General features: G+C 39.5%; 1 protein-coding gene across 1 annotated transcript; it reads right to left on the reverse strand.

The window, feature by feature from the left end:
• Positions 1-13,731: 13,731 nt before the first annotated feature.
• On the reverse strand, positions 13,732-49,975 carry sema3ab (sema domain, immunoglobulin domain (Ig), short basic domain, secreted, (semaphorin) 3Ab). The gene is made up of 17 exons (XM_066684597.1): positions 49,469-49,975; positions 35,734-35,894; positions 33,121-33,183; positions 30,127-30,246; positions 28,227-28,314; positions 26,887-27,006; positions 25,184-25,326; positions 24,084-24,198; positions 23,885-23,954; positions 23,644-23,788; positions 22,928-23,147; positions 22,658-22,749; positions 22,411-22,452; positions 20,793-20,950; positions 19,596-19,663; positions 17,994-18,139; positions 13,732-16,820 (listed from the first exon to the last, which is right to left on the reverse strand). Exons 1-17 carry the CDS (start codon positions 49,581-49,583, stop codon positions 16,350-16,352), a joined length of 2,337 nt encoding a protein of 778 aa, XP_066540694.1. The 5' UTR covers positions 49,584-49,975; the 3' UTR covers positions 13,732-16,349.
• Positions 49,976-72,089: the final 22,114 nt, after the last annotated feature.

Below are 72,089 nucleotides of genomic sequence, written 5' to 3' on the forward strand. Positions count from 1 at the left end.
TAAAGACAATCTATTCAATGTATGGCTTTTTAGAAATGTATGTGGGATCAAGATTTTTAAAGGAAAATGCATTGCTCTGAGTGTATATCTCCTGGACTCTAAAGGTAGCAAGTCTCACACTTCGCTAAACACAGCACACAGGTAAGAGCCTCTCCAGTCTGATTACTTTTTAAATACCCATGATTATTTTTTAAAATGTACATTGTGAGTATGAATGCTCACAATTATGGACTGCAGTGCAGTGAAACATGTTTACTCAGAGCCAGCTTGATTGACTGTTCAGAGCTCTGTTGTCATTGTTGCCGTCCATGAAAAGTGCACCAATTTTGTGGAAGAATAGTTTTTGTTTTTAATTTTGTCTTACTTGTGGCAGACTGGAGACTTTATAAAATAAACAGCATGCTGACTTAAAATCCAGAGGTGAATGAAATATTATGGTGGACCATACCTGTCATACTTCACTAAATGACATACAAAAATAATGTCAGAATTGCCAGTTGAACAGCTTCAGCCATCTCTTGAGGCCACAAAATACCCCATGCTGTTTTTATGTCATTTTTATTTCTATGTCCTTTTGCAACTTAAATATGCATCAGACTTGACATGAAGATTCAACAATGCTAAAAATTACACCAATTTTTCATCCCAAGAGATTGTGCCAGGTTTTTAAATATCTGTTTTTTTTCTTCACCATCTTTGAGAACCCTAGTCATTTCATAGGAAACTGTATCTTATTACATTTGAATGTGAGCCAATCTGCCTTTTCCCCCCAGTGTGGGTGGTGCTGAGATCACCTGTACTTCCACTTTGGGTGAGCCTTCTGCCTGCATGCCTTCAGCTCTAGCCAGTATGGGAAGGGCCAGTAGGATTACCCACTCATCTTGGGTTGGCCAGCCCAACTTGCCTCATTCTCTGCCCACTGTGGGCCAGAGTGCATCACTGGTTCTGTATGCACCAGAAGGTGCTTAAATGCTGAGTGAGAATGAGGTTTTCGTTATGGTATTTGGGTCAGTTTGAACCTCATACACAGAGACACACAGAAACATGCCCACACATACATACACACACAGACATGCATGCGTGCACACACACACACACACACACACACACACACACACACATATATATATATATATATATAAAATGTTACATTATTGTAATCTAAGCACAGAGAAGCTGTGCCTTCCACTGGCCAAATCTAGTCTTGGTCCCTGGAACCATGTACTTCTCAGTCACTGCTCGCTTACAGTTGCAACTGAGCCAAGTAAGTATTTAATCTTGACATGTAAACCGTGCAGAGACCTGCTTATTCAGAGACACATGTCAATCACCACAAAATGCAGAGCTCATTCAAATCCAGCACAAACACGCCACTTGTGAAATCTCTAAAGTTACAGCAGCTTTCACATTTATTTTTATCTGACTCACAAGGGCACCTTGTAATTTTACCCCTAAAGGTGTTTTGAAGAGGTATAAGTGCTCTTTGGGCCGATGGCCGAAGAAAATTTCCAGCGAAAGCCAAACATGCGAAAAGGAAAACTGATCTGTGAGAATGGGTGCAGAACTCAGTCCAAAAAACAAAAACAACAGGCAAATACACAATGAGTAAACAGCACCTAAATTTACTTTTATATTCAAAATAATAAATGCAAATGAAAACATTGTCTCAATTCTTTTTTTCCCAAGATATACATGATTTATGACACGCAAGCCTTGTGTATAGTGGATTTTTAACATCAATAATAACCTTATGACAAAAATCGACTCACGTCCATTGTAATTGTGTTCTAGTAGATACTAATTTCAATCACTGAATATATATGTTACCTCTATTGCCTAAAATTGAAATAAAGAAAATATATGTTAATGGATTATGAAGTAAAAATTTATATCAGAATATAATATAATAATTCCAAAATATGTCTCGGGTCTGTTTGACCTGAGGGATACCAGAGGGTCCCAAAAGTAGGACAATACAAGGATTAAGACAAAATCACAAAAATGCATAATATGCAAGTAATAATAATAAAATGATATATTCCTAATGCTCCTGTGTGAACAATGCTCCTTAAAGGAAAATGTAGTTGCGGACTTGTGTGTGCCTTTGCAGAACCATTATATTATTACTGCATTAAGGAAACCAATGTAACTTGACCTCAAAGAGCAGCAATGAGCTAACTGTATAATTTCACCAAAGCTATAGTCTGAATTCAGTTGAAAATGTCTTTGTACTGGTTAGACTGGAGGGAACAGAAATAGCAGTGGCTCGACCTCATCCAATATCCAATAGCCCTAGGAGACCACCCTCAGCTGCAGAACAGCATGAGCACGTTTGCAGACCAAAGATATTCACAACCATTTGATCTGCCAGGCAACTCATAAGGGTAACCCGAGACCATTAATATGACGATAACCTGCTTTGAATGTCAAAGAGACCAGGCCTCTGGCATTACTAAATTCTTATAGACAGTGATGGAAAACAAGGTCAATTTAAACAGTGACAAAAAACAGCTTTTCTTCTTTGTTATTGAGGTTTGGTGAATTTGGGTTTGTGTTATTTGTGAGTAGTCTTTAAAAAAAATCATGACCTCAGGATAATTACAAACATTCATACATAAAGCAGCAAGAGTTTTAATATTTAGAACACAAGGCCTATGAAGTTCCAATGACTTCAGCAGACACAGTCTTCCCCATATGTCCCAGAAGCTATCTGAGGCCCATCCAACACTGTGGTTAACAGAGAGATGCAATGCAGATTTTCTGTTCCCTATTGATTTCAGGGATCATGGGACAAATTCTTAACTCGAGCTGTATAATTCCACCGAAAAACATACTGTTAACACAATATAAGCAGGGCAGCACAGTGGTGCAGGAGGTAGTGTCACAGTTACACAGCTGCAGGGACCTGGAGGTTGTGGGATCAAGTCCCACTCTGGGTGACTGAGTGTGAGGAGTTTGGTGTATTCTCCCCTTGTCCACATGGGTTTCCTCCTACAGTCCAAAAACACACGTTGGTAGGTGGATTGGCGACTCAAAAGTGTCCATAGGTGTGAGTGTGTGAATGAATATGCGTGTGTGTGTGTGCGTCACCCTGTGAAGGACTCGCACCCCTCCAGGTGAAGGACTCCTTGCACCCGATGATTCCGGGTAGGCTCCACACCCACCGCAACTCTGAATTGGATAAGCGGTTACAGACAATGTATGATGAGACAATGTAAGCAATACACCAAGTAAGGCCAATAATCAATAAAAATGACATTCTCTGTATCTTCCTCCATATTACCCATGTGAGCTTCTCCTTTGCTTTCAGAATAATTATTGCCAGGTCTGGTCTTTACATTACACTTTATCTCCTTAAACACAGAAGTGCATGCAAGTGGGAAATGTTTTACTACACTCTTGAGATAAAGAGCCCATGCTGTATATTGTAGAGGTTTGGCTTATCTCAGATTATAAAAGTGCACAGCTTCAAAGAAGAAGAAGATTAATGGCATACAGTGAGGCCAGTGCTCTCTCGGCATGGTAGAATGTGATGTTTTGCAGGGCTAAGAATCTAATAGGGAGAAAATGTGTAATAATGTAAAATGATTAATATTATAACAGTTATAATACAGTTCATAAAGAGTTAAATAAACATGCTAACATTAAAGAAAGCATTTAAACATAAGAAAATTGACATTTTTGACTGCAATGTGATGCCGTGAGTGGATGTGGGTGTGGGGAGGAAGGGCGGAATTACTGCTTGGAAGGGGAATCTCCCTCCATGTGAACAACTTTCTTTGGAGCCATGATTGAGGGCTAAATAAAGCACTTGAAATCACAAATGAAGTAACACAGAAGGAAGCAGAACGATAACGAACCGAACGTAACTGTGTCTCGAGCGCGAATGATGCTTGGTTTGAGATGTACAATAGTACAAATTTTTATTAAAATATTTGGTCATAACCCAATTTGTTCACTAACCTAGGCGTTCGCTAACCGAGGTTCCACTATATATATATATATTATAACATTTTATAAGAAAACAAGGGGAAATATCTCACTACACAGCTACACAGCAAGTAACAAGCATACTGTTTTGCCAGTGATCATTTGATAAATGACTTAAATGTGCAGTATCAATTTTACCAAAGCCCCCTTCTGTGCTTTACTGTGTTTTACCTACCTAGCCACCTGAGTTCACTCATCCAGAATCCTGACCAGTGCACAAGTGCATTAGTTGAGTCCAAGCAGGTAAAATACAACAACAAACCCAGGCACACAGTGATTTTTTTTTAAACACCATTCCAAGACTGTTTAGCTTATATCCGTATTTTTTTTACATCTTAAATACCTAAAATACTTAAAACTATTTCATAACAGAAAAAGCGAAAATTAATATAATAGCATAATCTCATAATAGTATCACTATAATTTAGTTGCTGTACAGTAAAAGAGCTTACTCAGGGACTTCACTGGTGCATGACCTGTGTAAAAGACAGCAGGCCTGACCTCTGCTCTTATTTATGGGAGGCTTCTCTCCATTCACAAAGAGAATGGAGGAGATAACCTCTGGCACTTTCCACTGCCTGGTACAGCAATAATAAAAAGACTTCTCAAGGCATAGGAGGGCGGTGTATTCTGACAGAAAAGACCTTGCATTCAAGTATGTTGTCATGGCTGCTGCTGTGGTTGTGGAGTACTTTGGGTGTAAACATTTAATACTGCCCATGCCCACACAAATGCCTGAACAAACAGAGGGAGTGAAAGGTAAATCTCTGCTGGCCGCTGCTCTGTGGCACCATCTGCCCTCAAACTGCACCACTGGTGTTTCAGAGGTCAGGAGTTAGTGTGATGACATAAGGATTAGCCAAGGGTCAAAGATCAGATAAGAGTTCTCCTCTGTTATGTTTCAATGACCTTGAGTCCAAACAAATGTTTGTCTTTTGTAGGCGAACACCGCTTCTTTCTTTTGTTGCATAATGTTCTCTGTATCAGACCGATGCTTATGTTTAGTCGTCCTATATTGTTTTAACCCAAAGGCAAGTTGGCCATAATCTTTACTCTCAATCTAGAGAAGCAGTTTTCTGAAAGATGCATGCACAATGCATTTTAATTTTTATCTATGAACACTTCTGTTATCTATGAACACTTCAGCTAGTTGATATTATGAGGTTTAAAGTGAGAAGAACACTAATGTGCAGTGCATTTGGAATCTAAGAGATGAATTACCTCTTCAGGCAACTTAATAGCAGTGATAACTAATTAATTAATCAGTACATTTTTATAAAATAATCATTAATTCATTCATTCTTCTGTATCAGCTTTATCCTGACCAGGGTCGTTGTGTGTCTGTAGCCTACTCGGTATGAACACTTTGTGTCCCGGGTGACAGTTCTTTAAAATAATTCAGGGGTATGAAAGTTAATGCAGTAATATTTAAAGGGAATTACTACATTTGTGGGGAAACCAAGTTATCTTTGGTTGTTTATATTTAGAAGCTCCACCCCTTTTGAGGAGGAAAGGTGTGTTTGATGGGGAAAAATTCCTGATTTTCAACTCAAGTTTTATAGCACTATTGGAAATGCAGTTAGCTGTCAATGTAAATTTGGAAACTTTTCCACCTTTCATGATCCGTAACAGCAAAAACAGGACAATATTACCCACCTATGGAGCAGAAATAGAGCAATATCCTTATTTAGGTTTGTGCTTTTCAATGTCTGGAGTTCTCTCCGCTGTCTAAAAAACAGATGCCCCTGGAATGAGCAGAGAGAGAGAGAGAGAGAGAGAGAGAGAGAGAGAGAGAGAGAGAGAGAAAGCCTAGAATACCAGGCAGACACAGTTTGTTTATTTACTCATTTACAGACACTGGAGACACAAATTAGTAAACAAATCGTAAACAAATTAGACCTGTTTTGAGCATGAAGACTAGCAAACGGTGAGGAAATCTCCTCAATAAATTCTGCTAATCTCAATATTGCCCATTTTGTTTACTGGAGTGTTTGTTTACATAAGAATAAACATTGCCAATATTTTAGTCATATATATATATATATATTGGCTATTATGAGAGGCACCTATTTAAATTTAAGGGATCACTTCACCCCAACACCTAATCCAAACCCATAAGCTTGATTTTCATCCTAAACCTCACCATGAAGCTCTATACCACAACATAATTCGAAACTGATTTGAGCAACTCTATATCATTTAAAAGGGATCAACCAAATGAAATGGAAACCTTAAATTTCATTAAATGGTAATTCAGTGTTGAACTTTCTCTATCAGAGTGGCCAAATTTCTGGTAGCAGTGGTTTCAACAGCAGGTGCCAAAGCCAACAAGGAGAAATCCTTAACCATTACAGCCACATATCCGGACTTCAGGCTGTGTGCCGAAATGTGCCATCACTCCTCTGCTTCACCTCATTGTGGAGAAATGATCCCTCCATCCTTGTTGATGCAGGCCTCTGAACAGGGCCTAAAGAGGGATTTACTGTTCAGAGTGTCTGGAAATCATTAGAAGTTATTCTCTTCTGTCACACAACCTAACTATACCCATATATGCTGTCCAAACACTTCACACAGCCTCTCTAAGGGCAACCCTCTGCCAACAGAGAGAGAGAGAGAGAGAGAGAGAGAGAGCGAGAGAGAGAGAGAGAGAGAGAGAGAGAGAGAGAGAGAGAGAGAGAGAGAGAGAGAGAGAGAGAGAGAGAGAGATTTGAAATTTGGCAAAGCCTCATGTGACACAGTGCGGTGTGTGTGTAATGCTAAACAAACACTAGAGGGGCTCCTGTCTCCAAAGTTGAGAGGTAGGGGTGGAGGTGGTCATCAAACTGACTCACTGCATAAATAAATACTTAATAACTCCTAATGCCAAAGCTAACATCGGCCTGCCAGCGTGCTTGCTTGTCTATATGCACTCATACACACGCCTCTATGGTAGCTATAGTCCTTCTGGAAGTAGATCACAGGCCATTGCATGTCACCATACATGCTGCAGTAGGTCAAACACTAGCTGGAGGAAAAACTGTGACTTGATTGTAAGTTAGCTCAGTCATTTAAAAGCATTGGTCAGGAAGTGGGGCCTGTGGGCAGTGTGCAAAGTGCAATGTGGTCCGGCTTATTGAAGAGGAAGGGAACGGACACTGTGTAAATACACACAGTCGGCTGGCGTGACATTGTGCTCAGGATTTAGCGTTTTAGCTCAGTCTGCCAACAGACACACACACACAAACACACACACACACACATTCTACTAAAGCCTGCCGCTCAAAAAATGACACAGCAGCTCAGATCCGCAGGGGTACGGTTACACTGCAGCTTAACTTCAAAGCCAATCACTGTCAGCACATGGGCTGTTTCCAGAAATGCTCTTGACCATATTCTGTACCCCCAGCACCACATCAGTGGCATCAGGAGGGCAGCCAATAAAAAGTCAGGACACTGGACCATAAAACTGCACCACTTAGCGATACTGTTATAGTCTCCATAGCCACCAGCAGGTATACAATAGTGTACGCTATATTCACAAAGCTTCATTCATTTGCTGGTACAGAGGGAGTGTGCATGAAACGAACACTCGAACTTCAGAATCTGTAATCATTCAATAGTGTGCACTCTCTGAAAAAAGAGTGATGTTCATATACATTTTTGTTCTTTACAGGTGCTAACAAAGTATATGTAAATGTAAAGTATAATGAAAAGCCTGGGAGTACAAATACAGTATAGAGGTAGTAAAGACATACCCAGGGCATCATCCCAGAGATCAGAAGAGTCATAATTTATCTGAGAGTGTGCACTCAATGAGGAGCTTACACAAATTAGAACATATCACTGCAAACTGGTCGTAACAGGCAGGATGCCAATTCCAGTAAGTCCAGGTATTTAACAGAAGGTCTACTCAGAATATAATGTAAAGTAGTGTCTTTAATACTGATATTTAAATGGTTTATTTAAAACAGTTATGTAATAAACAAAACCATTCAGAAAAAGCTGATGGGAAACACACCACTCTAGAAAAACTTACAGTGAGAATCTGGGTGATAAGAACCATACTTCTAAAGCTTTTATTGCCTCAAAAGCCTCCCTCACAGAAAGCGATTACATGAAGTGGTTATGAATAAAAAGACAGACATGGGCTGAAACATATTTGAGGTTAGCTTCTGGCCTAAAATGTTGTATTGGTTTGGTTTAACATTGTTGGAAACAAAATGGAGAAATAAATAAAAAAGAAAAAGATTTTTTATGCTTGTTTGGTTTTTACCAATACCCAATGGCGTAGATTTGCTCTCGACATTGGTGGGGAGCTACGAATCTTAAGTGACTGAACTATAAGGAAATATGGTATAGCACTTTAAAGATTTGTAAGTTTCTTCGGTTTAATTTTCCCAAAACAGGGAACTTACAATCACATATGCAAGTTCACAGGTTTTGGGTTCTTTTTTCTATCAACTGGACCCTAATTAAAAAACTACACCGTCTCCCATCACCCCTGTCCCTTCTGGCCCTCCAGTGAATGAAATGAATGGGATTTCAAATGGTATTTTAGCAAGAATGTGTAGATTGTCACAGTTCTTTCAGGTATGTAACCACTCTCTCACCCGTGACACAAAACCAGTCACTCACATCAACGTCATACATGTGCAAACACACACACACACACACACACACACACACATACACACACACTAGGTCTGCTGTGTATCAGTGAACCCTGCTCTGGAGTGTTGCTGTGATTAGCGTCTGTCTCTCTGCTACAATGAGCTTCTCCAAATGCAAATGCTAGTACAAGAGAGCCTGATCTCTGAACCTGCATACAGCACTCAGAGTAAATCATCCTTCATCAATGTGTATGTCTCAGCAGATGTTCAGCACATGCCTCTATAGCACTATTCACACTCTTTAGTAACTGTTGACCTGAATCAGAGTGTCACTAGGCTCTCACAAGAATGCAGACACATCGCTGATATCTGGGATGCCAACTCAAACAAACACCATTCTGTCATTCATTCATTGTCTGCTTATCCAGTTTGGGGTTGCGGTGGGTCAGTAACCTACCAAGAACCACTGAGTGCAAGAACACACCCTGGACAAGTCACACATTCACACCTATGGACATTTTGTTTGCCCAATCTACCTACTAACTTGTGTTTTTGGACTGTGGAAGGAAACCAGAGCACTTAGAGGTCTCATGGTAGATAATCTTTGGCCTCTCACGTTTTTTCCTGAAATGCAATTTTCTTTCCTAAGACAGACAAATAAAGCTCAAGATCACAACCAAACCTAGGGGTGACAGTCCAAGGATTTGAACATAAGCTGCTTTAAATAGGCTAAGCATGCAAAATTATTATGGCTGACATTTCACTAGCTTTTTTCTGGCATATTTTTTGGTCTTGGCTTTTTTCTGGCATATTTCCACTGATATGTGGGAACCTGAAAGTTGCTGCATTGGGTTGTGTGAAGTACTCAGATTGACAGCTAAGGGAAAGCCAAATAAAACCTGCAATGTACAGATCACAATGGAAACTAACATACCATGCAGATGATACGTTCCTATAAAAAATGATAAATTATTCACAGATGTTAGTAGTAACTGGAGTTTATTCGTTTGTTTTTAAGTGTGAGGTCTTAAATACATATGCCATCAAAAACTCTTATATAAAAATCTTCCTTTACTTTTTTTACTTTGCTTCCTTCATTAATTCAATTTATTTGACAGGAATGACAGCACTGTAACATAAATTTACAGCGCATGTAAGTAGTACTGCTAAACATCGTCTACTTTAAAGTTTGTCCAAACTGGTAGTACGTGCAATAAACACAGCATAATGCTAGCAAATATTTTCACTGGTTTTATAAAGGACAACCCATGCAGTACTTATCATTCTGTGACCTGATCCTCACATTGGTTCCAGACATACAGAATGGAATTATCATGATACATAGATATGCAAAGGCATAGTGGTCTACAGTCAAGAACAGACTTGATGAAGATTGAGATGAAGAAATTCACCGTTGTTCAGTGTTTTTTTTTTTGTTGTTGTCTTCAGTGTTCTGAATGACGTATGTCAGTGTTTCCATGCTGGATGTGCAGGTTGGCGCTGCACTGATGGCCTGCAGTGCCATGTGTGGGTATATGGAGAAAAAGAACGCAGCTGGCTGAATTTTCCATTACAGTGTGGTGCATCTGAATTGTGATAAGTGAGGTCCTTTCTATCACAGACATGAGCGTCTACGCTCTGATAAAGCTATGTCAATACAAGTCTAAGACAGAGGTCCAGACTCTAGGCCAAACAGAACTCTTAACAATGCTTTGTAGAGACATATATGAAATGTTTTGCCAGAAATATTTTTTAAACATTCAAAGAGAGTCAAAATCTTTGGAAATCATTTTGCTGCAGCCCTAAAAAGATAATTTCACTCTTAAATGCTGTATCAATCATGAAATGATGGAGGAATTAAGCAGGATACAAACACAGAATTGTTTTAATTTGTCTAACCATATAATTAAAGTCAGTACAGGCAGGGGTCAAACACAGGCAGTCAAACTAATCTCTAGCAAAATCATAAGTATTGGAATGTAACTTTGGCAGTGGAAGATGACGCCAAGCAAGAACACATATTGAGAAACGACCATAATTTACACGTATAATCTGATAAATTAAATCTAACCCAAAACTGAACTGTATTATTAGATATTATTACAACAATTATCAAATATTTTTGCCACTATAAATGAAAGGATTGCATATAATGCTAAGCGTCCTTGGGTTTGGAAATGGCGCTATATAAATTTAACTTATTATATTATTATGCATTGTGTATTATGTAGTCTGAGACACATACACAACACTTGTTACAAACATGGAACACACCTTGTGAGTCCATAAATGTAACACACCTATGGCTCATTTGACTTGTACTATTCCCAGAGGTTATAATTTCAAATGCCCAAAATGCAGTCATGTCAGTGGTCTCCAAGGTTCATTTAACACAACACTATTGATACACAATCTCAGAGGTAGGCAATTTATGGAGCATATCTATGTATACAAAGCATTTAGCCAGTGAGGTAATCATCATGACCTCTGGCCTAGAGGAGAATATCTTGAATGTTACAATCTGCTATGGCAACAACAGACTGCAATCTGAGCCTATATCACTTTATACTTTAGCTAACATATAAAAAAAATTGTGGGTTTAATAGTTAACAACTTCTTAGTAACAGTCTACAGTACCCTAGTGGCAGAATGGAAACAGATTGAATATGTTTTATTAGTCTCAATTAAAAACATGTACAACTGTCACAACAAAACAGCAGCATTTACATAAAATACAAATAATTAAAAAGATTATGACATGCTTGCTCACCTCTGAAAACTAAATTCCTCACTTTAGGTTTGTTAAATCTTAAATTCTGAGTAACTGAGGGAACTGTGGTGTAAATCCTTTCTGCAGCCAGCACAGGAACCAGTATGTCAGACACTTCATTACACTCTGTTTTGGATTAAAGTAATATGCCAAATATTTGAGAGTCAAATGTGTGACCAGGCACAAACCAGACCGCGAGCATGTATCGGTCCACTGGCATAAAAATTCTGGCACACCACTGACTGTAGACCACTGCAGGTCCACCATCGGACCACTCAGATCACTGTCCTGTACAGGATATAACTCATTTATAATCTCCTCAAACAGATTTTAAATTCACAGAGACTTTTATTCTGGAAAATAGACTAATACAAATATTACCAACAACTATGAGAGATATAATAATAAATAAACCCTAACCCTAACCCTGATATAAAATGATTATGCTAAAAATGTTGACACTGTGCTGGATTAAAATTATTTACTAATCTTATTTATAAATGATAACAAAATAACCTAATGAAGGGAAAAAAATTGGACTGTGAATGAAAAAGTGCTAAAATGTGGCATTTTGTCTAAAATTCTGTTTAATCACCAGCGGTTGCTGTATAAATTCTCAGGAAAGTAAATGTTTATAACCACCAAAAGAGGGCAGCCAGTTAACTTAAAATTTTACAAAAAATTGCTTATTCCACCACAAGATGGCGGACTTGTGTTATTTTTATCTACGCGGTTCCTAACTACTTCTGCAGACTTCAGTTTGTGATAAAGACAGACAGAAATGTGATATTTTGAAGCTGGGCTATCGGCTGGCTTTACTTACACATCTTAATGAATCCTCAAATTAACAGAAAGTCAAGAGAAAATACTAATTTGTATACAGCTGCCACATACAAGCAATAAATATAAATATACATTCAAACATTTTACATATATTTTTCAAAACGCAAATTTACCTGGTCGAGGCTGTTTCTGAAAAGACCTGAATGCTGGGTTCTGAGGTAAGAAGAAGAGGTCTGTCTGAAATGAATGCTAAATTGCTTGCTTTTGCTCCAATATTTTCAATGTTGTAGATAATTCCTGGTGAGACCGAAGTGTCATGGCAACGTGTTTGCACATTGCTGGCTTTATAGTATCCTTAATGTATACAAATTTCAAAATGCTGCCTTCTAAGAAACTGACTTGTTAGACAAGTTGGCATTTTGCTGCCTACTGTTTCAGACACAGGCAATAGCTTATCTACAAAACAAATAGGTGCTCAAAATACAGGGACATGAAGAAATGTTGTCTGGTCTAAACAATTTGTTAGTTTGTTTTTAACACCGAATGCGTACCACTGTTGAGAAAACATGTCGCTAACAACAATTACCCTCTAATGACGTGTTCGTCAAGTTACATTACTTACGTTAAACACAACAGACTATTTAGGTAAGGACTCTCGCAGGACCATCAGATAGCAGGGATGGTTTGCAGGTGGATCATTCTCAGCACTGCAATGACAATGTGCTGCTGCTGTGTGTTATGCTGGTAAGAGTGGATAAGACACAGCAGTGCTGGCAGAGTTTTTACAGAGAATAGTCCACCAACAATAAATATTCAGTGAACAGCAGTGACCAATCATGAAGGGCTAGAACGACCAGCACAAACTGTGTAGCAACAGATGAGCAACTGTCTCTGACTTCACATCTACAAAGTATACAACGTTGGGTGTGTTTGGACTGTGAGTGGACACAATGTTTTTAAAAACTCAAAGGCTGCTTTTTCTGAACCACTCATACACACTAATACAACCATATTGATCAAGTTCTCTGCTCTGTGATGGTCCTGTAGGGCTCCTGACCACTGAATACCAGGGTGAGAGGGGGCAAAAAAGTATACAGACAACAAAAGGACTACCGTCTAATTACTGGACTACAAAGTGCTTCTGTATGGACAGAGGAACTGAGAGAATGAACACTGAGTGTATAAACAAGATGGTCATAATCAATAATCTGATATGACTATAAATAATGTGTCAAAAGATACACAACGCAAACCAACCCCACTCCTTACTCTGTCTACCTCCATACATGTTTTCAGGAGTTTTTAATGACACCTTCTGTAAGGCTTTTAGACTTAGGCTTAGGTCATTTCCTGCTGTACATTGAGAAATTTCTTCAGCTTGTGAAGTTATATGCAAGAGATTTTCTTTACACGAGTGGAAAATCAGTCTTGTACAGGAGATAGTCTGCTTTGTGTTCAGGTCAGGTTTGATCAGTCAGAGCTGTGCTTGTCAACTCAATCAGAAACAAGAACACACCAGCCCTCCATGGCGGAATATCTTCTTACAAGAGACATTTATTAGATTTGCAGAATACATGCTAAAACAAATAATTTACAGCAGCATCTTTTTGTTCACTGTTCTTTCTCCCTCTTTTTGATCCAGTTTGACCCAAATGTTGTGCAAGTGTTCTTTTCCATCCGAAGGTCATGTGGCCATATACTGTTTTGAGTTGCATTTTTATGTTTGTACTGCAATAAGATGAGAAATGCATAGTCCCACTGGTGAAATTCCAGGTTATTGTAGTCTGTACATTATTAGACTGAGCTACAGTCAGAGAGAGTACCATAGGCAGCAGTACAGCTCTTAGCGAACACTGTATTTGTCACATATCTAGCAGTAGGAGTATGTATACCTCAGAGTAACTGTTGACTGTCTGGAGCCTACAGTCCAGATGTGGCACTTACAACATGACTAGCTAGCTACTGCAAATGCTAGAGAAACATGTGGTGTGATAAAAGAGCATTCACATGCAGTTTCTACACATCAGCAGAAATCTTGGACCTTTTTTTCCCCCAAATATTTTACACTAAGTTCACAGCTACATTCTGGTGTGCTTGCGTGCTTGTGTGATGGTGTGTCAGGAAAAATATTATTAGACTAAAAGCAGTGAAGACTACAAAGCAGGACTGTGAAAGGACTGTGCCATGTCTGTGCCCACCAATTTCTCCCTTTTCCAAACAGAAGCCTAAAGCTGTCCTGTTTTCAGCTCTCGGAGCACTGCTGGGACAATTGTAGCTCTCTCTTATATAATGTCCCTACGTTTGTTTTCTGTTTCTCTGACCCACATCAAGAACTCCCTGGGAATAACAGGGAACAGAGGATCTTTTGCTGTTTACAGTTTGAAAGACTCCATTACACTTCAGGCAATATGTCCACTTCTTCAAAAATAATACACAGATAGCAGAATTCAGCTGTACATCAGACAAATTTTACAGCATGAGAAAAGACATAAAAGATCTAATGAGGCCTGCTTTTACTGTTCGAAAAGGACTTGAGTTCCAGTAACAGCTTGATTCCTTATCACAAATAAGCTTTTAGAATATTTGACTGAGAGCAGTGAAATAAAAACACCATTTGTGCCAGTTGTCACCAAACCCGAGATCTATTTTCCTACTTTTCAGAGTCTATTTCTAACCACAGTCTGCCACACCTGCTTCAGATAATGAGCATCCTGCACTCCAGACTGAATGGATCAGATGCAGTATTCACAGATACAACAGATCTATGGTGGATGTGATTTGGAAATAAACTCTGCAGGAAAGGAGCGCTCCAAAAGGTGGTATGGTGAACACTTTTATACAGAGTTCCACATAAAGCGATTAAAGGGCCCATACCTTACAACTTTATTGCTTTTTTTTTTGCCCATGAGGTCCACTTATACAATTTGTGTGGTTTCCTGAACCAAAAATAATCACAATTCATATACACATGAACATTTTCTTACTTCTTCCCTTAGGATTAAAGTCTGCTTTGATTGGCTGCCCTATATTGAGCTTCATTTACAAAACAGACAGAGCTGAATCACTCTTTAAAGCTTAAGAATAAATGGAAAGGACTAAAGTGATATGTAAATATGATGTGTTTTTTGTTCTTTATATTATATATTCGTTTATTCAAAACGGGCAACATAATACCACAAATGGTATGTTTTGAGCAGAAAGTAAGATGTCTGTTTTGAAACTTTAAAAATACTACTTCAATTGCTTTTATTTTAAAATGAAAGGAAATCTGTTTTCCATGATATGGGCCCTTTAAGCAAAGTCAACAAGGAGCTTACATATGGAAGTTTTAAGGGGAAACGAGTACAAAAAATGTTTATTACCCCACAAAAATGCAGCAGCTTGAGTGAGAAAATGAAGGACACCCATTAATAAAATAACTCTATATTTAGCAGGATTTTCAATATAACTCTGACATAAAAGGATAAAATTAAATATTAATCTAAAATAAATCTGAAACATGTATTTGTGCTGAAAGAGCTTATTCAGAGGAGGAACACACATTATCCATTAATGCATGGGAAAATGTACACAATTAGGACAGTTAAAAATAAAACAATAAGGAGACAGAAACTGGGTGAGAGAAGAAAAAGGAGCCCAGAGACGTGCTGGATTTTCAGTGAATGGGTTTGTCTTTTCGGTTTAGATAAGATGCACACATACATATCTCAGGTTAAAACACACCCTATACAGTTAACTGGAGAGTTTTCGTATGCAGTATACGTGCACTGGATTGTGCTTAATCTTTAGGAAGTTTAAAACAGTGGTCTTCGTTTTTTTTCTTTTATTGGTCTATGTTCTTCACCAAAAGAAACAAGGTCTTTGCTTGAAGACAGCAGCCTTTTATCCTGCATCATATTTACAGAATATTATTACTGGATGTCATTCTCCAGTCTGTGTGTGAGGGAAAGTTTTCCAGAAGCTGCTCTCAGAGTTCCAGCCTGGACGAGTGTGAGTGTGTTGTAGTGCAGAGAAAGGTAAACATTCCTCCACACACACCACACACACGCTCTGCAGGAGGGGTGGAATATTACATCCATGTTTCCTGTCTGAGCGTCACAGCCTGCGCAGTGTTTTTTTTCTTTTTTCTTGGATATTTCTGTGTGTGTGTTTGTGTGTGTGTGTGTGCGTATGTGTGTGTGTGTGTGTGTGTGTGTGTTTGACATGTTGTCAGTGGCTCACACACTGCGCGGTGCCCGCTGTGTCTCATGTGTCCTGCGGTTGCGCCCCTTCTTGCTCTCCTGCATTAGCTTCCACTTGCTGGCTTGTGACTGGCCAGTGTGCAATAGATGGGCACTGTGTGATTGGCTGGCCTGCAGCAGGTGGGCTTTCTGCCTTCTCTGTTTCCTCTCTCTCTTCCACACCTGCTCACACAGCTGATCCACACTGTTGGGGCTGGGTGGGTCAATGAGGGACAGGAAGTCCTGGTACCATAGCTTGGCGTGGGGTGTCCGGCCAGTGTCCGGTGGCTCGCGGTTCAGCAGCTCGTCTAGTTGGTCAGCAGGGAGGACCTGCAGAGTCAGCCGCAGCAGTGTTTGGATGAAGCCATGCTCCACAGCATGGCAGTAGTACACACCTGAGTCCTTCTGTAGAAGCGCCCGGATCAGCAGACCCTGCTCAGTGCCCAGCACTCGCTCATCTGCCTTTATCTAAACACATACGGATGAAAATGTACAGCCATCAGCTTTTTGGTTATTTGAACTGTCAATGTTGGAACAAAATCTTTTAGGAGAAGAAAGAAAGATCTTAGAGGGAGGGAGCTTGGTGATTTTCAAAAGGTGCAAAAACAGAAATCAAAACTTTTTCCACCAGTAGGGGATGGTTGTTACCAACTTTTGAGTGAAGCCATGCTGTGGTTTTAGGTTTGTGTTAGGAATAAATGGGCTACCTGATTTTGACTAAGGTAACCTATGGTGGCTAACTTACTTTATAATTTCCTTTAACTTGACTCATAAAGCACAACAGCTTTGCCCTCATTGACTAAATGTAGGTTGGTTCAGTGGTATATTTTAGTTTATATATTTATCTGTGCTCTCAAAGTTCATGTTTTGAAGATTCCCAGTGTGCGAACTAAGCTACGAAAACAAGCTTTTAGTTTTGCTGCACCGTCCGACTGTACAGGTAGTTGGTACAGAAAGTTTTAAAACTACAGAAATGTGTATAATTAAATAGTTATAAAAGCATTATTCAAATAGTGGAAGTGGGTAAAACAGTATGTTTTTTTTTTTGGTTTTTGTTTGTTTTTTTAATGAAATGGAGAGTGTTGGTTGTTCTAACCATTTTATGTATTGCCACCTGTCTTGGTAAGGACTCTCCTGTAGCCCAGATATTATATCTCGGTGAGATTGTTTACCTGGTTAAATAAAAGGTAATAATAATAATATCAATGAGAAATGAGGTACAACCGTAGAGATAGAATGGTTGATTGACAATTACATTTATACTAGCTAGCTGCCTAACTGTTATACTGGCACAAGTGTTTTTATTGCTGGTAGTGTTCTCCCGGTTTTGAAAAACAGCTTAGACCAACATAAATTCCACTGTCCAACGAGGATTTGCTGGTTTATGCTGACCTGGTGCTGGTACAGCTGTTCAGCTTGCTCCAGCATGGTTATGCATCCCTTGTTACTGCACAGAAATAGCCAAGCAACATATGCTAGTTGTATTTGTATTGTTTATTCATATATTTTATTTATTTATTTTTTTATATTTGGGTGAAAAGATGCTGAGCGAAAGATGCTGAAAAAGACTTGTGTATTTGTTAGGTATCTCTCAAGTTTCACCAGGCAGTGCACACACACTCAAACACACATAGGTCCCACCTCTTGCTTGCTGTCCTCTCCATGTCTCTGGAACTGCCAGAAGATGAGGGCACGTTGAGACTTGGGGCTGCACTCCAGGAAAGAACTGCTGTTCTCCACACCATACACTGTCTTATCCAGCATTGTGTTCTCCCCATTCTCTTCATCTGTGTGTGTGTGTGTGTGTGTGAAAGAGAGAGAGAGAGAGAGAATTTACTTTTAAGACAGCACATTCCCTCTGGGAAAAGGGCATGTAAAGGGGAGAGCGTGTGGTTTGGCCATGTAAATGGCCTTTGTATGTGCTTGGATGTGTGCTCCATATGAATGTGTCCATGCTCATTTCAATCACATTCTCACATGTCTGCAAGAGGCCCTCACATAGACAGAATGTCCAGGAGAGAGGATATGAGCCAGTAATTCAAACCATGAATATCGACACACACTTACACACACACACACAAATGCATGCATTCCCAGCCACACGCAAACACACGGGTGCATGTCTCAATATCCTTCTCATTACCGAGTTTCAGACTCTGATAGAGCTGTGGCTATAGGTCCAGTTGCATGGTATTCCACTGAGAATTGATATACAGGTTTTTCCATATTGTTATCATTTAAAATCCATCCATCCCTCATCCTTTTTTTGTGTGTCCTTTTTCTGGATCTATTTCTTGTTTCTCAGGGCTGTGCAATATCAGTGTGCAGCTCACAGGGCCTGCTAAACCACTGTAACAATGTGTGTGGAGACCACAATGCTCTCTGACATGGAAATCTGTGTGGTCCCTTGGTGGTCATGTGAGTATGTGTGTGTGTGTCTGTGTGCATGCTTTGCGTCTCATGCACCTAAAGCAGCTGTGAAATTGTCCCCCTGAAGTTAAAGACATGTCTTTAACTGCATTTTTACATTTTATTTTGGGCTCAACCTAACAGTTGTGGAGGAGGATGCAAAGTTAATTAAAAATCTCTTCAAACCTACACATTGCTCCTAATGAAAATTTGAGGTCTTACAAAAAATCTAAGGGAGGTGGATGAAGAAGTGACGTATTATGTGCTCTGTGATCAGTGCTGTGTGGGTTAGCTATATAACATTAATTGAGGGTAAGCTAGTGGGAAAATTCAGGTCCTCCTAGGCCTTCAAACTAGACTTAAAAAAATGTTTTGCATTTGTTTTGTTTAGATACAAAATTATTAAAGTTTTGAGACAACTTTATCTAGGTAGATACGACAAAGTGAGCACTTCCATTGTTTAGGTCTCCAGGCACTGGAATTTAGATGAACCAATCAATCATATCACAAATTATAATTAATAGTGACAATTATGTGATAAAATGGATGTTGTAGAGTGTGGATATGAACAGTAATCTATACAGGTTTCAGTGAGTTGCTAACAAACTTTGAAAATGCTCTAAACTACATACATGGTATAAAACACGATGTATATTACAAATTTTAAATAAATTAAAAACACAATGGCTTCATCCAACACTGTTTAACTGTCAAAAACAATTACTGTGTATCCGTGTCCATAGTATGAAACATACTGTAGGGGTGCCAGATGTAGTATGCACTAATGTTCACAGTTCACCACTGGGATTCGCATGCTAAAAATTTAGTGCCTACCCTGGTGCTGCAGGTCAGAGCACTGGGTCATAGGGTCTCCATTCCTGATGTCCTGGCGTCGAGTCCTCCTACACCAACAAGCATATGGATTATGGGTAGGAATTACAGACAAGTGTGTTGCACATGCTTTTAACATTTGCTACATACAGTGTTTGAAAACCCAACCTGTATGTCACATTTTGAAACCCAGCTGTCATTCAGAGGATCTCTTATGCTTAGCACATGTGATAAATTACACTCTCAGAAATTAAATTCTAGTATGGGAGCATGTGTCTATGAAATGGTACCTGCTTAAGCTCTGGGCTATTTAGTCTACATGGTATAGCCAGGCCTTTTGTCTGTATGAAAAATATTGGTGCCAGGCAACATATGTACTGAATCTTTATGGATGAATATGAGGTTATTTCATTTCAATAATGTAACCAACATGTCTTTTCCATTCTAAGGCAAATATGGTTTATCCACCATTAACATTCACGGTACAGCAAAAGAAGTAAATGAGAATCTATAGTAGTATGCACTGTTTATTTCATGTATTTCATGTATGGTTTCTTTATAAATTCAGCTAGAAGTGTATTTTATGTCTTATATGTTTTATGATGTGTTCTAATTTTATGTTTATTTTTAACTTTTCAGCTATATGCTGATACACTTTATTATTGAACACATTCCCTGGCTAATAAATTAGTAAATAAATACTGGGTTAATAAAATATACAGCATTTAGCGCTTCCCTGAGGCACATATTTGAGGCCATGCATATGTGGCCACTGAATTCTGGGCAGCAATATAATCACAGAAAGACACAATGATCCTTCCTTATTTACTGTTAATTTATCAAACTAAAAACTACATTTTGGACAAGATGTTTTACTGATATGCTCCTCTATCTGTGAGGAATGTTTCTTCATATGTTCGCGTCAGAAACTGTTACATAAACCAACATTTTAATGAATCATCCTTAAAGCCTTTTAGACAGCAGATTTATGAATAGATTCCAAACACGGCTTGTGCAGCACACACTTTATGTAACATTCCAGCTTATTAAGTATTGTGAAACACTTGACACATGGCCTAAAATCCTGTTTGATCCTTGGTTACATTCTCGTTGTAATTGCCCCCTGTAGAGTTTGGAAGTGTGTTGGAGTGTGCTCTCAGGTTCAGGCTGGGTTAAGCAAGCTGTTAGGGGCTTGTTTACCTCTTGGCGGTGGGGAAGTATCGGGAACACTGGGAGCCGTCCCAGGCACAATAAGGATCTCGTGCCAAACAGCACTCAGCACAAGCCTTGCCATAAACGTCACAGCGATGTAGGGGCATCTGGGAAACCCCAATGGCAGAGCCCAGGTAGAGCTGTTGCTGTGGAGAGATAGATAATATGACATATTTGCCAAAGTCAAAGATATTAGTAGGAACTTTATCTTTATAGTCATAGAGGATGAACAGAAATACCCCCTACTCTTCTGAATAGGCTTTACATTAGATTGGAACATTGCAATAAGGATTTGATTGCATTCAGACCAAAAAGCATTGCTAAGATCAGGTCCTGATATTGGATAATCAGCTCTGGGTTACAAACACAATTCCAATTAATCTTAAAGTACTGATTATCACTCCAGAGAAGGCAGTTCCACTGCTCTAGAGCCTGGGGACTGCATGGGGTTCATGTGTAGCTCCATAGTTCCATTTCTTTTGTTACTGCTTTTCTATTAAGATTACACATACTGTTTTTGTGCAACTCAACACTCATGTATGCAATGGGTGCACTTTAGAGTAGCATAAATTATAAATGGGCGGCACGGTGGCGCAGCAGGTAGTGTCGCAGTCACACAGCTCCAGGGGCCGGGAGGTTGTGGGTTCGATTCCCGCTCCAGGTAACTGTCTGTGAGGAGTTTGGTGTGTTCTCCCCGTGTCCGTGTGGGTTTCCTCCGGGTGCTCCGGTTTCCTCCCACAGTCCAAAAAACACACGTTTGTCGGTGGATTGGCGACTCAAAAGTGTTCGTATGTGTGTGTGTGTCTGTGTTGCCTTCTGAAGGACTGGTGCCCCCTCCAGGCGCCCAATGATTCCAGGTAGGCTCTGGACCCACCGCGAACCTGAACTGGATAAGTGGTTACAGATAATGAATGAATGAATGAGTTTGGTTGGTTTGGTGTCTCTTCATTTGATATCTATAGCTGATGAGTGTAATTTCAGTGAATGTCTAAGGGACCTGGTGAGCAGAATTTTCAGGCAGACAAGTCTCTGTTCAAGTGTTTAATTATAGATTCACTCAGATAACCTTTCAGTGTCGGCTTGATTATTCACACTGCTCAGTGGAGGAATTGCAGCTATGTACGCAAACACACACACACACACACACATTGCACACCTCAAGCTTGAAACCAGCTGGAAAGGTGTGTGTATATATTAAACAGAGAAAGAGAAAGACACACAGAAACCACTAATGGTTGAACCTTATGTCCTATGTTACATGAATAAGTGTGACAGGAGCCTCTGGTGAATATAATGCAGAAAAACCTGCGTGTGTTTGAGTGAGTGTGTGAGAGAGAGTGGGAGAGAAAGAGATAGAGCCTGAGGCTCTATGTATATAGGGCTATGTTGGGTTTTGTGGTACATGATAAATCTAGCAGCGCTACATCACTTCTGTCAACAGAAAGTGGTGTAACTGCTTGATGTCCAGGCCACGGCCAGTCTCCCATTGGACCCATTCTGTCTAGCACAGTTCATGCTAGGACCAGCCCTTCACTGCTGAATTTGTGAGATTATGTGATTATCTGCTTGAAGTTTTGAGTTATGTCAGATATGAAGTGGTGGTTACCTGTTTCGTTGACAGCTCCATAGCTGTTATAGCCGTAGGCTCCTAGAAGAAGAAAAAGAAATTAAATGAGAACTGAGAATTTGTTTACAGAATTTGTTCAGAGAAATCAAATGTTCAAACCTGTTTTATGAGCATGTTATTAAATTCTTCCAATGCTGCAGACATAAATGATGTACTGCACTAAATAACTAACTTAATGTATTATCATTTAACACAATACACATGGATTTCCAAAAATTAATCGTACCCTGAACACAGTCATCTCTTCCAGTAAGACTTCTTCCAAGTCGTGCCAAGTACCTCTGGGAACTGATACCACCTTAAGAACTGTACCAACATCTAAAAGAATAATTAATAACTCCTTAATCAAAGTACAACAGAATGAAATACCAAAAGTTGAGAAATAGAATTAGAAATAGAACACCAAGTATTAGGAGGAATAAGAGGAAAAGAATGCAATTACTAACAATATCAAGACATATTTATGATTTTAGAATAAATCCCCAGTCACACTAACCTGTGCCAATGAACATGACATCATACTGGCCATCCTCCGCCTCCACTCTGTCTACCACTATCTGAGTAAACTGGTAATCCACGTCAGTCTTGATAATGATGGGACGGTTGTTGATGGGAAGGACTGGGTTGTACATGGCTGGGTGACTTCGTGCAAAGGTGATGACATCATCAGGTAGATCTTTTGTGGATTCAAAACCGCCAAAGGTTTTGCTTGGACACTATTTTGTACAAAAAGTCAGGAGAGTAGAGTTGTTTAAAACATGGCATACATTATTACTATTCCACAATATGAAATGTCTTAACAGTTTGTCTGCACACCTTATTCTGCTCTTTTGTGTTGTATATGTGCATACAAAAAATATGTATGCAGTTTGGTATAAGATACGCTGAACTGAACAGACCTCTGAAATCTGTTTTTGTAATTGGTTATATTCTCATATGAAAAATGTTTCATCCAAAGCATTTTTTCCGCTATGAGACAAATGCATGGTCCCTACTACAGCCTCATAATTCAGCTATAAAACATAGACGGGACAAACAATAATGGCATCTGAACATTTTCATTTACCCAAGGGCACAACAAATGGGCTACCATTGATGCAGAATTTCGATGATAAAATGCCAAACTACTCAACTGGAATATTTAATTCCAATCCAAAGCAAGCAGGAAATAACATCAACAATGACAAAAGCCACCATGTTGCTGAACTTTACCGTGCCAGGCCTTGGGTAAGGCACTCTGCCTAGGAAGGGAACCCACTGGTAGTTTGGTCCGTCTCGGTGAGCATAGGGGCCCAGAAACACCCTCCTTATGTCAGCCATACTGTACATACACACTGCTGAGCCTTTAAAGATGTTACTGTGAATCAAAGGAAATAAAGATTTCAGCATATTTTGATAATTTATTACTCAAAACCATCACTAATCTGGTACAAATAAAGTAAATTCTTCACACCTAGATGTTGTGAATAGTCCATAAATAACTGGGTTCTTAGGATCCTTTGAGCTCATAAGGAAGATGTCCTCTGTAATAAATCAAATTACAGACAATTGAACTTCAGATTACACTTATTTGTCTACTAACAAGATTCTCTGTCTTTCTCACACAAACACACACACACACACACACACACACACACACACACACAACTTACGTAGTTCATCAAAATGTGTGTCAATGCCATTTAAGCCAGGCACTGAGCAGATAAGGCGCGCTTTCAGAAAGGTGGTCCACTTATTCACCAAACTCCTGTGTCCTCCAAAATCATTCTGTTAACACAAAGCTCTTATTTAGATTCATACTGCTTATTTCCTAGAAATGAACTGGGGGGGGGTGGGAGTGGGGTTGGGGGTTAGTTCGTTAAAAGTTTATGTCATATCAGATTATATACTAGAACATATCCTCTACACAGTGCTATAATGCTGTTGATATATGGACATGATATCAGGTATGTGATCTGGAAACACAGCATCATGCGTACCCAGCACTTTCCACTAATATCAGTACAATAAAATCTAAAGAAGTGCTGATTGAGATGTGCTTGGTGAATGGAATGTAAAGGTGTAGTATCCATCAGCAGATTAACTGATGGAGATAAAGATGTGCTCCAGCATGATCCTTTTTAAGCAGTAAGGCCCACCACACCTATCTACTGTTTATATTAGAAGTATGGATGATTGAAGCAAGTTATGATTGTATTTGTATGCGTTATAAGAAAAACTGGCAGCTGCGATGTGAAACATTCTAGCAGTTCAGACACTCTCACGCACCCCCGCGTTTATGTCTGTTAATTGGCAGAGCTGAAAAGCGAACCGCATAAAGCTAAACGTACACTTAGCATAATGAGACAATTGTGTGCACCGCTGAAGAGTGGATTCCTGTCATACCAGAATGCCAAGTGCCACGTAATTGAGAACACCTTTCTCCCTGCTTACAGCTATAGGGTTCCACTTTAGCAAAGAGTGACTGCCAAAGTCACACTTTAGATCTACAGAGGAGCCTTTGTTGTGTGCCTGCTGATGACTTTGGTGACATTTCAGTCATCTTTTCAGCTTCACGGTGGGCGGTTGAGATTGGGATGGTAGAAAAACACACACAATGCCAAAGAAATGTGAGTCTGTGAGCTACCACACTTCCAAATGTGAGAAATATAATGTGTATGCATGCACATTTGTGTGGGAGTGTGTGAATGTATATGATTTGGAGTATTTGGCTATAAGCTTGTGAATTTGCACTCTGTAAAAGATATCATACTTTACACAGCTGTCCAATCCTGGCATGTGTGGCTTTGCCTGTTTGTTCTCCGTCAATGGCATTCTCTCTGAAGAATAGGTAAATCTTGTCATCTTCTGGATTATCACTCTCAGGAATGAGGTGGACGCTTATAAACCTGGGGTCTGCACACAAACCCAACAAGGCAATGTTCACTTTAGTACGAAAAACAGACTGCATAATGTATTACATCTGTACCAACGGGGCTAATAGTGCTACCCTCCACACAGCCGACTGCAGTTTGATTCCCTCAATCCATGCTACGCCAGTAAGATTTCTAGGTCAAGGCTCTTAATACTGTAATGTGATTAAACTGGAAGCTGCTCTGTGTAACAACATTAAGTCATTCAAATCTATTAGAGCTAGGTGACAATGATAATAAATGCTGGTTAAAATAAAAAAAAGTTAAAATGCTGCATTAAATTCAGTTAAAAATGGGTAAGTAGACTTTATTTATAATAAAACATGCAGTATAAATAATATGTATTATATACTCAGAAATTCACAATTTGATAATAATAATAATAATAATAATAATAATAATAATAATAATAATTGTCCCGCATTGCACCCAGTGATTCAGGGTAGGCTCTGGACCTAACTCAACCCTGAACTTGATAAGCAGTTACAATGACTGAATAAATGAAGGAATGAATGAATAATAATAATTCCTTTATTACAAGTACTACCCCAACTACTTCAACTACTTGTATGACTACTACAGCTACAACAACAAATAATAATAAAATCCATCCTTATGATCATTTATGTTGCAACAGACTAAACACCACTAAAACAAACATTGATCAGGTTGATATTTAACAGAAGAAAACACGTTTAGATTAGGACATAACCCAAAGGTTTAAAATGTTCTGGAGGCTCTGTTTAGGTAATCTAACACTAAATAGCAAGCTGCCCAAACAGGAAAGCCAACTCCTGAAATGTATTTCATGACCTGTGCTGAAACAAGACCACAGTAATGGCTCCATTAATGAATAACTGATCCTACAAAATCTATGCATGTGTTTTTATGATGACTCAATCAGTACTGAGTCTTTAGAGAGAGAGAGAGAGAGAGAGAGAGAGAGTGTGTGTGTTATATTACAAATGCTGTTGCCAGACACTAATGACTGTGAGATGAAGGACAGTTCTTCACAGCCTGTTTGCTGCTTATTCATGCTCATGACTTTATTCAAGGGCAGGCAATCTCCAAAAACATCATCACTCTCTCTCTCTCTCACACACACACACACACATTATGATGCCAATGGCAGCATGGGACATCAAAGAGACTAAAATCACTTAGAAATGTACATCCTGTTATAGCTATCATGCGTTTAAGTGTCTCTGTCAGATAGCTGGATAGTCTTAGGGGCTGTGTTACATGAATTAGACTTTGGCCAGTGTTGTGTCTTGTTCAAAAACTAGTGTGATATGAAATGTGCAGTGATAATATTCCTTAAAATTTAAACATGAACTGGAGCGGTACACTGCTGTGTAGGCCAAATATGCAATTATATATAAACCTTGTCATGGTTGTGACATCACACTCATGATCAATTCAAAATAAGCAATAGTTGTAAATGTGATATATTCATTATAAGATCTAGAAACATTTTCTCTGTCTATCGAACGGAGGCTTAAATAATTGTAATTTTCAATTTGTTTTTGTGGAGTTTTCTCACCATTGAGCCACCTGGAGTCATGCTGCTCAGTTCTGATTGGATGATGCTCTCCTAGTGTTCGGAAGATGGCAAAGTCCCGTCCCATGAAGTCAGCTGATGTCCCAGCATACAGCTCGCCATCTGCCAATCATACGTACTGAAGGTCAGACAAGGTTCATTAAAAAGAGGATGAAGATTGGTTAGCTGATCTACCCTGATCTGCTCTGTCCAGTTCAATAATGGCCCAGGTAAATAATCAGGGAGACATGATAGCCATTACTCCAACAACTCCCTCCCTCTGGGTGGACAAAGGGAGGGGACAGAGAGAGAGAGAGAGAGAGAGAGAGAGAGAGAGAGAGAATGACCTTTATGTTGAAATGAGAGATTTAACAGTAAGATGCTCTGCAGATAGAGCACAAAAAGAGTCTGATCTACTCCTCCCCTTAGAAACTGTTTGTCAGAGGTGTTGGGTTTCTAGTCAAACAACCAAACATATGTACACATACACCCACAATAAACCCACGCACAGTAATATAGAACCTTAGTAATGCTTATACTGTCTTCATTCAAATTCCATGTGCACTGTTTCACAGGTTTTAAAGTCTGGTTTTAAAAACGTCTACAGATGAACAAGCTTGCAGTTCATCAGGAAGTCTATTCCACAGCTTTGGACCCACCACACAAAAGGCTCTCTTTCCAATGGTGCTTAGCTTAAAAGGTGAGACCTCAAGCAAGTGTAGGCTTGAAGAACAAAGAGTGTGCACTGGAGAGTGTGATTGGTGTAGACTGCTTAGATAAGAAGTGGCATGGTCATACAAGGATTTAAAAGCCCAAACAAGCCATTTCAATTTTTGCTGGACATGATACTGTACTGGGAGCCAGTGTACACGATTTAAGGGCAGATAAATATGCTTCGAAGATCTTGTATGGGTCAGCACACTTGCAGCAGGATTCTGCACAAACTGCAGCCTGCTCAAAGCCTGAGCAGGGAGGCCATACAACAGAGCACACAGTAGTCAAGTCTGGATGTTACATGTCAGCAGTAGCACAGGAGAGAAAAGGGTGAATGTGATTAAACTGGAAACTGCTCTGTGTAACAACATTAAGTAAGCAATATTGTTAAGATGGTAAAAGGCTGTCCTACATGTGTTTTTCATATGGCATGATCGTGTAGAATCAGAAATGATTCCAAGATTTCTCACCTATATTGAGGAAGAGCCAACAAAATCAGGGACACAAACTGTATTATCACTAAGCCTCCTGACTGTGGCAGAAGTATAATGGCCTCTGACTTTTCATTATATAAGTTCAGGAAGTTCTCCACCATCCAGGTCCTTACAATAATGAATGCACAAACTTACCAATAAGTAGGGAAGCAGTCTGTAGTTTTGGGTCATAGGGGCTCTTTCCACGGCCACTTTCAAACGACTCCAGCCTGAAGATGTTGTCCTAGATTCGCACGCGCGCACACACACACACACACACATACACACACTAATCAGGGACAAACAGCCAACAGTGTTCAATTGAAAGTGTTTTCCCTTTGAGGGAGAAATAGAGGGCCAGTTGAAAACCGTTTCTCGCTCATCAGATCATTTCCATTAATTCCAGCAGTGTGAGTAAACTAAGAGGAGCTGTGTGTGTGCGTGCGTGTTTGTTCAACAGACTAAACCAGCACCATGTTCTCTCACTGTTGAACAATGAGCACTTTGCTGTCTGAAATCTATACAACCACAATGTACAGAGCGTGTTGAAGCAAAACACGGATTCCATCTGTTGATGGGAACGTAATGAGGCAGCATTGACCACCTTGCAATTTTCCCCTTCATTTCCTCTGCAGAATCACTTCTGAAAGAGTGCTTAGTAAAAGATCAAGAGGAGAAGATCCCTTCATGCTCGACCAGTGGCTTTAATTTGCTGTATTGACCAAAGGGTTGATGATAAAAGATTATAATGTGTTTGTTCACTGTCTCTGTGCAATGTGATGGATATTTCAGTAATTCACATGAACAAGGGGCGTTTGTATAAGATCAAGTGTTGTATATAATAATAATTATGGCAGTGGTTGTTGCTGCTGCTGTGTCTGTGGCTGTGAATTAATAAAAATTGACGGCTTATATAGCGTCTCTTCTAAGCCTAATGTCAAAACATCACAGAAACATCTCCGTTTCCTTTCTGCTCAGTCCCATTCAGCATGTCCCGGGGAATCCCCAGGCGTTCCCATCCCAGCCGGGAGATATAATCCCTCCAGTGAGACCTGGGCCTACCTCAGGGTCTCAGTTGGCCATGCCTGGTATACCGCCAATGGGATATATCTTAATCAGATGCTTAAAATACCCTAACAGTGGCTCTGCTCCAAGCTCTTCCCTAATAATAGTACAACTCACCCTTTCATGCAGTGTGATCCCAGCTATCCCACTGAGAAAAATTGATTTCATTTTTTCAGTCATTATACAAAGCTCATACTCATGAGTGAAAGCTGAAATATTGACCAGTAAATTGAGAGCAGTGCTTCATATCTCAGGTCCATCCTCACTGGTGCAGTGGCTGCTCAGAAGCCAAACCTTAACCTATGGTCTATCTCATGAGTTTTATGCTCATCACTCAGGAACATGACCTCCAGATAATGACCAAGTCTTCTTGGGGTAGGTTTTCACATGTTACCTGGAGGGAGCCTGCCAGGAATATCCATAGTTTTACTTTTTGCTATAATTGTATTCATGTCATGTTACTGTGTAATTAGACGCTCCAAACTTTCAGTGCACTAACCTGGCCTCACTGTCAGGATTCTGCCATTTGCATTCTGGTTGGCTTTCTGTACATCTGCGTATACGCACGTCTGTGTATCATTTTCTAACTGGTCCGACGTGAATCATAAAGACTGCCTCCTTTTACACATGCCAAAATACCAGACTTTTGATTGGGTTTTTTTATGTGTCAGGAAATGTCTTTTCCTGCAGTAGTAGGTGGTTGTTGGCCACATTAAGTGGGCGAAAGGCACCAGAGTCTGCGCAGAAAATCTGGCAATGCGAGAATATTGAGAATTTCCTGCCAATCCCTACACTATATATATATATATATATATATATATATATATATATAAAATGTGTAATATTAGACACATCTGGATTGTCTAATATCAAAAATGTAAATTTTTTCATGAAGGTTAGACTCCTCTGCTCTACAATAAATATAACAATTAATATCAGTATATTAAAATCATGACTTTAAAAATGATCTCCATGTAAAAATGATATTTACCTCTGGTCGTTTGCCCACCTCCACATAAGAACAGACTGGGTGGAAGGCTCCTGTCCCACACGCATACACATGAGTATGATTAAATGGCTGCAGAACCTTTATAAAATTAGAACACTCCTTCTGCAGAAAGAGAGAGAGAGAGAGAGAGAGAGAGAGAGAGAGAGAGAGAGAGAGAAGCAGAGAGAAAACTAATGTAACATTCAATTCTTCCAATGACTCTTCACTTCATAACAGCCATAGCACTAGTACCCGATGGCCTGGGTGTTTTAGAGATTATGAAGAAATCATATTTTGAATATGGCCACTCCTTTGTTAGGAGCCCGCTCTGTGGAACATAAACTAGTTCAATTCAAGGACTACAAAGCCACTTAATTCTTTATGTACCGTAAAATATTATTTAATATCAAGCCACTAAAAAATCAAGTGTGGGTTCAGAGAGGTCAGTTACAGAGTCATGCAGGTCACTTCAGGTCATATTCAGAACAGTTATTATTTTACGAACTGTACTTATTGGGTAAAATCTGTGGAAGCCTAATCCTTTCACTGTGCTTGTTTGTTGTTGCAGGCAGTGGATTGAAAGCTGTATAATCTCAAATTCTTTGAAAAAATATACTAACAACCCACGTTCTCTCACCCAGCTCTCTCTCCCTCTCTCTCTCTCTTGCTCACACACACACACACACACACACACACAGAATTTGAATTATACACAAAAACATAGCTGTAGAAAGAGGGAATGTTACAACAGCTGGAGCTGTTTTTGAGGGGGGGGCATACGACATCAACAAAGGCAATCCTGTTATGAGCATCCAGAGATCCCCTGTGGCCAGGTTGTTTGAGTGTATGTGTGTGTGTGTGTGTGTGTGTGTGTGTGTGTGTGTGTGTGTGCATATGTTTGTGTGTGTAAAACAACTCGCCTGTTGTGTGTTTACCCGTGATCTAAAGGCACGTGTCTGAACAAGCCTGACCTTAGTGGCAATGACTGAGTCACAGTGCGTGGAAAAGCTAACAGAATAACACACTAACTCACAATTACAACTAAATGAGTCAGTTCTGCTCATACACACATGGCTTAGTTTTCCCAGTCTGTCTCTAAAACAAGAACACACTGATCACCATGCTGCCATAACTACATTACAAGCCAGACCACACTGCACTGTGTCTGGAAATCACTTCCAAGGAGATCGTGGAAACCAACTCCTAGCAACAGCGTACGTGGATGTTGTTTATTATCATTCTTTTAGTAGCTCTACTGTGGTGCCTGTTTACCTCTCAGTTCCTGTCAAAAGTTTGGAAACACTCTGATATTTAAAAAATATATTTTGATATTTTTAGAAGACAATATATGCCCAAATTTATTAAAACCAAGTTCTCCAGAGTAATGAAGCTTCTTCCAATACTTTTTTAGTTGTAAAGCAACAGAGGCAATCAACAACTAATTCAAACATCAGTACCTGACCTCAAAAGCAATATTCCAACATCTAATGTGGAAGAGAAGATTTGTGAAACACCTTGCATTTCAGAAGACACACAGACCCCCCCACACACAAACACAGGCACAATACCGTTTCTCTTAAAATAACTCCGGTTACACTTTAACACAAAAGAGCATTTAGGTACACTGCCAATAGTTTCTTCAGATTTAGGTCAGGCCAGGAGTCCATTACATATGTTAAGTAGTTGCAAGCTAACACAGTAAGCATGCTCAACTCTATGAATAACATTTTGAAAGGCCTTCTTTTGAGAAGCAACTCATTGATCTCTAAGTGCAGCTGTGGAGTGCGAGCTGAGCTGCTTTCCTTCAGTGGGACAGCTGCTCTCTGATTTCTGAGGTTTTCAATGGCCAAAAACTTGACATTGTTCCACTTGAGGAGCACCAAACTTGAATTTGCTTCTCTGTGAGTGGAATGAGCTTCAGTCAGTGGCTTCCTTTACTTCAGCACTCACCTCTTCACATAAAAGGCATCTTTCATAGAGTCTCTGCCAGTCACAATCCCCATGTTTACATCAACATCTCACACAAAGCCCTTTACTGCTATTCAGCTGAGTGCTATTGAAAGTGGAGCGAGCTCATAGTTTCTTGCTGGTGCTGAAAGGGCAGACGGCGCTCTGCTATGGCTCTGGGCTTGAATGTGTTTCAGTGGGGAGCCCGGGGCAGTATCTGTGATGGAATTTATGAGAGATGGAGTGGCAGCTACGCCTGGAAACTGTCGTTCACTCCTTTAGCCCACAATGCAACACTGATTTATTTCTTCTCTCACTGACAGATGTGCTGGGTTTGCTCAGGGCCTAGTCTGGGCTGGACTAGTGCAGACAGCAATCAAGCATGCCCTGAGCTCAGGTAAGCCCACCAGCTTCCTATAGTGATCTTGGTGACTGGAACTGGCAATATCTTCCAATTCACTGTCACATACTACCACAGCTGTAACCTGGGATGATTGGTTCACAGCATTTCTCTACTTTTCTCTTTTTATCCCTGTCTAGCTGCAATTTCTGGGATCTGTGAAGTTTTTGTCTTACAACAGTGAGGATGTTTGTGTCATATTAGCAAGAACTATTAATCTTTAATATACAGTACTAGTCAAAAGTTTGGACACATCTTCTCATTAGTCATTGGTGGAATAAGTCTATTCACTGTATAGAACTGTGTACCAGCCCCTACCTCTGCACAACACAAGTCATGGTCTCAAACACATTAAGAAGGCCAGCGGTTCTACAAATTAACTCTTGATGAAGCCAAAGTTGTTCACTGAAAAACATACTTTGAAGAATCTAAGTTATAAAGCATATTCTGGTTTGTTTACACTTTTTTGTTTACTACATAATTCCATATGTTCTTCCATAGTTTTAATGTATTTCATATTAATTTACTGTACATTCACGATATGTGGAAAATGGCCCAAAACAAAGCAAACCCTCTCTGAGTGGGCGTGTCCAAACTCCTGACTGGTACTGTATATACAGTAATATATATTGAACCTTCAACTGACCCACCTGAACATCTTTTCCAGCCCATTTACATTCGTCCCGACGAGATGAAGAGGGAGGCCATGATATCTGTCAGAGATAGAAAGTGAGAGAAAAAGAATAAATGAAAGGGAGAGAAAGAGGGAGGAGTAGAGTGAGCAAGAGAAAGAGAGAGAGAGAGAGAAACCAAAAAGGGAAAGATAAAGAGAACAAACAAACCAACAAAAGGGTGAATCCAAAAATATCTGCCAAGTCATATTCAAGCCAAAATGTGGGATAAATAAATATGAATAGCTAAGTGCATTTTGAACTGTATTTGATTAAACCTGTGCTGCTGGGGAAAAGCTTTGGGTTTCTGACTGGAAATTATAATGTGCTTTCCATGTGAAGGTGAGTCTCCCAGCAGAGAAAGTCTCCCAGCAGAGAAAGACCAGTGTGAGGTCAATCAAACTCCTTCCTGCCTCAAGGCTGTGAAAGAGCGAGCCATTGTTCTGATTAGATAAACTGCATAAACTTTCACCAGGTGTGTGTGTGTAACCCTGTGTGTGAGTTAGAAAGCTAAAGAGAGGCAGAAGAATTCAGTAAAGTGGAATTCAGGACAATCTTCTACTTTTAGAGAGGGTTGATTCCTCTTGCCGTGAATTTAACATAAGCCCAGTGGCATGTGTGTGACAGTACTCCACCCAGAAACAGAGCAGGCTGTCATACATATTTCAGTGTCCTGTATATGCTGTACATTCTGACAATGGGCTGATACAAGGAACTGAGACAAAGACACAGGGAAACCATGGAGAGCACTGAGTATAATATCTGCATCCAAGAGCTGAGAAGAAAAAAGCTGATATGTATCATATATGATGCCGGCTGCATAACTGGCACTTTCACCATCAGATTAAAAACCTCAGTCTCAGTTAAAAGCGTAGCTTGTGCGATGCTCCATCGACTTTCAATTGTTCTCTAAAGTTCTCCAGCCCGGCAATTCTGGCACACTTTTAGGAGTTTATTTGCCACGCTGCAAAAAATAACACATTGAAGTTAAAGGGGCTATATCTTGGAGACTGTTCTTTTCTCTGTTTTAGAAATAAAGACACTTTTGTAATTGGTTGTAGTAAATGTTATGTTATTTATCTGATAAAGATGAATGAGACTACACAAAAAAGTGTTCTTGTGATGTCATAAAGGTCTAATTAATTTACAGTGATATACCTACAAGTTTAACTGCACCCACTCACGCTGAATTTCTAATGAGTGTTTCAGTCAGATTTGCTTTTTGACTGATTAGTAACAGTGCAGCCAATCAGAGGACAGTTGATTTATATTAGCCTTAAAGGAGGAGTAACAAACATAGCATGAGAGTGTTAAGGGGTTGACAAAAATATCATGATGCAGATGCAGAATTTAGACCTAAATGATTACAATGATTACTTACCATTAACCAAAGCTGACCAAAGTCATAACAATTAATTGAATTCCTTCATTAAAAGCTCCTATCTGCACTCTCTCTCTCTCTCTCTCTCTCTCTCTCTCTCTCTGTGTGTGTGTATATGAGAGAGAGAGAGAGAGAGAGAGAGAGAAAGAGAGAGGGTTGTTTTCTTGTATCTTGTAGTCTGCTTTAGTTCAGTTCTTTGGGGAGACCTGCAGTGCGATTTGTCTGCACTTTGTTGCGTTTATTTTTCATTATTTATCCAGGTGAGCGCAGGACAGCTCTCAGCCCAGTGCGCATCTGATCAGCATGACAGCTTTAAGCTGAAATATTCATACACACTTTCCACTGGAAACAGATTCCCCTGGTGCTAGCAGTGTATGTGTGTGTTTGTGTGTATGTGTATGTGCTGTAGATTCCACTCTGTGTCTTTTGCCAAAAGCTGGAGTACATGGCATTAAACACAGCCAGATTCTATCGGCCTGTAATCTTCCAATCAGCCAAGCCCTCCATTGTACCTGCTCACAGAGCATATCCCTGTTAACTGATCCACACAGAAACACACCTGAAACCAGTGCTGCACTGTATGAAGAGAGTCCATTCTGACAGAGTCTGTGTGTTTCTTTTCACCTTTAGAAGCTGCTTTTATTTGCAGTGATACATGTTTGCAGTTGTACATGATTTATATCAGTCCTGTTTAAAACAAGCAGTGACTTACTGTGACATGTATGAATCAAGAATCTACTTGTGTTTTATGTAAGGGTTATTATACTATCATAGTCTGAATTTGATAAAAGTCATTGTGTTGAAATATCAGGCTAAAAAAAAACAACTAATAAATAACAACATTCCCTGGCTGTATGAACATCTATTGTCTGCTGATTTGTGTATCACTTTATGTAGCAAACAAACTGAAATAATATTAGAATAATTAATTATTGTGCTGTTTGCATTTACTGTAAGTGCTTTATTCAGTTTTTGATTTGCAGTTCACAGGGTTCTCAAACTCAGTGATTAATCATTTTTATTTTGGGTAATAAAAATGATTTATGATAATAAATCTAGATTTGTTTTTGAAGGTTTATGATGTTTATGATACAGAAAGTAGTTCAATATGAGGGCCCTCATATCTACCCCTATATCCAAATTAGCTATAAGGGCATGGGTATGATTACCATTCTTCAACTACTGAAGGCTCTAATTCCTGTTGCTCTTACCAACTGTTGGTCCAAACTGATGTCGATGAGGTTGAAAGACAATATGTGGTCTTTCGCCCCTACAAACAGCCGGCCCTTCTCTTCATCCAGCAGAAACGTGTGGTAGGCCGAGCTGTTGGCCAGTCCAGTGAACGTAAGCAAGTTGTTTGACTCCAGCATTTCTGTGGAAAAGAGAAGAGACTGTCTTTTACATAGCCGTTCCAAAACAAGACAGCAATTTTCTGCCGAAAAGCTGGAGATAATGACAAGCCACGCATATTTGCAGTGGCTGACAGCTTAAGAAAACAGTTTAACTAAATCCTGCTGATCTTGTTCCACTCGCTCGATCATGTGATTAAGTTATAAAGCTTTTTGTTCATATTTGTAGAATGGCTGAGAGATATTTTCCAACCTCATGTACACTGTTGAGCTGAGTAGGCTGTTACAGGGCAGGAGGAGACAGGATGGATTGGGGCTTTGGCTCATTCCGAGCTTAGTTCTGCAGGGTGGCTTTTCCTCCTTTTCTACCACTGAGAGTGTGTGACGCGCGAGTGTGGTTTTGGCCGCAATAAAGCTGAGATCACTGGCTGGGTTCTCTCACTCTCCATCTCTCTCACACACACATACAGGCAGAGTGATATTTGCTTGTCTTTGGTTCTCTTGGTGTCATTCATGCTCTGTGGAGCAGAGAGAGGAGCAGGGCTCTGTGAGATGGAGGTGCCAGGTTAGGTCAGGGCAATGACCAGGACTGTGTGCTTGCCAAGCCTGACCCCCAGAATAAGTCCCTACAACCACAGTGCAAAATAAATATCCAGTGACCAGAATAGATTGAACAGCATTCACACACTATGTCGCTTCATCCAGCAGGAATAAAATGGTTGTAGATCCCTGTTGTCTGTGTGGTACGTGGGAAAAATACTGTTGTAGTTGTTCTGCTTTCAGTTGCTCCTGCAACGGGTCACCACAGCAGATCACCAGCCAACCTTTCAGCCACATCAGATTTAGTACAGGTTAAAAGCCAGATGTCCTTCATGATACAACCCTCCCGTTTCACCAGAGCATGTCGGCACCAAGAAAACACAACCACAACCCCTGTGGATGGGGAGCGGAAATAAGGAGAACACCCTGGACGCCACACAGACAATAACCCGAGGCCAAAGGCACAAACCCAGGTCCCCCATGGCCTTGGAGTTCTGTAGCAGAAGCACCACGCTTCAGACCACTATGCTGCCTAGTTTGGAAAAAAAATGTAATTTACAATATTTCTCTAACCCTAAATGCTCAAGTTAAACCCACCTCTACACTAAAAACACAACGTATTATAGAGAAACTCAACATCTTTAAGTAATTACATTTTCTCCTTGTTTTGACAGTTGTGACTACCACAGTTCTGGTGTTCTCTACTGGAAACTCTTAAAGCCAAGTGTGCATGATTTACAGTTAAAATGACCCATTTTTATAGTAGAGACGCTCTGGAATTTAGCGATAGATGACAGAGAAACCATGAAGTATGACATTTTCATAAGTTTCTGAAGTGTCAGGACACTCAAGCAGAAGGGAAATATAACACTTTGGAAAAACCCAGAACTGAGACAGTGGGGAATGTACTCTGCTGTAGCCTATGGGTTATTGACACCCAGTGATAACCCATATATCTATCAATAAATCAAATTTCATTCAAAATATTTTAACAGTAAATGTGAACAAAACAATACATGTACATACAGTGTAATTTTACATTGCAAGCTGTTTGAAAGTAAATCCTGAAATTGAAAGTACACTGTGTGGATTTGAGAGCCGCTTCTCGCCAGTGTGTGTTGAGTTGGTGTTGAATGGAATGGTGTTCTGTGCAGTGCCATTGGGGGTCAAGAAACGTACCATATAAGTGTAAATATTCATTCATACATTCATTCATCGTCTGTAACCGCTTATCAGGGTCACGTTGGGTCCGGTGCCTACCCATCATCACTCAGCACAAGGCAGGAACAGACCATGAAGCCACTCCTTTCACAGGGTGACACACACTCACATATTCAAACCCAGGGACACGTTTGAGTCGCCAATCCACCTACCAAACCGGAGCACCCAGAGGAAACCCACAATGACACGGGGACAACACACCAAACTCCATACAGACACCCACAAACCCAGGACCCTGGAGCTGTGTAACAGCGACACTACTTGCTGTGCTGCTGTGTTATTTGTATATAGCTGTGGTGATATTTACACCCAAAGTGTAAATATAAATAAAGAAATAATAAAATAAAATACTCTAGCCAAGATTCCTGTCCGGTGGATCACTTGTTAATTAACAAAGATCCCCATCATCATCGCCCCGTTCCCTGGTTCTAATGATATACTATCGTTTACAAAACCAGACACAAGTACAGAAAAGTTCAGTTTTCCAAATGGCTGCTACTACTGTTTCAGTTATCTTCATTTTTATGGACATGACCTTCAAAGTGACACACTGAGCCCCAAACCCACACAAACCCTCACACACAGCACAGGAACAACACCTTGAGCAGTGTGAAACAACAGAGGCCAGGCAAGCAACACATCGACCTCTAAACCTAAACTCCTGCTGTCCTGAAAACAGCACTCAGCTTTTTCTCTCAGGACTGCTTCAGGTTTGGGGAATCTGATACGTTGTTATACAGCCAATGGGAATGGAAGAAATTCCCTGTCCTATTGGGTTACACGGAGACCAGCTTATAGAGCTTTAACATGGTAGATTTCAGATATAAATTACAAATAATCCTCACCATATTAGCGGACATACACAAGCATTTGTAATATGCAGTGGAAAGCAGAGAGCTAAAAGATAAAATGTAGATGTCACAAGGCCAAGGGCAAGCCTGAGGCTGTCTGGGTTGTAAGAGCCAGAGCAGTAGAGGTGGCCAGGGCTCTAATTACAGCCTGGGACCTGAAGGAAAATGAGATTTTCCCCTGAGCCCACTCTAACGGCTTTTAAAATGCACCCCAGAGCAACATTAGTAGCAAGCGAAACACATTGGACACCTCAACCTGTTATTACAGCCTGTGTGTCCGTCTATGCATGTGTGTGTGTGTGCGTGTGTGTGTGTGTGTGTGTGAGAGTGAGAGAGAGAGAGAGAGAGAGAGAGAGAAAAGAAACATGTTAAAGCTCAACCAAGCTGTGAATGGAAACCTGCTCTTAACATACCACAGCTCCCTCCCAGACACCCCTCACTCATTCACACTTCAGCTGGCTTTATCCTGCAGGAGCAGCAGCTGGACACACTGATCAAGTCCAAAGCCATGTCCATTCATTCATTTCCATTCACAGAATTTGGCAGCTGCTCGTATCCAGAGTGACTTACACTTTTAATCATGTTACAGACAAAAATGTAGTCTTAGGGGCTATGCCCAGTGACTCTTATTGATAGATTATGGTGTGTTTCCCTGGGCAGGAAATCAAACCCTATTCTTCTGTGTAGTATTCAGTGGTATTTCACACTACACCACATCCTCAGCTGACGTCCATCCGCCTGCAACATGGATTACTTTTTGTGTCTGGACTCTTTTGTATGATGGGATCCACCATAAATATTTCAGGAGATAAAGTAATGCTCCCTCACTCAACACACGTGGCCTGTATATTCACATTAAAGATTTTGAAAAATAAATATATATATATAGTAGAGAAAGTGGAGCAAAAGACTGAGGAGAGAAAAAGAAGGGTTAAAGATGGTCAGATACCAGCAGTCCCATTCAAATGGAGTGAAAGAGAGGAATAGACAAGAAGACAAGGCAGAGGGAGTGAGTGAGAGGGAAAGCGAATGATAGAGAACAAGATAGAAAAGAAGAGCAATAGAAAGAGAGAGAGCGAGAGAGAAAAATGAGAGGGAGAGTATAAATGAGAAAAATAAAAGAGGAGGGAGAAAGTGAGAGAGGACAGAGAGAGAGGGAGATGCAGAATGAGAGAGAGAGCGAGAGAGACACTCATCTCAAGGGACACTCATCTACTAGGAAACTGCAGTAGGGGAACAGTAACTCACTCCATGCACAAGGCCTCCTTTTAACCATCACTTCAGTGTACACAGACAGTACACACACACACTTCCACTGTCCAAAAATGGCCATGACAGCAGGAGTGAGGAACCTCCTGCTGTACACAGTATTTAAGATCTAGGTACAGGAGCTGAAGCTGACAGAAGGGAAATCAATAGCACATGGTTCTGTTGGTTTGAACTGTGTTGTTAATGCTAGCCTGAAAATGGCCCACAGCCACACTGATAACCCCCCACGTCTCCCTCTGCCTCCTCTTATATAAGGTGGCTGGAGTACGTGTGCATATGTGTGTGTGTGTGTGTGTGTGTGTGCATGTGTAATGTCTCAATCAATAGATGTATGAAGTGTTGCTAGAGCCTCATTGTATTTTCAAGTGTTTGCTTACATAACACACTTATACTTTAGAGTTCCACTCGAACTTGTATCAACTCTGACACACACACAAACACACGCACAAACACACGCACAAATATTCAATCATTCAGAGCATCCTGAATTAAGGGAAGCATAGTAAACAAAACTGCATGTTCCCTGCCAGTTCATATGAACATGCGATTTGTTAAAGTTAGTGTAAGTGTGAAGTCTCTGCTGTTTTGGTGTGTTTCCTTTTCACAAAGACGTGTAGTTCTACAAGTATTTGTTACTCAAATCTACATAAAATTGTACAATACTTTTGTTAGTACCTGCTCATCGTTTCAAGCAAGCCAAGTAGGGACTAAAATGTGATCTGTAAACTTACAAAGCGCTGACTGGCTAGGCCAGGGAGACTTGTGAATCATGACAAAATGCAGACATCCAGCACCAACTGTTGTAGTGGGAAACCAACCAGGTATGAAAAAGCCAGCAGAATTGAGTAGAGTTGAATAGAGTGTGGACAATGCCCATGCAGTGGAAAAGCATCATAAGCTTAGGAATCAGGATTCAGTTTAAAAAAAATAAATACATTAAAAATATAATAATAATAAATTAAAAAAAAAACAAAAAAACATAATACCACACTAAGCATGTTTATACTGGCCTTGTCCTGGTTTGGGTGGTTACCCAGTATGTTCACGAAGGTTGACAAAGAGACCAGTGTAAAGGCACTCTGGGCAGCCTTGCTGGTCTATGCTGGTTTGGTGGTTTGGCGGAGCAGAGACAGGCTTTAATATAAATAATCACTGGAGGAACCATCATAAGAGAGTAGAGTGTTGAAAAAGTATTATTTTTTTATTTTCACAGAAGAATAACTGAGAGACATTGTACAGATACCTCATTAAAGCAGTGTGCAAGGTGTCATAGCTTTCAAACCGCACAGGGAACCATGTTTAATAAGAAGTATGCATTCTGTGTGTGTTTCTCAGGATGACACATGTATCCGTGTGAACATCCATGTTTGTGTACATTAACTATCATTATAATTAAGTGCCTTGCTTTTCCACCCTTTTCAGCATTGCCCCCATAGCAACATCTGATGGCAAATCTCACGGGTTTAATATCCATGGTTGCCAAGCTCTCACAATAACACCCAGGGTGTCGTCAATCGAAACAGGCAGAGTCCTATAGCATAGCATGACTGTATAATCCTCTTTTGTGTGGCTGTATATGTGTGTGCACGTGTGTCTTTGTTGGTTTTAATTCGGTTAAGCTTACCAAACCCAGACTAAAGCTTGTTCGTCATCATGGCACATTGGGATGAAGCTGACGCAGCAGTGTTTCCGACTCACACAGGTTGTGTAGCAGCAGCTCATAGCCCGAGATCCCTGAACACTGATACATGAAGAACGATGCAGGTAATTTGAGGTGAGATCATTTGTTTTGTAAGTCCATGACATTGTTAAAAGCATGTTATTGTGTCCTGGTGTTGCCATGACAAGAGCCTCGGGTAATATACCCAAAGTGAAAACACATACATGTGCACACACAGCTGCTATACATATGGCCAAAATTTGGTCACAAATATTAGCAAGGTCGGGTACTGATGTTGGAATATTTGTGTTGGATCACACTTTCCATTCATGCTAATCTCAAAAGTGTTGAGGTATTTAATGAAGCTCCATCTTCCAAGAATGCAACATGGTGACTTTAATCACAGAGCATTCGATTCTATTGGCAAAGCAATTCTATGGAGAATTGAACAATGTGCACAGCTGGATGTTTCTGTCAACAATGGTTACACCTTAAATTAGCGGAAATAACTCTTATGAAGGGGGGCCAACACATGCAAAACCCGAATATGCATGGGGATACATATTATTTGAATGGACTAAAAATCTGTCACACTCATTTGAGAAAAAAAAATATCTTATGTTAAGATAAGAACCATGTTGCAGATGAATGGACAGTGAATTTTAGGATGTAAATGATGATATTGGTATTATGCAGTAATGGTCTGAAGTATCTATGTTAAATTCCTTCATTCATTCATTGTCTGTAACCGATTATCCAGTTCAGGGTCACAGTGGGTCCAGAGCCTACCCGGAATCAATGAGCACGAGGAAGGAACACACCCTGGAGGGGGCGCCACACCTTCACAGGATGACACACACATTCACTCACACACTCACACCTATGGACACTTTGAGTCACCAATCCACCTACTAATGTGTGTTTTTGGACTGTGGGAGGAAACCAGAGCACCCGGAGTGGGACTGGAACCCAAACCCCTAGGATCCTGGAGCTGTGTGACTGTGACATGAGCTGCTGCTGCCACCGTGCCCGCCCTATGTTCAATTTAATAAATAATTTTGCAAAAATGATTGCGCTGGCTGTGGAAATCTGGAACGCAAAAAGAGCTCTTAAGTAAGAGGGAAAAACTAGGCTAATGACATGTTCAGTTTCCTGTTGGGCTGTGAAAGAGACTTTCCACAACTGTCTTAGCATGGCACAGTTTGAGAGTTTGTGGAAGTTTGTGAGCTGAATGAGAGAGGATGCTTTTCTCTGGTCTCTGAGGAGAGAGGAGCAGAAGGAAGTTCCAGGCTCTGCTGAGCAACCCCACTGTGAAAAGCATACAGGAGGAAAAGGTCTCAGAGAAATATATCCCGTAGTGGTTCAGATTCAGTTTTCATTCAGTTCTCTTCCCTTACACCTTAGACAGTCTCCAGGTGACCTCTCTGTGACCTGGTGCTGGTGAGGGGAAACCTACCTTATTTATTAGATTTCTGGTTTTCTTTCACTATTCCATCATGAGAAAGACTAAGGAGAAATGCCTCTCTCACTCTCTCTCTCTCTGCTATTGTTATGAAAAACATCAGAGAGAGAGAAGGAGAGAGGGCAGATGGAGGCAGAGGAGTATTCCCATCTGAGACTGATAAAAATAAACTCCTCTACCCTACATACATCCTGCCCTCCCTGCACTGCAGGCCCAGTGTGTGTGGTTGAGTGTGTGCGCAAAAGGGAAGTCGTGGGTGCAGAAGGAAGAAAAAAATAAAAACTCTTATTGTTGACTCTTCACTGCGTCCTTAACAAGAAAATCTAACAAATGCACCTGTGCTGGTTTGTGTTTCCTGCCTCCCTTCGAACATGGCCTGCTATTTCCTTACAGCGGCTTTCTACAGGTCTTAGCAACTCTCTGCGGGGTCCCTGATCTCGCGTGTGTTTCTATTTGCTAAGATTTAGATGCAGTTTCATAGCAGTAATTGTGATGCAGTATGTCAGCAGCCAAAAGACAAAATACATCAAGACAAAAGACATCATGCTCATAGCAGAAAACTGTTTCATTATTTCACATCTCAGTGCTGGGAGGCTTTATAACCCTGTGGCCAACAGTTGGTATTAGACATGGTGATATTACGTTAGGAATCATTTTTCATGGATAGATTCAAAGTATTATTACCACCATGGTATGTTCTAGATAGATTTTGGATTATATTAATAACCAGGGTTGATGGTACTGTGGGGATACCAAGTAATGTGTTAGAGTTATGTACTTTTCCTTTAGCCAATAGTGTAACTCTTTACAGTATAACATACATTCAAATTTTGTTTCCTTCTTTTATTCATACTTGTTACGTGCCAGAGAGGCACTGTCTTTGTTTTTGTTTTATTTTCTCCCTCTACTTTCTTTTACTTCTTCTAGTTTGTTGCCTGTTCAGCCAATGGGGGAGCTGTTGCTCAAGACTGCTGTCCTGATCCTCCAATAGGACGAGCTGTTCACCTGGAAGAGGCGGGACTTCTTGGATATAAAGCCCACCAAGTGGAACCACAGGGAAGAGGAGCTTTTTGCTTGTTTGATACTGCTAACTTAGGATTTGAAGCTTGTTGTTGCTGGCTTGTTTACTGATGTTGCTGCTTTTTTATTTGATGATCTTTGCTGCTAGCTCAGCTTGAGATTATTATTGCTGTGATGTTTGTTGAAGTTAATTCACTAGCTAGAGTTTGAGGTCTAGTTGTGGTGCTGCTACCTTAGCTTTAGCCTAGCTTCACTTTAGCTATTTTAAAAATGTTGATTGCTCTTGTTAAATCTCTCTGTTTTACTACCATGATAGGCAAGTACAGGTGCCTACACATCTCATGGTAGGAGAAACCCTGTATATATACAGTAGCTAAGGGGCTGAGTGCCACATTTATAATTTTGGGTAGGTTAGTTTTATTTGTTAGGAATTTTTTATTTTTTTTTGGCACTATCCATAGTCCACCCATTAGTAGTTGGTTGGTTTATCACTTAAGATTTTTCATTGTCTTCTACTTCTCATGTTACTGCTATAACTACATTTGCATTCTTAAACTGTCATCATACTACTACTGCTGCTTTTAATGTACCTTGTACTTTTCTTTAGATAAAAGTTGAGTAGAGCATTCTGTTGTCAAGTTCCCTCACTTCCACATTATACCACACACTCCATTTTAAATCCATCCCTTGATACTCTTAGATGCCATATTTCAAAGGAGAGGGTGGGGTGTAATGATACTGTTTGAAGAATATTAACTGTGTGTGGTGTGTATATTGGCACAGCAGGTAGTGTCATAGTCATACAGCTCCAGGGACCGCTTAAAGTAACTGTCTGTGAGGAGTTTGGTGTGTTCTCCCTGTGTCCGCGTGGGTTTCCTCCCATTGTCCAAAAACACAGTGAATGTGTTTGTATCGCACTGTGAAGGATTGGTGCCCCCTCCAGTGTGTGTTCCTGCCTTGTGCCCTGTGATTCCGGGTAGGCTCCGGACCCACAATGACCCTGAACATAAAAAGCATATACTGATTTAATTAATACTCGAACAGATCTGTAAGCATAACGATTGCCCTCCAGAGAAAATCAAAGTTTTCAGTGTTGTGTAAAACAAGCATGGCTGAGTATTTCCATTCCATTCTTACATCATAACCTTATGAAATCATTTACTTTAAGTGTCATTGTGGGCCTTTCAAGCTGCAAATAAACCGTGATGGGGAGGCTAAAATATATTAGTTTTTAGGGACGTAACCAGCAATTTGTAATGTATTATTTTACTGAGTACTTAGCTGTGGATAAAACACTGCAATGAATTCATTTTCATGTAGGAGCTGTGTTTATTCTGACACTGACAGACTGCACACGAGCCGTTAAAAGGTGAGAAGGACATTGAGTTCACATTCTCGAGCTGTAACTCAAGAACTCTTGTTAAATTCTTGTCGTATTTTAGGATTAAAAGTCTATTGAAAGCAAATTAAAAGTTCCTCATTCTTTCAAGAGATTGTGTGTCTCCTCTATCCCTGGCTAATGTAAGACAATTTATTTTGTTTGTAACATTATATATATCACACAAAGATCTCATACCCCTCAAATTGCACAGCTCTCGCTCTCTCGCACACACACACACACACAAAAACAGGCCTCACTCACAAACAGTGTGTGTTGATACAGTCAAGCCACTTTGGTTGATATTTATGTAGAGGTGTTAATGTTATCCTGCCCTGGGACCCCTGGGTTCAAAGGGGGTGTAGAACACCCCCCCCCCCCCCCCCCCCCCCCCAATGAAATATCTGTATCTCTTTCTCGTCTATCTCTAGCCCCCAGGACGTCCTAATGGGTGGTGCCCCCTCAATGCACTCCCCCACAGTGTAGGTTCCCCCCTGCGCTGTTAGCAACAAAGCCTGAGGAACTGGGGAACTGTGTGCACAGGCGTGTGTGTGTGTACGTGTTTTCAGTTACTAACATGCCCAGATACAATATTTTGCAGGCAGATGATAGTCCTGTGATAGCCTTGTGATATCGTTTCACCTTCATCTATTAGACAGTAATGTATTCTCAGTCTCAGAGAACTGAGCAATAATAGGTATAATTAGCAGTATTGTGAGGATTGTGTAAGTGAAGATTGTGTAGTTCACAGCTATAATATACTAACAAACATTTACAGGTGTGTGTGTGTGTGTATGTGTTTGGTGGAGTTGTAGCTGGTGGGTGTCTTAGCAGCACACTGTCCAACTGGGCAGTGTGGGTGGAAATGTGAGCACATGCTGCACAAAAACTGCTACGCATACCCTACGCATATTTTGAGGCAATGTAGTTCAGTCATATTTTAATGAGGCACACATTTAATGCAGACCCTGTTCTTTTCAAGTCAACAAGCGCCCTTCATTTATATATTCTCCAGTCAAAATCACCATTACGAATAATAATACAGAGAAGAATACAGAAAAATAAACCACTGGCACGGACAATATAACAGGAAAATATTACAGTGTTACGGCAAAGTCTAGCTTTGTTCTAGAAATGAACATACTACAGGTGTTTGTGTCCATTCTACCACTGTGAATTTACAGCTCATCCATGTGGGTCGGAAAGGACATAGAGCTGTCAAGAAGTTATCACTGGAAAACAAGAAAAAAGAAGAAAATATTCACATCAAACCAAGAAGGTACTGCTGTTGTCAGACCTCAATGTCACAGAACGTGTTTCTTGTTACTTGCATTGTAGGAAGCAGGAAATGCAACCCACCTCTAAGACTGATCTTATGAGGAATCTCAAGTATGAAAGTCTCCTAAATCCATGAAAGCTGTAATAAGGGCAATGTGTGGACACTAAGTAAAGTAAATGTCATGTTGTTAAGGCTGTGTAATAGTCTGATGAATATGAAAATGCTGAAACAACAATTCTTTGTATTTGGCGGCCATTTGCCTAGAAATTAAATCAAAGATGCTCTCATCTGACAGTTTCAGAGGGATAGGTGCTCACTCCCTCTTTCTCTGTCTCTGTGTGTGCACACGTTTATTCCCAACATAATTCATATTCCAGTGAAACGTTTCTTCACGCTACATGCATTCATCCATTTAGAAACAGGCACCACATACGTGCAATACTATGTTTATCAAATCAGTCTCTATAGTAGACACACACACACACACACAATTGTGGTCACACATACCTTTTAGGTGCCTCTAGGTGTCAGTGTTTGTTACAGGGAAAGGGACTCAGATTTCTCAGTCTGAAAATCTCTCTCTCTCTCACTCACACACACACACACAGAGATCTGGGAGAGATAGTGGTGATTTTGTTGTGGCTGTCAGACACGTTTATTAAGAGCCCTCTTTTCTACAGCTAATGAGGAGCTGTCAGTGGAATTTGAAAAGTGGCCGGAGACAGATGGCTCACTTTTTTCTGACCTTATTGTCAACCTTACTCTCTTTGAAAAGTATGAAATTCTCTCTCTCTCTCTCTCTCTCTCTCTCTCTCTCTTTCCATCTCATTTAATATTATCTAAGAGAGAATATGTGCTAGGAAAGAGAGTGAACCCACAGTATCAAAAGCAATGTACAATATCATCATAATATACCGTATAACAACAACTGACTGTACTGAAAAAATTAATTCATCTTGACATCACCCCCAGAACAGTTCTTTTTCAGGATCTTCTTTCAATTATAAACTGAAAGTAGGTTTGTCTCAAACCTGAAAAGACTGAGGTGTAGACTGAAGTGAATATAAGAAAAGGCAGAGTATAATCACTGACAAATACATACTGAGGTGTATATCAAAGCATGTATATAAGTATATAACTGGTATAATTAAATACAGAATTTCAAAACCCAATATAACCAGGGAAAAGAAGTCTTTCTAAGGAGACCAATCATCTGTACTATAGTTCTAGGCTTTTGAAACATGTGACCAACAGCAGAAAAGGCAGGAGTGCTATTGATGTGTGTGTGTGTGTGTGTGTGTGTGGGTGGGGGGGGGGGGTTGTGAAAGCAGGAAGAAAATGCACATTGTGGAATATGAAAGACATATTCTGTGTAATGAAATGGAAAATGATGACTAATTATGGCAGGATGCTGGGATGCTGGTGACTGAGACAATTAGTCAATGGTGTCACCAAAGTACAGACATAGAGACATAAATAGATAAGTACAGAAATAAATAACACCTGAATACTTTACAACCTGAGCAAAGTAATGGCTGAATAACACTTTCTAATGCAAGCACAGAGCTGTTCAAGCTTTCCCATCTCTCTCCAGTTAATTCATCACACATGTACACACATACCCACCAAACCAGCTTCCACACTTCATTTAACAGGACCATATATCATCTATATCTGTTCGTTTACCATCAAAGTGTAGTGCATGAATTGTCATTGTACCCACATAAATACACTCAAGCGTAAACCCCTATGTACTGAACACTGTGGCTTAATGCAATGTGGCGGTCTTCTAAAAGTATATATCTATTTAATTAAAGGTAAAAAAATCATTTTTCCCTTATTAAATGCCAACACATCATCACTACAGGGTATTCCACAGCATGTGCTCCTCAGAGTGAATCCCACTTTAATGAGATAATAAAAAGCAAACGTTCCACACGCTGAGCTCATGCTGAAGAGGAACCGTGAGCGACAACCCAAACCAGCTGACACACATCTGCCACAATCAAAACCTTCCTTACAAACCACTTTGCTTAAGTACAAAACATATTGATGGCAGCCAAACAAAACATTGTATTCCCATTTTGATTTCTTTTTTTAACATTTTTTTAAAAGCACCAACAGCTGTGAACAGTGTCACAATTTCACAACAAATGGACCAATAGGAACGGTCCAAAATTACACTGAATTATATTAGGAGTCAAGGAAGTTTTCTCCTTTATCTGTTTTGTTGCTGATGTTTAAAATGAGGTCAAATATGATGTTTTGTTTGCTTTGAAAACAATAAGGGACACCTAGGTTTCAACCAAACTTTTAGAACCATTTGTAATTAGGTACATCATAGAAGTCTGTCCTGTTTACCACTGATATCATACAATTGTTCAAAACACAAGAGTTCTAGAGTGAAAGCAGAACTACTGTAAATCCCACCCCGACATAAACCCATTACACACATTAAAATAACTCTAGTCTTAACTCAGTCTTATAATATTTTAATTCTAATTATAACTGAGCTTTATTTCCATCATAGGGGAGGATTAATAAGCCTCAAGTTTCAGAGCTTATATTTCCAACATGAACACATATAATCTCTGTTATAACACAATATTATGTCTTCAGAATCATACCTTTATAAGAGGAGGATAGTGTTCTTCATTTACTGTATCAATATTTTATTGCAAGTCATTTTTGGACTGTTCCTTAAAGTCCATTCATCAAATGTTCACCCAACGTAAAGCAGTTGCAGAACTTGCAGAACGATAGCAAATATTGAAAACAAAGTTATGAGGATTTGATTTGACAGTAAAAATAAATTCAACATAACATTATATATCATAATAAATGCCTGAACTTGCTGTTTAAACCATGGTGCTCTACTTTAAGTCCATCAGCATTAGTGGCCAGTATGAGCACTCACCTTTATAGGAGAGCTTGAGCCGGGGCACGTTGTTTTTGACCTGTCGAGCATCTACATCCCTCTGAAGCACGCTGATCCCAAAGAGCAGCACAATGAAGTCCCATAGATACTCCATGATGACCCCACTGTCCAGTCCCCAGGCCTCCAGGGAGCACAGTCAATACAGGCGTCCAGATCAGAGCGGCAGCACCTGAGGGTGGAGCAGGTGTTGGCGAGGTTGTGTGCAGTCAGTCAAAGGGTAAAACACATGGCGATCACATCCCTGTAGGTGAAGCGCTCAGAACACACAAGCGCTGGAACTGACCATCAGTCAACAGTGCTGCCTCAGCACACTCGCTTTCTCCTCTATGAATGTGTATGTGTGTGTAGATGAGTAAGTGTGTGTGTGTTTCTTTTTTTCCGAGCCCTGAGGCTGTTTATCTACTCAGTCCCCTTCCTATTCTTCTCCCTCTCTTCTCTTGAACTGTGTAAAGTAGCAGCCCAGCTGAAAGCACACTGAGAGTAAACTGAACTCTACCACTCTCTCTCTCTCTCTCTCTCTCTCTCTCTCTCTCTCGCTCACACACACACGCTCTGCTCCACGAGCGCTCAGCACACACAAGTCCACACTGCACACAGAGGAAGGGATAGTGGATCCTGGGCTGGGCAAGTGAAAGAGAGAGAGGGAGAGGGGGGCTGGGCTTAGTGGAAAAGATCCTGTAGGTATTCTTTTTTCCGCCTCACACATCAACCCCCCCACCATCACCACACACCCACTCACCCACACCGACACCCACATGAGAGCTATCACTCACTCCCTTTACTCCTCAGTAAAACACCTAATTTTCTCTTTTTACCTGGGGACTTTGTGACTGCAAAACAAAGTTTAAGCCCTCTTTTTTACACATCATCGGTGTCAGATTAAAACTTCAGGATTTTGCTGTTTTCTGAATATTTTTGTGTGTCCTAGGTCTTTTTGGATGAGCTTTTTACAAGAAATATAATTGAAAAAAAGTGACTTGCATTAAAACCTTACCCTTAAAAATGGTATACTATGTCTTCTCATACTCCTGAAAATAAAATTGAACATAAACAGTACTATAGGAATCTTAGACAGCAGTGAACTCTATTTAAATTACCGCCAACAACACATTCAACTAAATATATTTACAGAACCGATAAATGAAGGACATGTTTTGTTAATGATATGTTTGTTAAAGTTAAAAACACACTTGGTTCCTAATTTCTCAGTGCCCTCCATTCATTATATTGATTTGATAAATTCCATCATCATTATGCTTGATATATATATATATAACAAAGGCCTGATTGGCTGACACATGTATTGGAAGGTAGGTAAGCATTGTTCTTTCTCAAACGGTCTCCAAAAGATTAAACAAACCCTCAACAACACATTCAAGCTTGTATTGCTTTTTATGTCTAAATTGTCCAAAGTTACCCTTTACGTAAATGTTTTCTGCCAAAATCAATAACTTTATAAACTGTTTATTCAGACTTCTGAGCAATACTGCAGATCATACGTATTAGTATTAGAGACTGAGTATAAGCAGCACATTAGTTCCTCACATGTGTTGAGGGAGTAAACCTTCTGTTGTCTTGTCTCTGCTTTTCACTGTCCTGCTTCAAAAGGGAGACTCTCCTCAAGCTCCCGCTCATCTCCACCCTCACATCAGACACTTATTTTTAGCCTGAACCACACCAAGAGGTGAAGAGAGAAAGGGAGAAGACAGACAGAGAAAAAAGACAGACACAGACAGAAAGCCTGTGTGACAGCAAGACAGAGAGAGAACAACAGACAGACAGAGAAAAGAGACAGTGTATATGTGTTTGTGTGAGAGAAAGAGAGAGAGAGAGAGAGAGAGAGAGAGAGATTAGCACCTTCCATAAAGCTTAATGACTTAATTAATTGACAGTTAAACTTATATGCTTTGAACAGAGTACCTGTGTGTGTGTGTGTGTGGTGTGTATGTGTGTATGTGTGTGTGCGTTTGACTGACAATGATAGCAGCTGTTTAACCCATTTCCCACAGTCCCACAATCACATTGACAAAGCTTATTCTCCCACACTCACCCTTTCAACCCCAGTCTCTACCACGCACACACACACACACAGACACACACACAAACACACACACACACAAACATTTGTGAGACTAAAAATCTCACTTAATACCAAAACATTCAGTTTAGTCTTTTCTTGTTATTGTCCTATTACTACAGAGCCATGGTGCAGTGGCAGAGTGATCCTGACCTACAGCACCACTTTCCTCCTCACATTTCCAGTTGGCAGAGCGTGTAGGGATTATCTAACTGGCACTACCCGGCTGTATCCTGGGCAGGGCAAGAATACTTGAGTAATTGGATTTTAATATGGTGCAACACATGAAGAGTTCTAAATAAACGTGTTGTTGACAGGAGCAATATCTCAATGGTCAGATTTATGGGAGCAAAAGATCAAGACAAGAGTGGAAACATCACATCGCCAAACAGAAGCCCCCTAGAGACTCAACTGTGTGTGGGTGGGTGTGTGTGTGTGGCACAATGTTATTCAGGAAACTGAAAGAATGAATTACGCAAAATTACTTGACACACTAGAAATTAAGCTATCGATTAGTTGTGGGGCCCGATGTGATCCTATAAAGACGAAATGTGTCTAAGGAGTCTAAGATGCTAGACTGCGTTAAAATCTGCCTCAATCAAAGGTATGCCAAAGCCCACCCTCAAACATGTGTAGTCCATTTTATATTTGGAATTCAACTGAACAGACACTGCTGGTTTTATTACAAGACGTAATGTTTATTTCTGTCACATGTTATATGTTCTCTGCCTTGGAAAGATACATATTTATGCTTAAATTCAGCTGCCTGGAGAACCTTTAAGGCTCGCTAACTTACATTTATGGGCTAGCAGCTAATTTGTTACCTTGTTAGATGTAGAAAGATTGCTATCAACCATTACATTAAACTCCACCTTCAACCATATGATTTGATTTTTGTTTCATGTAAAAATGTGCCAATTTCCACCCACATTTATTTTCCAGTCATAGCTGTTATATCTCATCTGCCCTTACAAGGCTATTTGCAACAAGAAACATGATTAAGTGACTAAGTCATACAGTCATAAGCAAGTCATCATCAGCTGATGCATTTATATGAATTCTTTCATAAAACCATGATATTACATGCTGATTATTTAACACTTTATACTAATAGTGTGGGCTACTACAGGGAAACTAACTGACCAATACATGCTTCAACCACTCAAGGATTATTTCTGAATGCATATGCAAGCTCAGACAAGCTTTACAAGAAGATGCATATGAAAAAAAACACTATAAATCTGGATTAATATTTTTGTATGTGTGATGATTTTCATTCTGTTCAGTTTTTATGAATACAACAGTATAGTGTGTTACCAGAGATGGCACTTCATAGGAGTCTGAGTCTAGTCCTTATTATGCGTCAGACTTTAAAGACTTTTTTGAGAATATGTGTTTAGCAATCAACATAAAATTAAAGGTTCAGGTTAGAGTCAAACATTTAAAGCTCACAAATCAAACTTCAAACCTTATGCGTTAATAGTTTGACGAGAGCCATGAGCCACGTGCATTACGTGTGAGTTAGTTTACATGCTGTGGTACCACTTTAAACTAGAAATTCATTATTCTGTAGCACATCTACTGTAAACAGTTCAGATATCTTGATTTACTTCAATGGCTCATTAGGTTGAAAGGAAATGTACAACATTCAAAATTCTATAAAACCTGTCTAATGCATGTGTGTGAAGCTTGGGTCAAAAACTCTCAAAGTTTTTAAACAGTTTAGTTACTTAAAGAAAGTAACACAAGTTAATAAACGGTTTCACAAAGAATAGCCTGCTTTACAATCAGCCTCATGGTTCTAGTGAAGAGAGAAGCCCTGCTTTATCACAGAACAATAGGAATGTAGAGTAAGTCTGAAGAGACTGCAGCTTGTCTAGCGCTTGCCTTTACTATCCACTGACGAGGACATAAAAGCCATTTCTCTCCTACATTCGTGTTAATGGGAAAATAATGAAGCCAGCGTGTGCAATGGGACAGGCAGCCTGCCAACTCATTTTAAATGGGGTTCAACTTTCATTACATTACTCTAGTGAACTCTCCACTGCTGGCTTCAGCCTAATGATGTCTGCTGAATGGGGTAAAAAGGCACATGGGATGCTTAGCATGGATCTAACCTAAAAACACACGTGTCCAGCCTGAATGAAAATGATTATTTGTTTATTGTTTTGCAGCAGATAAGTCCAGTTATCTTAGTTAGAGTCCATTATTAATTAAGCTTCAGGAGCTGAATCACAGACTAGGGATGCTCCAATATGACAATTCTGTGCTGATGCCGATATCTGATATTTTACACAGTTAAATAGTTAACAGTTAACAAGTTAAATTAAATTATAAATCTCCTCATTCATTCCTTTTCTGTAAGTCCTTATCCAGGTCAGGGTTGCGGTAGGTCCAATGTCTACCCAGAAGAATCACTGGGCACAAGGCAGGGGCACGCCCTGGAGAGGGTGCCAGTCCTTCACAAGGCGACACACACTCACACGTATGGACACTTTTGAGTCACTAATCCACCTACCAACGTGTGTTTTTGGACTGTGGGAGGAAGCCGGAGCACCTGGAGGAAACCCAAGTGGACACAGGGAGAACACACTAAACTCCTCATAGACAGTCACCCGGAGCAAGACTCAAACCCAAAACCTCCAGGTCCCTGGAGATGTGGGACTCTGACACTACCTGCTGCACCACTGTGCTGCCCTTACATCTCCTCAATCTAATACAAATATTAATAACAAATAAATGAATGTTAACACAAAATAAATACCAGTAGACCTAATGCAATATACCTATTGTGCAATACATTATTACAGAAATAAGAACTTCAGCACTGCCCTGGGGCTTCTCCACACTGTCAGAGGGAGAAGAATCTGAGCCAATTTGTCTACACATTCATCAGTCTATTTTTCTTTGTCACCCATTTCTTTGTACACATTCAACAGTCTATTTTTCTTTGTCTTTTTCTGGCATAAAATAAACCTATCAGCAACTATCAGATTGAAATATCGGCAAGATCAAAGCACCGGCCTGATGCCGATCATTTTTAAAAGCAATTATCTGAGTGATACTGATATAATTCCAGTATCATTGTGCATCACTAATATAGACAATATATTATATTGTACATTTATATATGGAAATAATGAGGTTTAGACATCTAATACCTAATGAGAACTGGGTCTTTGTGTCTTTAAAAGGAAATAAAAAAGTAAACCCTAAACCTCAGTGTGTGTTAGGTTTAGAGACAGGGTTGAAAATGTTTCATGTTTTAATTTTAGTAAAAATGAATTGTATGAGGGTAGACCATAACATTTTAAGCTGAGATTATGTTAAAAGATTATGAAGTCATATGTATACTTCAGTTTAAACCTACAGTAATTAATGTAATTTTTTTCTTTTTTAATTCAGGTAATTATATATGAATAAAGTGTTTATAAAGGAAATTTAACTCTAAAAATGTGAGTGAAGTGTGCTTGTGAAATAAAGTATTTTACACCAATTTGCTTTACACATAAAGATCTTACAGCATTTTAAAAGATCTGTCTTGCAAAAGCCAAATACTTTATTAAGTAACAAATGATATATGGCATAGTCATACTTGTGTCTTTCAGCATTTCTCCATCTATCACCCTGCACTTCAAATCATCCTTCAGTTTCAATATCAGCTATTGCCTTCTAAAGGCTGAACAATTCTTTCACTATTAGTGTGACTTTAGGATCAAATCACTGACTAATCAGCAGGACGACATCATCCCCTGTTCTCTTGATCAGGATCTCCTCTATGCCTTATAAAGTACACCATTGTTCAACAAGGACTACAAGCAATAACAGAATGTCCCATGAGTCTCACCTACCATACGGCCCGAGGCATCCTTCCCCTATAACACTGGGCCAGTAGCATTACATAAGGCAAACATATCAAAGCCCTACTCTCACTCTGAGGCAGCACAGTCACACAGCAGGCCTGACTCTGAATCCAGAAAGCCTGCAGTGTGATCAGATGACTGAGCACCAGGAGATTTATCTCCACATCAGCTGGGGCCGCTCAGCTTCACTTACAGCCATGTACAGTATATGTGGCTGGAAAACAGAGAGAGACAGACAGAGAGAGAGAGAGAGAGAGAGAGAGGAAGAGACCTCTGCTGTTTTTTCCAACTTGTTGCAAATAATTTCCACAGAATCAGAGCTGAAATTTCCAAAGAAAATCCTTTCACCAGAAGAACAGCATAACAGTCATATGTCATACTTTAATGAGGAGTCTTAAACTGCCCAAAGTAAACACCTCTAAAAGCTCAGTTAATGCAGTAAACCAAGACCTAACCATAAGCTCAGTGGATTTCATTTGATTACATGTTTAAAAATGTAGTGGTTAAAGCAGGGAATCAGCCATTGAATGATGGGAACTATTTAGAGCAATGTACAATATAGAGCAATGTGTATATTATTATTCACAGTTTTATTTTGTAACATTGCTATGCTTTACCTTGTGTGACAGAAGGGTGAGATTGTACCATAAAATAAAGTAAAATCTTTTTTTTACTTCCACTGGTGTTTATCCTTCTCGTGTAAAGTTACTTTTCTCAAGGTACAAAATTTGTTCCTACACTGAAAACATAATCCCACACCCCAATCCCCAAAAAAGTGTGTGTGTAAAATGCTTGTTAACAGGCTCATCCTCACTGTAAATTAAGTCCTTTAGAAGAGTGTAGAGAAGCCAGAACTAATCCCACCCCAACCCCCCCCCCCCCCCCCCCCCCATGGATATGGAAATATAGTCTGCTGTGGGTTTGTACACTGCAAACTGAGGAAAGGCTTTAACCGTGGGATTGGCTGAGGCAACAGAAATGCTCATTATCCTTCCACAGTAACCCTGTCTGATTCCTTTAACCAGCTGAATCCGCTTGTCAAGCATTGCAGAATGAAGTGTGAATGGGCCTGTTCAGAGCATTAGGATTCAGTCCTGTAGTTTCCTCTTTACCTGTTGTTTAGTGGGATTAACCTGTAATCCATTGCTTAACAGAATATGGAGGTAATGATTCTAATCCCGACCGATCCCGTCTGTTTCATGTGCAGCCATGGCATCATATTACACTACATTAAATAACAAGACCAGGTGTCAGGACCAGGCAGACTGACGGAGGCAGACACACTTGCAATAACACAGTGACTTTATTTTTAAACAAAAGAGACAGATTTGTATAACTAGACAGGATACTTAGACAAAGAAAGACCTAGACAGAGAGACTTGGACTGATAGAGAGGGAACTGGACAGACAGGGAATTGGACAGAGAAACCTAGGAAGAGAGTGTTAAACAGACAGAGAGAGCTAAAGGGAACAACCTGGACAAAGAGAGCTAAACAGAGACTTAGACAGTACGAGCTATACGGGGACCTAAACAGAGCGCTATACAGAGACCTAAACGGAGAGAGTTATACAGAGACCTAAACAGAGAGTGCTGAACAGAGAAACCTAAACTAGAGAGACAGATACAAACCTAAACTGGGAGACAGATACATGCAGACCTAGACTGGGATAAGACACAAACAGACTTGAGGCAAGAGAGATACAAAGACAGACTTGAGGCAAGAGAGATACAAAGACAGACTTGAAGGGAATGAGAAACAGATGAGACAAATAGACCAGAAACAGAAGAGCGAATGAGGAGAGAGCAAACCGAAGGTCCAACAAAGAGGCTCTAAGACAAGGGAACTTAAATACACACCACAGACAAGGAACACCTGGAACAGATAACGAGGAGGCAGGATTACCAAGGAGACATTGATGAGGATGATTTTTTTGTAATGTAAAGCCACTTCACTAATAGGAAGGTCTTCACGTGGGTCCTAAATATATGCCCTTCATAATAAAGACTCAAAACTATTTCAGATGCATGGGTTATGTGCTGTGTTTCAAATAAAATTGCATGAAGTTAAAAAAAATGTCAGCGTCATTTCATGTTAACCTGCCTCATAAAGGACACAAGGCTTTTCCTCAGAGCCTGAAATGTACTCCATTGTTTTAAATTCACTGGAAGAAAATATTTAGTTCCTCTCAAAAAGAAACATGCTTCTACAAATGAATAACCTTACAGGAGAAGGAAAAGACTTAACTTTCAAAGGAAGTCAGTGTAAAGGAAGATATTGTTATTCCAAGTTATTTTTGAGCATTTCTATTGGTCCATTCAACATGACATTTTCACACACAATGTGAAGGACAACTGCTGTGTTCAAATGATGTAATAAACTAAAAATAGACAAAAATGGAGATACTTGTCTTTTTTCTTCGGACAGTGACAATTTGCTAATTATTGAGGTTCTGTCTTCTCTCCACAGAACTGTGACATCTTATTTTGATTTTACAGCCTTATGAAACTGAACATTGTTTACAAAGCCAATATATTTTATACCATCAGTTATCACATAAAGCCAGCTAATAAAATACTGGAATCCAAAGAATCCTACTATGGTTGTCTGAGCGGAAAAGTATGGAAATCTCTCTCTCTCGCTTTCTCTCTCTCTCTCTCTCTCTCTCTCTCTCTCTCTCTCTCTCTCTCTCTGAAAGCAGAGGATTTTGACCATATCTGAATACTGTAAGACTCAAGTGTAAAGTACTTTGACAGTCATACTGTTTAAATTTGGTCAATATTAACTTGACCCCTGTAAGAAGGTTGAAATTACGATTAGCTTTACATTGTCCATCATTGGTTATACTAAACCACTACTAACTGACCTATGCAAATTTTGGAGGAATCGAGTCCTATACCCCTTATTCCCAAAGCTCAGAGTGTGTATAGGTGGTCTTGGTTAAATCTGCACCCATTGAGTGCATGAGGAACACACTCAGCACTTACTCAGCCAGTTCATACAATGTAGGCCCTTGCTTCCAACCAACACATAATACCCTCTACTATACATACAGCTATGAACAAAAAAAAGAGGCACTCCAACCCACCCATATGCCCAATTGCTATTCACTTCCCCGAGTCCACAGCTTGCCTACCCCCACCTTTTTACACTGGCTGGTGGTAGCCTGCCAAACTCTCCTTCTCCTGACCTCCACCCTGCCATTAAGTGTTTGGGAGGAACTCTTAAGTTCTAGACCACTTGAACACTCAGGCGAAATAAGCTCATAAATGGCCGGCTAGTAGCCCAAAGCTCATTCAGATCTACCTCTGCTGCAGGGAAAGATTCAGAAGAAGAAGCGTTTGGAAATAATATCACTTCAGCACTTCTTCCTTTGTGGAAATATATATGGCAAAAGAGTCAAAGGTTCCTGTATATGTAGAGAAGAGGAGCCGTGTGGAATGAACATCATTCACACTATCCATACTTCCATTTTGGAGCTGGCCTTTTTAGTGTGTGGAAGAATATCTAGCACGAAATCTAAGGATCCTCTAAATCAGCAATTGGAGAGTGTGCAATGAAGAGGTGGAGATGTGAGACGGATTAAGAAGTGATGACTCTACCTGCTCTCACTGCAGTAACGTGAGAAGCGGAGCGTCAGGCTCCTAGCGGCCACAGATATAGAGTTGCTCTCTGCAATAGGGGCAGATGCACTCGTTTCCTGTAGACACCAGCACAGTGTTATTTCCCACTCTGATGGAAGCCAGCTGTTGAGGCACAAGTCATCCTCAAAGGGAAACTGCTGTGAAATTAACAGAGATAAGGCCTGTCGCTTTCCTCTGCTAGACCTTAATCTTAGCCACATCCTTTTTAGAGTATTCCAAGAAAAAAGGAAGCACCTACTGAGCTGTATTATTGTTCTCAGTACTCTTTCATACAACATGAAAACATATTTAAATAAACAGTTAATGTCACATTCATTTTCAGTGAGTAGTGGTGTGTTCTGGTTCATAGCATTTTAAAGAATATGACCCTGTGATAAGCCGCTATTGTAGTAGTCAATATAAAGTATGCATACTATGCAGAAATTCATTTAATATGTATGCACCTAAAAAGTGAAATGGCAAAAGATGCATCTTTATCTGTGTTTTATCATATTTTTTTTACAAGTACACACTTTATTTACTGTTTTGCTTTTATCTCCTGCCATCACTCCAGAGTTCCACTGCTCTACTGCCAAATGCTGGTGGCCATTAGACCTCTCTAGCCTACGCTTGGCATAGGCTTGTGCAGCTGCCCCATAGTGGTGCATTTTAATGGAGGTACCAGCAATAACTGATAAACCATTGAGAACTATCTCATTTTTAATGAAGTGTTTATTATAACTGTCGTAACTTTTCTAGATTTTACATTACAGGTTTAGCAGCCCAGGAAACCCAGAGACCAATTGCATACGTTGTACATATCACATGTGATGCTACTCAGCCAACCAGATCTGAGTAGTCAATTAGAACACTTAACGTGTCTATTTCTGTCCTTTTAGCAAATCGAGCCAATCAGCCTGCTGGTTGCATGCAAGACGGTCAATGATATTGTGTCACTAGTGGGGAAACGAATTAATGTCAAGTTCCACTATGAGACATTAGGCACTTTGTTTAGTATAATTTATATTTTTCAGCATTCCATTTTATTTTTAAATTTAATTTCAAATGAGAAAAGAACATTTTGTTAACGCTTGTGAAGAGCTAGTGATGCAGTAGGTGGTTTTGGTACTTGTGGTCTGGGCTCAGTGAGTAACTTTAGTTATAAATGGTAGCTGGTAGCTGATTGGATCATAAAAGGCCACAGCGACCTTAGTGGTTAGGTATAGGAACAATGGGTGATAACAGGATTTTTGTGGCTGCAGGTAGGAATAGGTGGGCCCCATGTGATGCTCTAATGGATTGGCATAGGATATTTTACATCTTATCTTGTGTATGATTATAATTACAGTATTGGTTATTTATAATTCATCCACTTCTGTGTGTAAACTTACATTGTTATTGGCCTTATAAGAGTTCATATCACTCAGTCTTAGTAGAGATCTACTAAAACAATAGGGAGAATATGAAAAAAGAAAAATAATACAACTTGGGAATGATTTGTCATACTCCAGGGACAAGCATTACTTTAGGGTGAGGGCAACGACAACAAGGAACAATTACTTCCTCAATAAACTTCTCTGAGCAGAAGTCAGGCTGGGCTCAGTATGCAGTATTAATGAACACGTACACCACACACTGTGAGTCACTTTCTCTCTCTTAATAAAAAATGGATGACAAAATAAAGCAAAAAACCACAAAGTTATGAATAAATTACTCAGGGCAATATGCCTGCCTGCCTGTCAGACTGTGGAGGGCCCACCCTTCCCAGAGTGCAAATGGGCACATGAAAATCACTATGCAACTGAAACCACAGAGTTGACTGTTCTGATATGTACTGCCCCAACCTCTGACCCATAAGTAGTACAGGACATCCATGTGGACCAAATCTGACAATGATTTTGCAGCCACTTTACATATAATTTACATAAATAGATGTCAGAATTAGCTTTGAAACCTCAGACACATGTTGATGCGATTTTCCAATTTGCTCCTGTATTTCATTACAGCTTAACAAGCAGCCCTCTATATGCAGCACAGTAATGAAGTAGTAGCCTTACCCTTTATCATCATCAGTGTAGAAGTGTGTGTGTATGTGTGTGTGTGTGTGTGTATATTTAATGATATTGTCAGTTAATGATATTGGACGATTAGTTCTGGGTCCTAAAGGTACTGAATGGAGGTTTAGAATTCCAAAGAACACAGTTTCATTTCTTTATACCCCTCTAGCAGACATCTGACAGTGGTCTTGGCAAATGCTGCTGCTACCAAGCATTCTTGTGAGTGTGTGTGTGTGTGTGTGTGTGTGTGTGTCTGTCTGTCTGTCTGTACCTGTGCATAAACATCTGTGTGAAAAATGTGTGCAAGTTTTAGAAGCTGATTTCGCTCATTAGAAAGCCCTTTAGATCAGCTTTGTCTGCAGAATGAAAATAAGTCTGAGTTTGTATCACCCCACCACGTCTAATAATCTTAGGAGATGTCAACAAACGTTTAGACATGTATTGTATTAGCTGATATATTCCACTGATATGAGTACTTCCACTGAATCAAAAGAAGAACTGACAAAATGCAACTGTATCATCGGTGAAATGACCAGCCTGCCAGAGTGCATTATCCTGCTGAATAAAATGGCAATGTCCATGAGAAGCCCATCTAATTACAATATGAATGGAGACGTTATAGATGGTATGCTTTAGGTGTGAATTATGTAGAGAAAGTCTGCGCTATAACTACCTGCAGAAGTGCATTCTGGGCCGTGCTTCACTGTTTTACCACCAACATGAATTCATTATCATTTATGAATATTTCAGACTTTTTGAACCACAACTGTGTCCCTTCAGGCGAGTAAACGTCAAAGATGTTCTGATGAAACTGGCCATAATTACAGTTGGTTTTTACAAAAAGTTAATGAGATATTTCCCATCCCACAGTCTCACAATGTGACAAATTTCAACATTAGTGTAAAATATGATCATACACACACAGTATGTGACATTTTTTATCTGTAAGTCCTTTAGTAAAAGCAGTGGTTATGATGCATATAAAAGTCTGGTAAATCAAAGCATGCTCAAATGTTTTATGCATCATTGCAATGTCAGTATGTCAGTGGAAAACCTACTGTGTCTTATATATATATACATATATATAAAATAGTATAAAAATGTATCATTTATATCAGTGATCATATATTGAACCATTACAGCTCAAAGAACCATAATAATGTTTTGGGGGTCAGGTCCCTGTATATTTTATCATGATAAATAGCATCATTTGTTTAGTTAAATACAAATAATTGAAAATATTTTACCTGCTCATATTTTACCTTAATTTTTTCTTTATTTATAGACAGGGTGGCATGGCGGCAAAATCTGTAGTGTGGTCAACACCATGGGTCACTGTCTGTGAGGAGTTTGGTGTGTTGTCCCAGTGTCTAGGAGAGTTTCATTCAAGTGCTCCAGCCTCCACCTACAGTCCAAAAACATGTTGGTAGTTTAGTTATGCAAAAGTGTCCATACATGTGAGCTCTGAGGTTTCCATACAATGAAAAAGTTATTCTTTGAAAAAATAAATAAAATACAGAAATGCATTCATTCATACATTCATTCATTGTCTGTAACTGCTTATCCAGTTCAGGGTCACAGTGGGTCCAGAGCCTACCTGGAATCATTGGGCGCAAGGCGGGAATACACCCTGGAGGGGGCACCAGTCCTTCACAGGGCAACACACACACTCACACATTCACTCACACACTCACACCTACGGACATTTTTGAGTTGCCAATCCACCTACCAACATGTGTTTTTGGACTGTGGGAGGAAATCGGAGCACCCGGAAGAAACCCACGCAGACACGGAGAGAACACATTATTCTATTAAATTAATAATTTTTTGCTTTTTTGCTAAGTTTTTTGATCACTTAAAAAACCCACACTTTTTGAAATGTCCCATATTTTTAAGGGTATACAGTAAATGATATTCCCTCAAGAACAAATTCCACACTATCAGAACTCCAGTGATTCTATCACATGCCTAACACATGCTCTTTTTAGCCTTGTCTCTGCTGTTCACTCAATGCCTGTCCTATATCTAAATCCAGATGAATAATTAGGCTAATATAACCAAGCTGAAGCTCCATATAAGAAGTGCCTACACTGTAAATGCATGAGGGGTCCTGTATTTTAAACCAACCACTCCAGGAAAAAATGTCTCTCTCAGCTGTGGAGAGGGATTAGCACAACCCAGATCTGATAGTTCCACTATAAAAAAGCAGTTCTTTAACCCACTGCAGGCAGAGCTAATCGCCTTAAACTCTCTCTCACCCAAAAAGACACCCAAAGACAAGTGGCCCTGAAGTAAGCCATACCCAGGGAAATGGAGAGAAAGTGCTCCGTGAGTGAGACGGTAAGTAGAAGTGAAGACAAAGATTACAGAGGTGTTTCTGTTTCAAAGCAGCACACTCAACACACAAACACCAGGTTAATCTCTTCTTGTCAATCCTGAGTATAGTTCAGACATACTTTTCAGATATCTCATCTTTCAGATAAGTCTAATCAAACTCACATCTTTAGGTTTATCCCTAAAGCTTGTTTAAACTGGACAGGAGATAAACAGGAGATACATTCTTAAATAAATTTATGTATTCTTATAGACTTATTTCTTAGATGTGCTGTTCTAGGGGGGAAAATGTGTTAGAAAATTTACGTTTCCCTCTTTACATTCACAAAAGTCATATTCCAAAATGGTTCATTTAAGAATCGTCCACTAAAACACGAACCATACGTTGGGATTTCTAGTGCACCGCTCACAAAAGAACCCTTTTGGCACTACGCCTGTATTTACATTAAGCATTTGGCAGAGGTTCTTATCCAGAGCAATTACAGTTTAATCACATTACAGATCTCATGTGAATGTAGCAGGAGGAGTCTTAGGCTGCAGTATTACAAACTGCACTAAAACAAACCAGCTCTGTTTGGAGTTATTATTTTAGTTGATCAAGCAATATTCTCTGTATGAACGGAAAACCTTTGTTTTACTTTGTACACCAATATGAACCTTTCTTGAATATACATTGTATACGTTATGTACACTAGCCTTGGTAGTAAAATAAAATGTATGCCTATTTCAAAAAATATATATAAATAAATAAATAAATAAATAATAATAAGGAATGGAATCACCGCTCATAGTGATTTTGGTTATTTTATATTTAACAACAACACTGTTTAATATTGGGTTGAATATTCAGCAAAGATGTTCTGCAGAAAGATTGATTATTAACTTTTTCTAACTAATAAACAACTAAAAGTCTTTTTTACTGCACATTTCTGTTATGTTTTTATGTGTAATACAGAGCCCTGTTCGTTTGACACAACAGCAACAGTGAACATTAATTTTATTAAAGTTTCTCTGTATTAAACAGATTTTTAAACAGTAATATTAAAATTAATATTAATATTACAATATTAAAACCTACAGCTGTACAGGATTAGTTTATTAGAATATTTTCATTTACATCTGAAACTAAAGTGGTCTTATAATAATTAAAACTCCCTGGATGTCAAATATCATCCATAAGCTCTCTCTTATAATTATGGACTGTAAGCAGCTAAATGTAATGACTCCTCATCAACATTTGGGCTGAAATCTCAGAAAATGACACCCTCCTTTAATAATAGCACACAAAGGAACTTTGATAATCTCCTCATATTTCTTTCCTACTGTAACTGAATTGAATCCCTACCTAAAACGGCTCTGTTCAATAACATGTTTAAATGTACAATAACACATTTATGTCTCGTTTGAAATCTCTCCCAAAGCTTTGGCTCAATTAGACGTAGGGCACTGAGGAATGTCAGCACTTTTCAGTCAGTACTTACAGAAACTAAACGTTAAAACATTTTTGAATAGTAGCACTTTCTCTGAGCTGTCCCTGTTCAGACCACAGCCTCCTGAAATTCATCAATCAAATGCTTTATTTATGCAGGACCACCTTACGTCAAAACACAAACAATGACATACAACCCCTGCCTTTCAAAGCAAAGCTGTTTTTCAGGGCACAGAAGAACTGAAGCTTTTCAATTTTAACATTCGCCATGTCACCAGTGTTTGTAAAGTACGGATCATAAGAGTCAAGCAAAAAAGGAGAGTGAGATCACGTCCAGGTTTTAATCACTGCTCCAGATGTGTCTGTTAAAACTCATCTTGTTAAAAGCTTACCCTAAAGTCACAGTCATAACCTGCCAGAATAAAAGCATGGCATGTTTGAAATTTTGATTAATAGCTGTGGAGGAGCTGGGGTGAAGAAACTCTGAAGTGTTTGAAACTGTCAATTAATACTGCATTTAGGTTTCTAAGTGGCAGAGGCAGCTTCTTTTAATTTATGGACTTATGAAATTTTACCTGTTGAGTTTGTCTTCATATATTTAAAATTGGGACTAATTAATTCCAGTTAGTTTATATAATAAAACTTCCACTGAATGCTGCTAATCTATATCCCAGTCTTTAGAACATTATCCTGTTTTTCAAGCTGTGCCACTTTCTCTTCTCCTTTACTGCTCGGCTTCTCTAGACTAGAGCTTGGATCCGTTAAGCAAATAACCCCAGAGAGTGAGAAAATGAGGGTGCACATGAGACAGGGAGAAAGAGGGAGTGACTGAATGCTGCCTACTGCTCAGCATGTAAGGTTACACCTTCAAAAGTAGACATAACAATAAACTTCACCAAAGCCAGAGAACTCGTTTCTCTGACCCGCCTCTCCCCCCTTTAAGTGAAAGTGCCCACAGGGGTGAAAGCTGGGTGTTATAGCCAGCCTTCAGTCCCGTAACAGGCACTAAAACCTCACAAACTGACATTATTCAACACTGCATCGACAACCTCACTGAAACAATATATCACATAAATTACCTTATTTAAACCCTAGCCTACATTACACTTAAAAACTTTAAAAAATCAGTCATGAACCACACATTCTGCCCCACCTGAAACTAGCCTACACTTAAAAACACACAGTTGATCTTAACTGAACACAGGGCAAATTATTTTAATGAATACTTGCTAACCCTGCCTTCTACGGCTGTAGGCTACAGGACAAGGAAGATGAGCTAATGACAAATATTTATTTATTTATTTATTACTTTTAACAAATAGAATGTATTGATGGATTAAAGAACATTTTTGGAACAAGTCTAAAGATCTGTGGTGTGTGTGTGTGTATACTGATAGCTAAGGAATACAAGACAAAATATAGCATTAAGTGTGTAAAATTACTTTTGAGTTTTGATTATTTCAAATACTTTGAATCATTATCATTATAACAAAATGCTTATGAAAATGTATTTAACATTCTGTTTCAGGTTGACATTGGGGAAATGGGTTTTACATTTCATCACAATTTGAACAACCAAAATAAATTTAGAGAAGTGGTTAAAAACACTCCCAGCACCACACAGATTGATTGTTGTACTCCAGCCAAAAGATGCAAAAGACTCCACAGATTATTTTAATACTAGGTTTGAACATATGTGGTGAAAGCCCAGTGATTAGTTCAAAATGGGCATTTTTCAAACTTTCATGAGCTGAACAAAAACTATCCACTTTTATAATGGACATGTATATACAAAATGTCAAGCTTGGTGCACTATATAAAAAGAAATAAAACATTTGTGCACAAGGTAAAGACAGAAGTTGTTATCCTTGGTTTTTCTGAATAGTGCCACCTTGAGGTTGATAGACATGACATTTTACAGCCTATTAAATCATGAGGACATGTATTTACCTATTTCATGACGATTGGGTTATGTTAAGTCTACCAAATGTCTGTAATGAACTAATTGGCTAATGGTGGCCATATTTTTCAGTTGAAAGTATTGTCCTTAATGAACAGATCAACAGGTAACTCATGAATGCACTATGCAAGATATCATTTCAGTAGGACCATCAGAGGCTGAGAAACAGCTTTTGTATGGGTTAAATGACACTGCATTTGAATGGGTTCCAGACAATCGTCTGCCTAACAAGAATGCTAAATTTGATTAGCATATGTGCTAGAGATCCTGATCTATAGCCATTTATGTGAAATAAGCTCCACCCTGGAAGGACTAATTAGCATGTGGCTGCCATATTGTTGACAAATTTGCACAAAATGCACAAAACTTGACTGAACAAAATGCAGCAAGAATTTTCAGCCTAGGTGCCATCATTAAAGCGATATGGGCCAAAAGGCAAAACTTTGCTCTATAGCACCACCATCAGGCTTGTTGGGGTAATTTTACTTGCCTTAGTAGTGGGTAACCAACTGCACCTACCCTCCAGATGTGGGTTCTGGATGACTTAGGATTTGGGCTCCACAAACCATTTTAGCAGAGAATAATAATAATAATAATAATAATAATAATAATAATAATAATAATAATAATAATAAATAATAAGATGAAATGTCCAAGCAAAAGCAAGAGTGGCTCAAGCACCTTTGGTGCTTGGCCCCCTAATTACCCACCTATAGAGTAAGAATAAAGCAATATCCTAAGAAAAAAATCAATATCCTATTTTGTGCTGTGAGCATAGAGAGGGGAAGCCTAGCATGACTGACCAAGCCATTTTTTTTTGTTTATTTGTTTATTGACACTGGGGACTTGTAAACACATTAGACCCATTTGCAGTGCACAAACAGACTGAGGAGCTAGCAAATGGTGAGGAAACCTCTTCTGAATTTTATAAAAAGTGTTTTTTGGTTACAACCCTGAACTCCGCCTTTAATGTTACTGCAAGGGTTTGATTCCAGCTTGAGTAAGTGCAACGATAAGAGTTTGTTAAATACATCATCTCTTTTACATGCTTAGATGTTTAAACTACTCTGGATAAGAACATTTGCTAAATGCCATGAGTAAATGAATGAATTTGAGTGAGTGAGCGTGGTTAAAGTTTTTTAACAGCACTAAAGAGCCTGTCCAGTGATGGTTCTGTGCATGTCACATGAGTATAACAACCTTTCCGATATCCCTTCATCCAAACCAAGAATCACTAAAGAACTCATGTAAAAAAAAAAAAATCATTCCCAAAGACCACACTAGCACTTCTCTGCACACTTTGCTGAATGAAAACACTTGAGTAAATGAAGGTGACTATCAAAATGTAAAATTCAAAGTGAGTACAAAAGTCTGAAGACAAATGAGATGAGATAATTATTTAGTAGAAACTGAAGAGGTTGGTCTAGCCCTCTCATTAAAATGTTATTAAGCCTGGTAGACTCTGATCACTAGTATGGACTTGGACAGAGGTGGACATATGCCACACAATGTTAGGCGTGAATGAGTGCTCCATAAATAACACTAGATACAGGACTGTTGTTATAAAAGCTAATATGTTCTAGTACCAAACAAGTGTTAGAACCCACCTCACAGTATGTCTGTGTATGCAGAAAGTTTCCAGAGTCCAGAGATTTACGACAGCTGGAGAACCTTTATGACACTGCAGCTCGGAGGTGAAATCAATCTCAAGCAATGGTCACCACTCCCTGTCCTGAAGGGATACAGTACCACATCATTTATAGTTTCCTCTGACTCAACACTCCTCATTCAGCTCATCAAGACCACAGCGAGTAGCTGATAAGTTCAATTAGTTCATGTAAAGACAAAAAAATAAAAAATAAAAAGCCCAAAACCTTATTACTTTGTCAACCCAACACCAGGAGTGAGGAATAAAATCCAAGATTGATTTCTCCTTTGAGGCACTTTTGGGGCTGATATAAATCACAGGTCCTTGGAAAGTGTTCAGCATTTCATTCAGCAATTATTCTCCAGTACAGAAGTATTCTAAGAGCAAAAAGTTTTGACCTTGTGAAATGTTTTATATCCCTTTTGTGATTCTAAAGGCCAATATCCATCCATCCATCCATTCCTTTTTATAAAATATCTGAGAAGGGGAAATCGTGTCTAAAATGAAGTGAAATGTCCAAGAAATATAGTGAATAAAACAAAACATGTTTATAATAGAGGAAATTGGATACAAAGCTATAGAACATCCACAGATGCTACTGTTCCTCCCTCCACGGTGGTAAAACAACTCAGCACTGTGGATCTGAAAAGACAGATTGGTCAATTAAACAACTGGTTAATCACTGTTTAAAAACTGTGCCTCCATTCTTTGGGCCTGCAGGCCACATGTTGATCTTTCTATTGTATAACTTGCATAGGCTTAATGCCTATAAACATAGGGGCATTGTATTGACTGAGGCAGAGACAGAGACTGAATGGGAGCTGATTCGCATACATTGTTTGGGGGTAAAATCAATAAAGGACAATGGGCCCGAACGATGCTCCCACAGGCGTCATATCCTGAAGATGAATAGCAGGTCAAACTTTAGACAAAGAACCTTTATCAAAGCCCAACCAGCAGCAAAGGATAATGGCAAAGAAAATGTCACCCTGGCTATCAAAGCCAATTACACTAAACAATTAAAGTATTTCAGAATTTCTGATGAGGTACCTGAACTGTGATATTTTTACACTGCAAATATGAAGAAAAAACTGTAAATATGTAAATAGAAATGAAAAGCAACAGCAGTATAACAGGGCTCTTTACGCAATGCCTTTCACAATCTTCAGATGTTCAGCTTAATCACTAACATCTTTAAATATTGAAATCACTGGTGGACAGAAGAGAACTGAAGCAGAATGTTGGTGTCCTTGTCAATCGGCAGAAGATCAGATCCCTGATGGACCTATTCAGAGATTCATACTAAGCCTTTGTCCCATCAATAAACACATGTCTATCCATCAGCCCTGTGTGTTTAACACTGACAGTGAAGGGTGAAGGACAAAGGTCAGCATTAATGGCTTATGGGCTTTACATCTCCTCTTTCAGGAGAACATGTACAACACCCGAATCCAATAATCGCCACTGAGCTTCTCCTTGACCTGGCCGTACAGAGTGGAATGGACTCTTCTAGACCCAGAAAACCACAGAAGGTAAGTAAATATAAGAGTCAGAACGGGCGACTCTGGGGGTGAAGGAGCAGCGGAAAGTGAATGCAGCCTAGTGTGGAAGGAGTGCTGAGTTACGGGCAGGTACAGCTGGGCAACCATTCAGCACATTCCTCAAAAGCCTTTCCAAGGCAGGACCCATCGCTTATTCTTTACCATTCCAATCAGAGAAAAAAGGAGAGACTGAGGGTGGAGGTCTACCTTGTGAGTCTCCACCCCAAACTCGCCTGTTTTCATTTTCATATTTTCTGTTCTCCTTTAATAGAATGAAAACAGTTAAAGAACACTTTACATCTGCTTTTCATTCACAGACCAGTCCAAATCAAACACGATATTACACCCTTGTCAGGATATATCAATGGTGCTGTTGAAAACCAGTATGAACCTGCCCATTTTTACGTCCCGTACTGTTGAACACCGGTATGAGGTGGGTATGATCCCCATCTCTAAAACCTGCACTTTTGAAAACAAGAATGCATCTGCTCCATCGCAAATATGTTTAATGTTAAAAACACCAGTATGAATCTGCACAGCACATGTCCCAATTAACACCAGTAGAATTCTGCACATCTGTAATACATGTACAGCTGAGAACCAGCCTTTCGGGCTAAACACCTACTACCCTCACTTTGACTTCTTTGCTCCTTCATTTAATGTCATTCCACACTATTAACTCATCACCAACTTTATCAAAGTCAAACAGAAGTATGCCAACAGGGGTGTTTATTTTTGAAAATGTACCATTTTCTTCTGAGCCGTAGGCTCTACCTCACTCCTCCTAATACAGACATCCTTTTGACATATTCATTTCAACACTTCTGTGCCACCTCGGTCTGCCTGGGGCAGACTGGACCAACACCACCAATTTACTGCTAATTAGACCGGAGGAAATTGCACCTCGTTTTAATTTACGGCTCGACAGCAGAATATATTTGACTCAACACGCCTTCGTGCCCGGTCTGTCCAGGTGTTGGCCCAGAGACAAAAAGATGGAGAGAGAAGGAACGTAAGCCAGGAAGGATTATTTAAAAGAAAAAAAGGAAAAGCTTTTAACTGTGCTACTGTGTCTGGAAATGCAGACACAAAAAAAGCAATTTTGTCTTATTCTCAAGCAGCTGCATGCAATTCATCTTTACAAGTTCTGCATACATTCCTCAAGCTGTAAGCAGAACGAAAAAGGACACACTGAAAATAACCACCATTAGCATTAGCTATATTAGTTTTTGTGCTCTTGTGTTTAAAAGGCTTCAGTCAGGAATTTACCATTAGATGTCATGAACCTGCTGTGATAAAATCATGCTGTCACATTGTTTTATTTCTCACTTTATAGACTGAAACAGTATATAAACAGCAAATAAATTAAACGTGCCTTTAAACAAATAACAATTCCAAATGCATTGACATTTTAATCTAGGACATAACAATAGTTCCTCCTCTAAGACATTCAAGATCATTTTAGTAAAATTCTCAAGGACTTCAGGAGTTCCAAGGTTAATGTCAACCTGGACAGCCCACTTAACCCCGGTAAGTTGAGAGCCATGATTCCACTTGCTTTGTATTATTTTTACCTGGAAAACCTGCGGCATGTAATTCCAACCAAATATTATGGAAGACTTACTGGCTACACAGGAGTGTAAGCTCAGGAATTTGGCCTGAAAGAAAACAATAACATTTAAAGAATGGAGGAGAGATCACTGTGTGACAAGCATAACCATCCTGCTTTATGCCTGACTGACAAAAGCCCGCTTACCCTGAGGAGAGAGAGTGCAAACACACATTTACACACAGTTGTTTTTTTATATATATACAATATCAGGACATATGGTCATATAGAATAGATTTGTTATATTATGTAATAAAATACATTATATATACAGAGTGTACAACAATACACCAAAGATTTTTAGTGTACACAAAAGTACACCAGAATTTTACAATCACTTCTTAAATAAATGAAATCAAGGGCGCTTGTGGTGAAACTGAATAAATCCGTGAACCCTGGAAATAATGGAACATGTTACTTCATGTTTGCTAAAAAAGTAAGGACCTTTTTGTCCATGAAA

Source organism: Hoplias malabaricus, chromosome 11 (assembly GCF_029633855.1).
Source record: "Hoplias malabaricus isolate fHopMal1 chromosome 11, fHopMal1.hap1, whole genome shotgun sequence".
Classification (NCBI taxonomy): Eukaryota; Metazoa; Chordata; class Actinopteri; order Characiformes; family Erythrinidae; genus Hoplias; species Hoplias malabaricus.

Coding starts and splice junctions, on each gene's coding strand:
- sema3ab (XM_066684597.1), bottom strand. CDS start 49,583: ATGGAGTATCTATGGGACTTCATTGTGCTGCTCTTTGGGATCAGCGTG. Junction 35,895..49,468: donor GCTCAAGCTCTCCTATAAAG/GTGAGTGCTCAT, acceptor TCTTTTCCACAG/AAATGCTGGAGTCAAACAAC. Junction 33,184..35,733: donor TCAGTTTGGACCAACAGTTG/GTAAGAGCAACA, acceptor TATCTCTGACAG/ATATCATGGCCTCCCTCTTC.